This window comes from Felis catus, chromosome B3 (assembly GCF_018350175.1).
Source record: "Felis catus isolate Fca126 chromosome B3, F.catus_Fca126_mat1.0, whole genome shotgun sequence".
Taxonomy (NCBI): domain Eukaryota; kingdom Metazoa; phylum Chordata; class Mammalia; order Carnivora; family Felidae; genus Felis; species Felis catus.
Genome location: NC_058373.1, coordinates 25,590,643 through 25,662,731, shown reverse-complemented (window position 1 = coordinate 25,662,731; position 72,089 = coordinate 25,590,643). Strand labels below are relative to the sequence as shown.

The 72,089-nt window shown below is 37.0% G+C and overlaps 1 long non-coding RNA gene across 3 annotated transcripts; it reads right to left on the bottom strand.

The window, feature by feature from the left end:
• Positions 1–16,322: 16,322 nt before the first annotated feature.
• Positions 16,323–65,847, bottom strand: LOC102899278. 3 transcript variants are annotated; one of them, XR_006598982.1, is made up of 6 exons: positions 65,236–65,847; positions 44,468–44,576; positions 44,166–44,236; positions 40,714–42,022; positions 29,533–29,742; positions 16,323–16,814 (listed from the first exon to the last, which is right to left on the bottom strand). It is a non-coding gene; the product is annotated as an uncharacterized LOC102899278 (long non-coding RNA). The 3 variants fall into 3 exon arrangements; XR_006598983.1 differs by lacking the exon at positions 44,166–44,236 and having other exon boundaries at positions 65,236–65,842; XR_002158169.3 differs by lacking the exon at positions 40,714–42,022 and having other exon boundaries at positions 65,236–65,748.
• Between the last annotated feature and the right edge of the window lie 6,242 nt (positions 65,848–72,089).

Sequence of the window (72,089 nt, the reverse complement as noted above, 5' to 3'; positions counted from 1 at the left end):
AAGTATGATGTTTGCTATAGGGTTTTGGTAGATATTCTTTATTAAACTGAAGTAAATTATTTTTATTCTAAATTTGCTAGTGATTGGCATAAGTGATGTTTCTGGGATATTAGCAGTTTTCTTTTTCTTCTTGTGGATGGTGTTACATAAGTGCTATACAAAGTGTCACACTGAGTGTGCATTTATATTTTGTGAACTTTTCTGTACATGTGTCATATGCTAATAAAATTTTTAGGTAACTGATAATATCTTATAATAAAATGTAAAAAAAATCTCAAAGTTGCCAGAGAGAGAAAAAAAAAGATAACCTGCAAATAGAAAGATTCAATTAACATTAGTCTGTTATTAGCAAAAATGGGCCTAAGAAGATTAACAACAATATTTTATTTTTTTTCATTTTTTTAAACATTTATTTATTATTGAGAGACAGAGAGACACAGAGCATGAGCAGGGTAGGGGTAGAGAGAGGGGGAGACATAGAATCCAAAGTAGGCTCCAGGCTCCAAGCTGTCAGCACAGAGCACAATGTGGGGCTCGAACTCACAAACTGCAAGATCATGACCTGAGCTGAAGTCATTGGCCCAACCAACTGAGCCACCCAGGGGCCCCTAACAGCAATATTTTAAAGGTGCTGGAGAGAGACACATTTTAAATTAGAATTGTATATCCAGTCAACTTTCATTCACATGTAAGAACAAAATGATGACTCAGATCATCAAGAACTCAGAATTTTTACTAAAGACAAACTATGAAAATGAGAAATTATATTTCAGCAAGGAAATGAAAACAAGGGAAGGAAATAGAATACAAAAAGATGATCAAAGATATTTGTGAAATATACAAATAAGATACAACATAAAGAATTTGCCTAAGTGAGTTGTTTTCAGTTTTAGTATATAATCTTGTACTGAAGTGCCAGATAATAACATAGGGAAGGAGAAGGATGAGTAGAGACAGTATATCATGCTACGACTTTTATCTTTTTGGGAGGATACAGACATTGTTTATTTTGTTCAAGTATGTGTGTTAAAAACTTAAAGACAACACCAAGAACAGAGAGAATGAGTAGTTCAAAACTGAATGAGTAATTATGAAAAATAAAATAGGTATTGAATTGACATTTCATTTAATTCTAAACTGTACTTTTTTGTGCACCTTTCTATTTCTTTCAACGTATCCAATTATGTGAAAACAGTACCTGGCATTGATACTACATCACAAGCAAGAGGTTTGATTATTGTGAATGTGATAGCAATGTTCTTACCTGGGATCAGGTTTGTATTTATTGAAATATATCTCAAGGAATAAAAAAATGAAATTTCTGAAATATGATTCCTTTCACAAATGAAAACTCAAATTAACCAAACTCTATTAAAATCACTGAACTTTGAATTTCAGAAATCAAAGGAGAAATCCTTTTTTTCCCCTTCTGTATTGGTGTTGAATTCAAGGGGAAAAGAGTGCAGAGTAAGCTAAACAGGAGCTATCTATATACTGTCTAATGGCAGTGATAATTAATGACTTATTCTTACACAGCTCATATGTATTGCAAGTTGTATTAATAGCCATATTAACAACTTTTATATGAAGTTTTAAATATATTTTTATTTCTATAAAGAAATAAAAGATAAAATGTGATGCGAACACAAGGACTCTTAAAGGAACAATATATTCCCTTTACAAGTATTCAGAAAAATGAATTAAAGTTAAATGTCCATCCAAAAAGGGTACATTAGATATATTTATACAAGGTAGCCACTTAATAGGATGATTTGGATTTTGGGGCAGGAACATATTTTTATAATATAATAAACGATACTAATCAGGTTACAAAACAGGATATATAGATTGTATTTTTTTTATTTTTTAAATGTATTTTAATAAAAAATACTTACATATATTTGTATATACAGAGAAGATATAGGGAATATGAAACATGAACATTGGTACATGTGTGTAGTACTACCTTCTTGGTGTTGTGGGTATTTTGTTTGTTTGTTTCATCATTTTGTTTTTTCAGTTTTGCTTTTAATTATCTGAATTTTCTGAATTTTCTACTTCAATTAAAATTTATTGCTTGTGTATAAAAACAAAAGGATAACCTGGGTGGCTCAGTCAGACACTTGACTGGTCAGGTCAGGTCATGATCCCAGGGTTGTGGGATTGAGCCCTGAGTTAGGATCCATGCTGAGTGTGGAGCCTGCTTGAGATTCTGTCTCTCTTTCTCTTTCCCTCTCCCTCTGCCCCTCTCCCCAACTCTCATGCTTTCTCTCTCTCTCTCTCTCATTCTCTCTGAAATAAATAAATAATAAATAAATAAATCAAACAAAGACAAAGGAAGGAAGGTAGTCATGAAAAGAATAGTGAAAGAGATCATGGAAGCTACCTAATCAAAATCTCTCCACAATCTTCAAAAGCATCCAAAACCAAAAAGAAGGAAGGAAGGAAGGAAGGAAGGAAGGAAGGAAGGAAGGAAGGAAGGAAGAAAACTCAAAACCAAAACTACACAGATATACAGATTAACAAGAAAAATAAATAAAAACACACAAAATATCATACCTTTAACAAAATTAGAAGGTTGAAAACACTAAAAGAAAGTACTTGTAAGCAAACAAAAAAATTTACCAAATTTAGCAGAGCTTCAGCTCAAGCTTCTAGTGTAAGAATTTTGAACAAGCAAGAGTAGCATAAATAAACTCTATGGGAGAGAGGGAGAAAAAAGAGAGAGTTGAGAGGGTGAAGACAGCCTAATATCACCCCTTAAGGGGAGTCCTAGTATTTAAAAGAACTGATTTCAGGGATGAGATTGAAAATTACATGGGGTTTACATGGAGGTGACAGACTCCCAAATGCATTGCTTCTAGAGGTGAAAGGGAGTAAGTGTTGAAAAAAGAGGAGCCCTTTGGGTACTGGTTGATGAGAAAAAGAAGCCAGAAGAGGAAATTTGGGATTTTGAAAACAAAAGAAAAACAAAAATTCAAAAGACCCATAGTCCACCCCTTTCTATACAGACAAATGTTAACTCAGCAGATCTGAGTTTTTCAAATCCTACACATCCCCAATAAAGGTCCTTGACCAGCTTAGGGAGATGAGCTCTTAGCCCTAAGAATATTATGCCTGATAAAAGTATTTTTGTATGTGTGAGACCATGGACTATGCTGTACTAGTTTGATTAGAATGTATGCTAATAGTTATGATTTATTTAAATGTTTTTGCTGAATAGCAGAGGTAGGTAATGCAGTTGCTGCATGCCTATATGATTGACTTCTAATGAAAACTCTGGACATGAAGGCTCATTTGAACTTTCCTTGTTGCTACCACTTTGCACCTGTTGTCACACACATCGCTACTGAGAGAATGAACTTCATTGGTTAACTGCATTAGATTCCACTGGAAAGGATACCCAAAAGCATGGATTTTGTCTCATGCATCTTTTCCCTTTGTTAATTTTAAACTATAATTTTGCTGTAAGACTCTAACCAGGAGTGTAGTCAGTCAGCTTTTCTGAGTTCTGTGAGTCCTTTGGAACCTCCAAACCACTCATTATAAAAATCCATGTATTGAATAAAAGTATACTTAACAGATGATAAAAATATCATTAAAATGCAGAATTTTCTTCTTCTCTAGAGGAAATAAAAAATCTACTCTCATATCAATGTTCTAAGCTTTCATATGGCTATAAAGCATCGATACACTATCTGACTGAAGTTGAAGACTTAATGCCTATTCTCAAAGAGATTAAAATTTAGTTCTGATATCATTCTGGAAGTTGTAAATCAGTTTTTTCAATAAGGAAAAGTTGCTAAAGCATAGCTCTTGAAGTTCTTCCAAAGCTTCTGGCACTTCTAGTTCCTTCTTCAGAGATATCCCTATTGCCAGTAAGATATGTATCCTTCCACTTCTTTCTCTCAACATCTGCATCTATGCTCCCACTGAAAATACATGGTACAATACCTATGGGTATAAATTTTACATACTTAATGTTGAACAAAAATTCCAGTAAAAAAAGAATACATAAAACACACAGCCCAAAATAATAATAGTGTTTAGGGATGTATGCTTAGGTGCTAAATCTATAAAGAAAAACTAGGATGCCATTATCATAAATCAGGATAGCAGTTAATATTAAGAAATGGATGGGGAAGTGATTAAAAAGAGACACAGTGGTGGTCTCTAAGTTTGTGGCAATATCCTCTTTTGTGACTGGGGTTATTTTTGCATTGGTGTTCACTGTGGTAAATCAATAAAATGGTATCCTTATTTTGAACACTTTTATGTATATAGAATTAAAAAAGCAAATAAGAATAGTAAAAATATAACACAGGAATGTTAACTAAGAAAATAAAACACTTTTTTCATTAATTTGAATGAAAGTAATAGAGAAGAAATGAGATTAAAACATGAGGGTTAAGGGGTGCCTGGGTAGCTCAGTTGGTTGAGTGTCCGACTTTGACTCAGGTCATGATCTGACAGCTCGCGAGTTGGAGCCCTGCGACGGGCTCTATGTTGACAGCTCAGAGCCTGGAACCTGCTTTGGATTCTGTATCTCCCTCTGTTTCTCATGCTCTATCTCTCTCTCTCTGTCAAAAATAAATAAACATTAAAAAAAAAACATGGGGGTTAAGTAGAAATAAATAGTTAGCTGACAGACATAAATTCAAGTATATCCATGATTACATGAAAATGTTATAAATATTCCAAATAAAGTAATAGAATTGTCAGAATCTATTTTAGACATATTATACTTGCTTAGAATGACATATTATATACTGCTTATAATGAATTGTCCTCAAATATGAAAACACAATAAAGTTGAAAGCAAAAGGCTGGGGAGATTTTCAGTGCTGTCCAAGATGGAGAACGCTATATTCCAGGAGGGAATAATGGACATTCTTGAAATACAAACTTTATTTTTATCTTCATTTTTTTTGAGTTATTTTTTACATTTTTTAAAAATTCAAGTATGATTAACATACATTGTTATATTAGTTTCAGGTGTACAATATAAGGATTCAACAATTTTATACATTACTCAGTGCTCATCACAATTACTGTACTCTCTTTTTTTGCCATTAATTAATTTAACATTTATTGAACAGTTATTATGTACAAAGTATTGTTTTAGGTTGTTAAAAGATACTAACTCACACACTACTCCAGTGTATATTAGTTAACCAGTGAAGTGGAAACTTAAAAAAAAAAAGAAGCAAATAGAAAATTCAGAAATGAAAACTATGTCTGAAATAAAAAGTTCACTGTATGGCCTCAAGGGAAAACAGAGATGATGGAGAAAAGAATCATTGTACTTTATGTTAGATTATTAGAAATTAGCTAATATGAAAAATAAATAGAAATATTGAGAGAAAAACAAATCTACAGATCCTTGTATCAAAACCAATATTAAGGGGCGCCTGGGTGGCGCAGTCGGTTAAGCGTCCGACTTCAGCCAGGTCACGATCTCACGGTCTGTGAGTTCGAGCCCCGCGTCAGGCTCCCTCAGATGGCTCCCTGATGGCTCGGAGCCTGGAGCCTGTTTCCGATTCTGTGTCTCCCTCTCTCTCTGCCCCTCCCCCATTCATGCTCTGTCTCTCTCTGTCCCAAAAATAAATAAACGTTGAAAAAAAATTTTTAAAAAAACCAATATTAAAATGTCTAATATTCATGTAATTGGATGTCCAGAAAAAAGGGGGAAAGGGTGGTACAAACAAAGGCTTGAGTGACTATACTAATATAAAAGTAGACTTCAAATCTAGGAATATTACCAAAGATAAAGAAGTAGATTACACAATATTAAAAGTTGATTCATAATAATTCTAATGATAATTCACCAAAAAGACACAATTTAACAACACAGCTTCTAAAGGCTTGGAGCACAAACTAATAGAACCAAAAGAAGAGATAGACAAATCAGTTTTAGTTGGAGACCAATACACCTCTTTAAGTATTTGAAAGAACAACTAGACAGAATATCCACAAAGATATAGAAAACCTGAACATTACCAAGCAGCTGGAACTAATTGACACTCCATACCCAAGCAACAGAATGTACATTCTAAGTGTATATGGACTCTTCACTGAGAGAGACCATATTCTGAGCCATAAAAAAAAACTTATGTTTTTTTAAAGAATTGAAATGATATGGAATTAAACTAGAAATCAATAACACAAGGATTATGTGGAACCCCCCCAATATTTGGCAATGAGATAACACATGCTGAAATAACACATAGGTAAAAGCAGAAGTAATAAGAAGTAATAAAGCATTTTGAATTGAATGAAAATGAAAATAGAAAATATCAAAATTTGTTTCATGCAGTTAATGAGGTACCTATAGGGAAATATATAACATTTAATGCTTGTATTAGAAAAAAAAGTCTCGATGGTCCATGCTTCCACCTGAAATAACTAGGGAAAGTTGAGTAAATTAAACCTAATATAAGTAAAAGAAACAAAAAATAAGAACAAAACTAGAAATCAATAAAATAAAAAATAGGAAAACAGCAGGGAAATAAATAAAACTGAAAACTGTTATTCTGAAAAGGTCAATGAAATTGTTAAACTCCACCCAAGAAAAAGAGAGGAGATACAGATCACCAATATGAAGAATAAAAGAGGACTCATCACAGGAGGCCCTAGAAATATCAGAAGATTATCTGCAAATTCTACAAACATCTTTATGCCCATGAATTCAAGAATTTAGGTGAAATAGTCGCCTGAAAGACATGAACTACTAATACTCAGGATTAAATTGGTAACTTGAATAATCCTATATACACTAAATAAGTGTAATTTTCTATTAAAAACCTAAACAATTACTGACAAGGAAAATTCCATGTTTTACTGGCAAACTCAAACTTTTAAGGAAAAATTCATAGAAAGTCTACACAATCTCCTTTAAAAATACAATAGGAAAGAAAATTTATAAAGCCATTAAATGAAAGCAGCACTACCCTAATACCAACTAATCAGTGTATACTGGCAAATAAACAAAAGAAGAAAAGCATATAATATTCAATATATGCAAACATAAATTGTGAAAAAATAAAAATTTAATCATAGTAAAAACCAGGCACCTAAAAACCTACAGATAAAAGCAACTTAAAGATGAAAAACTGAATGTCAAGACATTCAGGTAGACAAGGTAATGTATATATAACTCTCCTTGCATCTCCAAACTAAGTACAATTTAGCCCTGGAGATAATGCAAGAGGCAGCCAAAGGAGAACTCTGAAAGGTAGAAAAACAAAGGCGAACTGGTTAGAAATTACAGGAACAATAGGGTGGCAGGCCATCTTACATCCCCACCCACCAGAAGAATGCAATACAGGCCTGACTTTTTCTACCACCACCCCATCAAGAGAAGTCTGTCCACATGGACTCATTCCTTACCTATTTCATCTTGTGAATCCAAGTAATCCACATATAGTTTTCCTTCTGCGTGAAGATCGTTTGACATTTTTTATGTCTACTGGCAGATAGATATGGCAGGTCTACTGGCAATAAGCTCCCTCAGATTTTCTTTGCTGACAAATATTTTTCTTTCACTTTTAAGGAAAAACTGGATATAGATATAATCAGATGTGGAATTCTAGGTTGGCTAGGTCTTTTCTTTCAACAATTAGAAGATTTTACTATAGTCTTTTCTTGCTTGGATGGTATCTGATGAGAAGACTCTTGTATTTCATATCCTTGTTCCTCTCTAAAAAAGGTGTTTTATTCTCTCTCTTACTTCAAGATTTTCTCTCTTCCTTTTTATGTCCAGAGTTTGAATATGATTTGCCCATTTTATTAATATTTATATCCTGCTGGTTATTCTGTGCGATTTTTTTTTGAGAGAGAGTGCAAATGGGGAAGAGGGGCAAAGGACAGAGAGAGAAAGAGAGAGAGAGAGAGAGAGAGAGAGAGAGAGAGAGAGAGAATCCCAAGCAGGCTCCATGCCCTGTTCATAGCCTGACCTGGGGCTTGATCTCATGACCCTGAGATCATAACCTGAGCCAAAATCAAGAGTCAGATGCTTAACTGACTGAACCACCCAGGTGCCCCTCTGTGAGTTTTTTGAAACTGTAGTTTGGTATCTGTCATTAATTTGGGGAGGTTTTAAATCATTATTTTTTCAAATATTCCTTTTGCCCATTTTCTTTTTGTTCTTTCTGCTATTCCAGTTATGTGTATGTCACACTTAGTGATATTTTCCACAGTTCTAGTAAGATTTTTTGGTTATTTACATTTGTGTTACCATTTCTGGTTTCCACTGACATATCTTCAAGTTCACTGATTTTTTTCTTCAGCTGTGTTGAGTCTAATGATGAATCTGTCAAAGATATTCTTCATGTCTATCATTGTGCTTTTTATTCTGAGCATTTCCTTCTAATTTTTATAGTTTTTATCTCTCTGCTACCATTGCCTTCTGATTGTGCATGCTGTCTTCTTTCCATTGATAGCTTTGCCATATTGATCATACTTATTTTAAATCCCTTATGTGATAATTCCAAGATCTGTGTTATATCTGAGTTTGATTTTCATGATTGCTTTGTGTCATCACACTATGTTTATATTTGCTTATGGGCATGTCTTTTAATATTTGTAGAAATCCAGACATATTTTATAGGGTAATAGATAAACTCCTTTCATATGAGAATTTATGTTACTTTATCAGTTGGGCTGTATTTAATATTTGATGTAGCTATAGGTATCAGAGGCTTCAAATTTCTATAGTGAAATTTTTTTAATTCCCTCTTATCTTTTGGGCTTCCCTTTGTACTGTCCTTAGAGAGTGTGTGTCTTGCAGTTCTTTAAACTGTAATCCATTGTTATCAATGTATTGTTTGTTTCATCTTAGGATAAATGGGAGGAGGACATTCTCTAATATTCTAATTAAATGGCAGTCTTTTAGTGGGCCTGTGATTCAGGAATGTTGCCTTTGGAAGTGTTTTAGAACTGTCCCTCTTTGACATGTCAAACATTGCCCTTCCTCCAACCACTGTTCTCTTTTCTGATTCCAGCATTCCTGGTCTATTCTTTTAAGCACCTTCCTCTATTTGTGATGCAGTGTGTGTGTGTGTGTGTGTGTGTGTGTGAGAGAGAGAGAGAGAGAGAGAGAGAGAGAGAGAGAGAGACAAAGATAGAAACAGAGACAGAGACAGAGAGAGGAACGTTGGAGCAGCCTGGAGTAGGGTAGATGTCCCTTCTACTAACAAGGATAAGGCTTCAGAATTGCTTGTTGTTTGGGAGAAGGGTTTGTAAGGGTTTCAAGATACCTGCTCATCCCCTTCTCCTGTCAGGGCAGTGTTGGGAATTTTCCTGGATCCCTTCAATGAGAATCTGGTGGAGTTTCTAGAGGAAAATTCTACAAAAGGATGGAAGTTCTTATTATGATTTCAGTCCCCAACAAATCCCCTTCTCAGCCTCTAACAAATCATCAAAATTATTATGTGAGTGTTCCTGCTGGCTTAGGGCATCCAGTGATTTCTGCTTCAGGAAAGCAAATCTTGACAGCTGTATATCTATGGATGCATCAGACTCTCCTGATCTTGTGATGATGATTTGGTCTGCAATTTTAATTCCCAGATAGGTTCAAGAAAAGTCAACAGTTTTTTGTTTGTCCAACTTTTTCTTACTGTAAGGAAAACCTCCAAGTGCTTTATAAGTCTGAGTTGAATTGGAAAGCTTTTGCTTTTTATAACACTCTACTCTGCTGACTTTCTTTCACTTACTCAGGCCATTATTTTCCAACAATCACTTTTTTTTTCACCTTAGCTTTTTTGGAGCCATGTGAATGCTGCTATTCCTGCAGGTCCTGCCACTGGATCTCATCTTTATAGATAAGATCTATTTGGCCCAATATATTCACCTCCATGACTTCCTCCACAACATATTGCAAAAAACTACTAAATTCCTCTTTTCAACCCTGTCTGCCTTCCTCAACTCCAGACACATTGTTTCAGATTCATCTCAGCATCTTCATATTCCAAACTGAAGTTGTAATGTTACCCCCACTCCTCAGTCCCCCAAACACTCCTTCTTATATTTATTCCCTTAGTTTGCACCAAATATCTCCTACTCAGTTATCAAAATTGTACACAAGTCAACCTTCACATTTGAGCCCATATACCAAGTCAGTGGCCACACCCCAATCCATCACCACTACTGTTTCTCAGTAGATTTTACTCCAGGCCAAGGCAATAATACGATGATATGCTTCTCTCACTAGTCTCCACCCCTCCTGCCTCGGCTCTGTAGTTATCTCAAAATTCTACAATTTAGCTTATGTTCTTTTCCATAGTTATATTCTTCAGGCCTTCCTGTTGTCTTCCAAGATAATCTCTTTTATGAGGTTCTCCATTATCTGGCCCCCACTGTCCTGTTCTTCCCAAACACAGCTTCACATGTCCCTATGGTCTGGTCTCATCAAGCTTCTGAAGCAGGCTATTTTCTTAAGCTTTTTACCTGCTTTACCCTCATCTGGTCATCATCCTTCTCTCAAGGTAATGGCTACTAGTACTATATCTTCAAGATTCAGCTGTCAAGTGGCTTCTTTATGAAAGGCTTCAGTGGCCTTGTGTCAGGAGACCCTCTTCTGTGCTCACAAATCACATAAGTGATATTTCTATTTATGCCCTCAGTAGTCTTTGATCATACTGAGGGCAGGGCCTGTCTGCTGGGCCCCAGAGTACATATTCAATAAATATTTGCAGAATTAATGAAAAGGATGAATGAAAAAAAAAAACTGTCATTGAAACCTCTTCCTCTGAAGGACCCAGGAAAGCAGCCCTCAAGTGAGATAGTGATGACAATGTGCTTGTAGCTTGGTCTACCACTTGCTCCCTTGGGCACCTTGTCTGTTGCCTTGGATGTGATCACAGCTCTGAAGCTTACTGTATAGCTAGGGATGCATTGACAGATGAATGATGAAGTTTAGTCTGATTTCCTAACTCTGAGGCCATAATCATGTGAATTCATTAGCTCTGTGCCACATCTGTGAACTGGGAAGGATGATAGTGATAACAGATTTCACAGCCATTCTTTTGATCTGGATAATAACAGGACATTTCCACAGAGTACTCACCCTGTCCCTTTATGTGAAACATATGGAGAGTGTCACCTAAAACTTGGACAAAGGGGAAATACTTTGATGGGTACATGGTCAGTATTTCCTGGGATCATGTTAATTAACATTAATCAGAATGCCAGATTATAATACCAAAAATGGTCATTGTCTAAATGCTACAGGGAGAACTTTTGTAAGGAAAAAAAGAAAAAAAAAACAAAAACACTTGATATCCAGGTACTGGTTGTATCTGAATAATAATTATGCAGAAAATTGTGGAGGGCAGGCAAAGGGAGGAAGAGGGTAAGATCAGGCTGCTGTGAGGTGAATGACCAGGTGTTCTGAGAAAGTGGTACCAGCTAAATATAAGAGAAAAAAAAACTGTTTAGATAGCACCCAAACATAACTATTTTGAAAGTCTATATGGAAATTTTGTGCTGGAAATCTTACTATATTTTAGGGAAGCAGAATAGCATACAGGTATTTTACAATATATTTATATACAGTGTTATGCTATATGCTTTGAAAGCATAGATTTGGGGTTCTCATTTGGACTTAATTCAGTCCTCACCATCGAGCAAGGTATTTAAAGTCCCTGAGCCTCAGCTACTTGTGAAATGGAGATAATAACAATACCCACTTGATATGGTTATTATGAAGACTAAATTAGGTAACCCTTGTAAAGTTCTTAGAGTAGTGCTTGTACATGTTATGCACATTAGAATCTTAAGTATTTACATCATCAACATCACCATCTTTATTTATTTGTCTTCAAACAGAAAACATCCTAATAAGTTTCATTCCTTTCTATAGGTCTGCATTGGGAGCTGAATATTGCTGAATTTAATGCATCATATTAGGACATCTAATGTCCAAGTTTCACTTTATAACCTACTCTAAGTTATACATTCTCCATTAATACTAATGCCTTAAGAAGAAAAAAAATTACTTATTTTATTCTTGCCATCCATTTCCTATCATCTGTGGTATTGTCAAATATTTTTCTCCTTATAAGATTCATTATATGGAAAGGAAAATCTGGCACTCCAATTCTTGACAGCCATACTTTCTATGAAGAATATATGTTTGGTTTGTACACTTTTTGGTGGATATTAACTTTAGACATTTGTGATGAAGTTGAGGTTGTACCAAGCACCCTTAAGTGTCTACTACATAGCACGTCTAAGGCTAGATGAGAGAGCCAAGAATGATATGTTGTCGTTTTATACTTCATGGAGAGATGGTCCTATTCCTCTTTTGAACATATTGATTAAGAAAGAGAATAAGGGGTGCTGGGATGGTTCAGTTAGTAGAGCATGTGACTCTTGATCTCAGGATCATGAGTTCAAGTCCCATGTTGGGCAAAGAGCCTACTTAAAAAAATATATATATATATATATATATATTTTTTTAAGAGAAAGAGAATAAGGGGTGCTTTGAAATTTAGTGAGAAAATTTCTAGTGGGTTTTAGGTACACTGGTATTCTCTTAATTCAAGGGCAAGTAATTCTTTTCAAAAGTATAATCTTTCTTCTGTAGCTGACTCTTACCTATCTTAAGAAATCTGCTTGATACTTTCTGTGTAAGCCTTCCTTGGTATTAATGTTGTAGGATAGAGCACATAAGGTGCTGGTTGGGCTGTTTTGTACTTTTTTCTGGATATGATGAATGCTGTAAATTCTCTTCCTTTTAGAGGTGAATCTGACTGATCATTCTTTTTAGAGTATCTTTTGACAAGGTTGAGAGTCAAAGCACAAGCGCACAAGCCTGGTGATGTATGTGGATGCTCCTGTTATGAACATTGTCAGTCCTGTTACTTGACAGCTTATAGATAGAAAGACAGTTTTAGTTGAGTCTCATCAAGTCACTGCACTTGCTGATATTTCTGTTGTTATAGTTAATGGCAGTTTCATGGATTTTTGAATTTAAAAATGTTTTATATAAACGTATAGACAAGAAGAGCAAAAATAATTGCTGTATATTCCCAGAAATACACTTTCTGAAGTCTTAACTTTTTAAATAAAATCATGTTAAGGAATTCCCATAGGGTAACTGAAAAATCCTGATACAAGCAGAACATAGTTTTAAATCAAATTTGATTTATAGTAGATAATAGAAACCAATAAATGTACCAGGAAAGGAGACGTGCTGAGGAAGCAGTTCAGTCTTTTTTTTTTCTCTCTCTCTCTCAAGGTATCTCATTTGATTGTGCTATTTTCAGAATGACATTCTGCTTAGAGCAGAGGAATTCAGATGAACCCAGATATAAGGCCTCATTCGGTGTGGCATGATACCCCTCTCCTTCACTTCATCACCTTGCAGCTATTGACAACCTTATCTTCTCTGTGGAAGGTAGTTACTTGTCAGAGAATGCCTAGTTCCTGATCTCCCTCTATACACTAATTTAAGAAATTATGACCACGGAATTCTTGTGAAAATATTCAAGGGCTTTGGGGTTTTAAAGCTTAATTTAATCTCTTGATTCATTTCATTGAGTAAAAGTCGAGTACTATCCCATGGGTACACATTAGAATCAACTGGGGAGCTTTTAGAAAATATACATGGATTCCCATCCCCACTTGAGGCATTCTAAGTCAGGGCCCAGACATCAATAGTTAATTTAAAAACAAAAAACAAACAACAACAACAACAACAACAACAAAACCTAAAACACCTCATCCAGGAGATTCTACTATAGTGTCAACATTGAGAACTTTGCAAGCTCAGAAGAGACATATGTACAACAGAGTTTTTAATGCTGCCTTTCTAATTCCTAGACTTTGGTCCTATATAGTTCTTGCATCTGAGCATTTATTAAAGATTTAAAATATTTAAATATAGATTCCTTAAAAGTGCTTTTGCACAAAACTGTAGTCTGCAGAATGTGCTACATCTAAATAACCTTAAGGAATTATCTTAGAAACAATATCCTACAAAAATCAAGATGTACTTCCATGGTTACCAAATACTAAAAAATAAGAGATAAAGTTATCTGTTTAATTAGTTAAGATGATTTTCCTTTAAAGCACTTTACATGAGATGAAGGACGATGTTTTTACTAGTTTTCCGAGAACAGATGTAAGCATGCAATATTCTGAGATTCAGATAGAACTGCACCTCCCAGGCTACCTCCCAAGGCACCTCCCAAGAAATATCTTAAATCTAGAGATCTATTTCAGAGAATTTTTCAAGTTAAATGCATTTTTGCTAATAATATGCAAAATACATTTTATGCCCACAAGTAATGTGTTTAGCTTACCTACTTTCTTCTGTCCTCAATCATCTTTGCAGGAGTCTAACCACTGAGAAGGTAGAGGAGCATGGCAGGCACTTGGTGACCACACTGAGAGGATATGGGCTCTATGCATTATCTCACAACCCATAGTGTGGTTAATAACCTAGCTCTCCCTGGAATAGGAGAGCAACAGCTGGGCTCTAGTTCACGAGCAGCTCATGCAGCACTCATGAAATAATTCATGGACAGCTACTATAAATGAAATAAAACATATACAGACAGAATGCAAAATGAGGGAATTTCTGTCACCTTGTAGGTTTCTGGGGTGAAGGACAATAGCTTTGTTCAATGCAATAATCTTTTCTTGGCTCTCTGCTTAACAACTATACTGACCGGGGTGATGAGAATAATAATGCCAAAGCACAATGGAAGAAGAAATAGAGTTGAGTATAATCTTTTGAAGAGCTAGGGAAAACATTTTCCTTTGTCATCCATCTTTGAGCTACCAAGGGAGGAAGACCTCTCCTCATTGCCCTTCCTCTCCTCACTCATGTGCCTGGGCATTTATTAGTAGTTGCTTTTATGGCTGTGCAAGAGTTTGGGCACACATGTGAGAGGGTTTAGTTCTTTCTGCACCTTGGCCTTCCTGCCATAATAAACAGAAGTCAGCTACTTTGTGTAAACTCACTAACTTCTTTTTTAATGTGACATATCTACACCAATTACAACAGGAGTTTTTAAGCCCAGTCCTACAATTTTAAATAGAAATAATATTCTTCCTCTTACCAAATATTCATTGAGAGCCTATTATACACATCGTACTGTTCTAAATACCAAAAACATTTTGCCATATAGTAAACCAAAAATCAAAAAAACAAAGTCTTATAATTACAGTTGACCCTTGAATAACATGGGGCTTAGGAGCACTGACCCTCCACATAGTCAAAAAATCTGTGTATACCTTTTGACTCCTCAAAAAGTTAAATAGTACCTACTGTTGACTGTAAGTCTTACCAATAACATAAACAGCCAATTAACCATGCATATTCTATATGCTACATGTATTATATGCTGTATTCTTACACCAAACTAAGCTAGAGAAAAGAAAATGTTATTAAGAAAAACATGATAAAATAAATTTACAATATAGTACTTATCTTTAAAAAATTGTGTTTAAGTGGGTGGCTCAGTCATATAAGCATATGACTTCAGCTCGGGTCATGATCTTGTGGCTAGTGAGTTCAAGCCCTGCATCGGGCTCTGTGCTGCCAGCTCGGAGCCTGGAACCTGCTTCAGATTCTGTCTCCCTCTCTTTCTGCTCCTCTCCACTCACACTCTGTCTCTCAAAAATGAGTGAACATTAAAAATTCTTTTAATTGTGTATAACTGAAACTATGCAGTTCAAATCCATGTTGTTCAAGGGTCAACAGTACATAAGATTTACTTCATGGTTTCACAAAGTATAAATTATGTTTTTTCTTTGTCAGCCTTGTCAAGGTTTCTAGCTTCCTCCACCCTATCTTATTTGAAGCTGTTCACTTGTTACGCCATTCCATATTGAGCAGTCTAATCAATCCTTCATCTTTGCACAGCTATTACCACTCAACTCTACTCTTCATTTCTAAGGTTTTTGGTTTTTTTTATTATTCATTGTTGACTAGCATCTCTGAACTGACTTGTGTCTGCTTCCAGATCTGTATCCTCTTCATTCTGACTTGTGAATGACAGACCATCTCTCTGAAAAATACCAGAGCCCTTTACAGCCAAAACCATATTCATATGTGATTACATAACACACATTTGGTAGGAAAACATAAAATCGATTCTTCAAGCTAGGTGGGAACCAGTAAGAGTCTGTGCTGGGAGCATTAGAAGAATAGTAAAGCTCATTTAGTCCAGTGATTGTCCAATGTCTGAGTTCTACAGAGCTTCTAGGAGTGATCACCCAACTTTATTGATTTATTCAGTTCTGTGCTCTGATTTGAGGTCATTTCAACTAACTTTAGTGAATACAGTGGAGAATAAAAGTGAAGAAGAAAATGTTTCTTATGTGACTTTTATTTGATCACTTGTATACCCTGGTATTTCCTGCAATTGTGATGGTTACCATCAGTCTCTGACAGGAAACAAGTGGCATAGTGAAGGAAACTTTAATGAAACATCTATTCACTCAACATGAACAGAGTTATAGAAGATGACAAAGAATGGTGACACACTTCAAGTCCAGCAACAGTAAGAACTCCAAATTTCCCACAGGCCTGCAGGGGCCACTGGGGAGAGGGACCACAAAATCTTATAAAAGTAACGGTAGCTCTAAGAGAAAGTCACAGCACATAAACTCCCAGAAAAGTGAAGTAGCCACTGCCAACCCAGAAGCCCAGTATGGAGAAGTCTAGTGCCATGATGGCACTCTCTCCCCATTCCCCATTCTCTTCAGCCCATCAAGAAGCCAGAAGATGAGGGTGTCCACAGTAGCTCTCCATAAATCAGCACATCCTGGACATGGATGGATGCAGAAAGTGGAAGGTGGACCTAGAAAAGCAAAAACAGAAAACCGGCATCATCCTCCACTTTTCTGTATCAACATCCAGTTATTTCTATGTTTGTATGAAAAACAAGTATTTCATTATTTTTTGATAACTGAGTAATATTTCATTGTGTGTGTGTATATATATCACATATTCTTTATGCATTCATTAGTCAATGGACACTTGGGCTCTTTCCATAATTTTGTTATTGTTGATAATGCTGCTATAAACATTGGGGTACATGTATCCCTTCAAAGCTGTATGTTTGTATCCTTTGGGTAAATACCTAATGGTGCAATTACTGGATCGTAAGGTAGTTCTATTTTTAATTTTTTGAGCAACCTCCATACTGTTTTCCAAAGTAGCAGCATCAGTTTGCATTCCCATCAACAGTGTTAGAGGGTTCCCCTTTCTCTGCATCCTTACCAACATCTCTTGTTTCTTGTGTTGTTGATTTTAGCCATTCTGACAGGTATAAGGTGGTATCTCATCATGGCTTTGATTTGTATTTCCCTGTATCTGTTAGCCATCTGTATGTCTTCTTTGGAAAAATACCTGTTCATGTCTTCTTCCCATTTCTTAACTGGATTACTTATTTTGGGGATGTTGATATGGATAAGTAACTTATAGATTTTGGATACTAACCCTTTATCAGATATGTCATTTGCAAATATATTCTCCCATTCTGTAGGCTGCCTTTTAGTTTTGTTGTTTCCTTTGCTAGGAAGCATCTGTCTTTTGATCACCAGATCCTCTAAACTTTTCAAGCCTAGGAAAGTAGGGATAGACACAACAACTCCTGATATGTGCTATTTGGGGCAAAACTGACATATTCTCCTGTGGGTATACATCCCACAGACAGGTTTAAAAAAAGCAATACTTTCTACCTAAGATAAACCAAAAATAACGTGTATAGTTCTGGTCTCAGAATAAATAAAACCATAAGAATTTCCTACCAGTTGCTGATTCTCTAACAAAAATAAATTCAATCTTCATATCTAATAACTGAATGTATCTGAAGATATGCCATGCTTTTATGGATATGGTAATCATGTGAGAAAGTCACTCTTTCTTCATCATAAACAGATTAAGTGTAAACTCATTAACCTTGACAGTTTTGTAGAAGTTTTTCCAATTTGAATGCGTGCTATAATTTGACTTGCTGAGTCTTCTGAAGTCTGACTTTCTTGCACTCTTCAGGGAAATCTCTATTTTTGCTTTTCTAAATGCTTTTATATTACACTCTTCTTTTCACATGCCCCTGGACATCTCAGTGACCTGTCGGGTTCTTAAAATTTTGGACAACTAATTTCTCAGCCTTGGTTATTCTTGGACCTCACCAGCGTTGTTTATTACATTCTACTTTCAAGATCCATTTAGCATGATAACATCACTCACTATAATGAACTAGTGTGATGTTCTATGGATCATTAACATAATCAAGATCTCTCCAAACAATATGTTGAAAGAAAATAAGAAAGCAAATATAGCCAGGGGTTAAAACAAACAAACAAAAAGGTGCATTGTTGTCCTTATCATGTGAAGCAAACTGCATGAAATAATTATCTTTGCTGGTAAGATTTAGAATATTAATTCATTAGCTACATAGTAGGTTCCACGTACTACAAGGATTTACTCTAGTTAAAATATTATCCTGAGCAATATCATTATCTGAGTAAGTATTCAACAGACCTTAGTCATTTTCTAAGATCCTTCCAATTTTTGCACTGATAATAAAAGAAAACTAAATGAGATGTACTAAAAATCACACACCCTTTATCTTTCAGAAGATGTATAGTGCCATTAATCTCTGATATTGCCCCAGGAATATGGTTTTGCTTTGTTAAGTGACTTAGAGAACAAGCTTTCTAGGGGCTTTCCTCTATCTGGATTTTCCTACCTAAGTAAGCATTATATAAATCAGGAAGCCAATGTGGAGACTCCGCATGTTACTAAGTATAAGTATTCCTAGTTACATTCTAAGACTTAGAAAATTACTACAAAGTGTGTCCACATTACCACAGGATCCAATATGAATTGAATTCAAGCCAAGTACATTTCACTTATATTATATATGGTACACACTCCGAGTGATGGATCGTAGTGGCTTTCCAGGGATCTTAGAGCTAGAATGTGGATGTTTTCCTTTCCTTAATAGGCAATAATTTGGCAAATAACTCCAGTAAACTGGCAAATAACTCAGCATGACCTTCTGGGGAAGGCTTAGAAGAAGGTACACAGTACATACCTGGAGCTGTGTGGCCAGGTCCATCCTCAAAATGAACCAGCATACTCCTCAATCAAAGAACCTCAATTATGTGAACTGGCCTTAGGTCCAATCACTAAGAAGAAAAGTCTATAAGACTCCATAAGGCAACTGGTGTCAGGTTTCTGCCCAGTAGGCTTAGAGTTTTTTTTGCCTTGAAAATTTTTAATCAACATGGTAGTCTGTTTTATTTTTAAGAAATCCATGGTCAATTCAAATATCATATGATTTCACTCATATGAGGACTTTCAGATACAAAACTGATGAAGGGAAGGGAAGCAAAAATAATATAAAAACAGGAAGGGGAACAAAACATAAGAGACTCTTAAATATGGAGAACAAGCAGAAGGTTACTGGAGAGGTCATGGGAGAAGGGATGAGCTAAATGGGTAACGGACATTAAGGAATATACTCCTGAAATCATTGTTGCCCTATATGCTAACTAACTTGGATGTAAGTTGAAAAAATAATTTAAATTAAAAAAAAATCCATGGTCAATCAACCATAACCACAGTTATGTGGGTCAAAACAGTTATTCAGAGAACTGTTGTGTCCTCCAATCCCCACTACCATTCTAACAACAGTGGGATAAAAATAATAGCAGAGCATGACCTGGAGAACTACAAGAGATAGACTCTCTTTAGGGAGAAGCACAAAGGGAGACAAAATGGTGAGACAAAAACAGCATATCTCTAAAGGAATTGAATCAGAGGCCTCTTGTGCACTGAGGGTAATCGTAGTAATAACAAACTTCAAACCCAGACCAACCTCTGACTAAATTAATGCAAAATTTCATACACTTCAATTATACTTCTGGGTATGCATCCAAAAGAATTGAAAGCAGAATCTTGAAGAAACATTTACACACCTATGTTCATAGAAACATTATTTATTATAGCCAAGAGATGGAAACAACATAGATGTCTGTCAATAGATAAATGGATCAAGAAAATGTGGTATATTCATTCAATGAAATACAATACAACAATAAAAAAGAAGGAAACTTGATCACATGCTACAATATCAGATGAACATCGAAGACACTGTGAAGGGAAATAACCAGTCATAAAAGGACAAATACTGTATGATTCCATTATATAAGGTATCTAAAATAGTAATATTCATAGGTATAAAAAGCAGAATGGAGGTTACCAGAAATTGGGGATAGGGAGTAAAGGGAAGTTTTTGTTTAATGGGAACAGAGTTTCAATTCTTCACAATGAAAAAGTTCTGGAGATCTGTTTCAAAATAATGTAAATATAGTTAACACTACTGCACTGTACAGTATAAATGGTTAAGATGGTAAAATTTATGATATGCTTTTTTTAACCACATTTTTAAAGAGTTTACACTAAATGCTTAGCAGAAGAAAGCGCATGCTCATCTCCAGGCATGAAAACTATTTACCTCAATATCTAATACCCTATAAAATGTCTGACATTCAATAAAAATTTGCAGAATAAAAAGAGAAGAAAAAAGTCTGATAAGACAAAGCAATCAGAAACAAATCCATACATGACACAGATGTAGGGACTATCAGGGAATTTAAAGTAATTATTATTAATGAAAAAATAGAGAACATTTAAGATCCAAGAGGTCTTCAGGAGAATAAAAAGATATGAAAAAGAATTTTTAAAAAAAATTTTTTTTCAACGTTTTTATTTATTTTTGGGACAGAGAGAGACAGAGCATGAATGGGGGAGGGGCAGAGAGAGAGAGACACACAGAATCGGAAACAGGCTCCAGGGTCTGAGCCATCAGCCCAGAGCCTGACACGGGGCTCCAACTCACGGACCGCGAGATCGTGACCTGGCTGAAGTCGGACGCTTAACCGACTGCGCCACCCAGGCGCCCCTGAAAAAGAATTTTAAAAACACAGCTACAGATATGGAAAATATCTTCAATAGGCTTATAATCACATTCAACACAGTAGAGCAAAGAATCAGTAAACAGAGAGAGTGCAAATAAATTACTAAAGGCAAAGAGAAAAAAATGAGTAAAAGAAACAAAACAAAACAACAAATAATGAGCAACCAAAACTAAACAAACTAAAACCTATTAGCCAACAAAAAACAGAACAGAGAGTTCAAGAGATATGTGAGATAGCATATTAGTAGCTGGAAATTCCAGTAAGAAAAGAGAGATTGGGTCAGTGAAAGAGTTGAAAAATAATGATTGAAAATTTTCTAAAATTAAGGATACATACCAAAACACTGGAGACACACACACACACACACACACAGACACTGCACATAATCTAAAAGGGAACCAGGATAAAAATGAAAATAAACTTCTCATAAAAAATCACACAAACAAGAAAATAAATGGAATAATATGTTTAAAGTGTAAAATGCTAAAAGGAAAATAACCTGTCTGTGGGGAATAAGTTTAGGAATTCCCTGAGTCTGAGCAGATGGGTTAACAAGGCAGAAAGAATTAGAAAGGTGTAGGATGTATGCACAAGTTTGGGTAAACAAGATTAAGTAAATAAGCTTAGGTAAACGGGGTAAAAGCCCCCAGTATAGGACAAGTGGGGCAAAGGTCCCCAGTATAGGACAAGTGGAACAAAGGTCCCCAGTATAGGACAAAGGTATAGGAATAGGGAATGCCAGGGTGAAAACATCCAAGATGAGGCAAACAAGGTTAGGTATTGGGGCAGAAATGCCCCCCAACACAGTACAAGAGCACAAAGCTGCTTCCACAGGAAGGAAGGACCAAATTAGGTAAACAGGTAAATAGGGCTATAGAGGCAGCAGGGCAAAGTTGCCCAGAGCAGAGCTAATTAACAAAAGAAAGGTGCCTTGTTGACCCTGAGGTAGCATGCTCTATCTTTCTTGTCTCCTAGGTCGGTTTAGGTAAACGGAGGTGGAGCCTCATGTTTGCTGTAAACAACCTTCCATCCAGCACCACAATCTTGTTTTGTATTGACCCAAACCCCTAACACCACATATCTCCAAAACCTCCTTTTCCCCAGGCCCATGAGTTAATGTTCACTGTTTCATTGTCCCTCTGTGCATGCCCATGATGCTTGTAAGCCTTATGATCCTAATAAAAACGGAGTAAGGGCTCTTAGAGCTCTTGTCTCCTCCCTGACATCAACCTCCCTCTCATTTTTAATCCTGCATCCGGCTGCTTTCTTGCTGGACAAGAGAGAACATGAGACCCAGGGTCCATGGTACCTGTCAGTCCAGAACTATTGGTATATTTTGGTATTATCCTCTAAGAATGAAGAAATATGTGGGGCAACTGGCTGGCTCAGTTAGCTGAGCATCTGATTTCTCATGTCATGATCTCAAAGTTCATGAGTTCCAGCCCTGAACCAGGTCTCTGCTGTCAGCACAGTGTCCACTTTGGATCTGATTCTCTGCCCCCCACCCTCCCCCATCTCCCATTTCTCTCTCTCAAAAATAAACATTTTTATCAAAAAAAAAAGAATGAGAAAATATGAAATGACATCACAGTTGACTAGAAATTCTATGAGATTTGAAAAAAGTATAGGGATGTACAACTACAGTAGACAAAATATCAGTAAGGTTATATATAGATGACCAGAAACATTATCCATCAATCTGATCTAATTGACATTATAAAAAAATCCACCTAGTAATGTCAGGTGATACATGAAACATTCACCAAGGCATAGCACATCCCAGACCATAACAAAAAAAGTTAACAAATTTATAAATATAGAAATCACACAAAGTATATTTTTAACCCCCTAAAAATTTAAACTAGAAGTCAGTAAAAGAAGATATCTGACAAATCCCAATATTTTGGAAATTAAAAAATGCTAAAGTTAACCCATAGGCTAAAAGGAAGTCTGAAGAGAAAATGGAAGTAATATTTTGAAATAAAAGTGAAAAACAAAAATGTCACCAAAATATTAGCAAACTGGATTCAACAATGTTTAAAAGAATTACACATCATGACCAAGTGGAATTTATTCCAGATATGCAAGGCTGATATGCCATTTGAAAAAAAAATTAATATCATACATCACATCAACAGGTTAAAGATGAAAAATAATATGATTATGTGAATAGATGCAGAATAGACATAGATAAAATCCAACACACATTCATGATGAAAATTCTCAGCAAACTAAGGAATAGAGGGAAACTTTCTCAAAGGTATAAAAATTATCTAAAAAAAATCCTACAGCTAATATCATACTTAATGGTCAGAAGCTAGAGGCTTTCTTGCTAAGGGCAGGAACAAAGCAAATATGTCCTTTCTCAACTCTCCTGTTCAATAGACTACTGGAAGACCTAGACAATGCAATAAGACAAGAAAAGGATTGCAAAAAAATAAATAAATAAAACCATCTTTGTTTACATATGACATAACTGCCTATATTGATTGTATAATCAACAGAATCAACAGAAAAACTAGAACTAGCAAGTGATTGTAGCAAGGTTGTAGGATATGAGGTTAATATACAAAAATCTATTGTTTCTTATATATCAGCAATGAACAATTAGAATTTGAAATTTAAAATGCAATACAATTTACATTGGTACTCCCTCAAAAGAAATAGGTATAAATCTAACAAAATTTATATAAGACCTATCAATATATGTGCAAGACCTCCATGAGAAAAACCAAAAATATAAAGAAATAAAGAAAAGTTAAATAAATAGATATTCTACATGTATGAATGAGAAGACAATCTTGTCAAGATGTTAGCTCTTTCCAACATGATCTGTAAGTTCAATGTAATCACAATAAAAATTATATCAAGTTATTTTGTGGGTATCAACAAGATGATTCTAAAGTTTATACAGAGAGGCAAAAGATCCACAAAAGCCAATACAATATTTAAGGAGTACTGATTCTACACAACTTCAAGACTTACTATAAAGCTACAGTAATCAAGATAATATGGTTTTAGTGAAACAATAGATAAATACATCAATGAAACAGAATAGAGAGCTCCCCTAAAGACTCTCATAAATATGGCCTGACAAAGGAACAAAATCAATTAAATGGAGAAAAAAAACATCTTTCAGCAAATTAACATCCACATTAAAAAAAAAAAAAACAGATCTTACACCTTTCACAAAAATTAACTTAAAATGGATCATAGGCCTACATGTAAAATACAAAACTATTAAACTACTAGAAGGTAACAAAGGAGAAAATCTAGGAAACCTTGGATTTGATGATGAACTTTTAGATAGAACACCAAAAACATGATACATGGAGGAAAAATTTGATGAGTTAGGAGTACCTGGATGGCTCAGTCAGTTAAGCATCTGACTTTGGCTCAGGTCATGATTTAGTGGTTTGTGAGTTCGAGCCCCACACTGAGCTCTGTGCTGACAGCTCAGAGCCTGAAGCCTGCTTCAGATTATGTGTCTCCCTCTCTCTGCTCCTCCCCTGCTCTCTCTCTCTCTCTCTCTCAAAAATAAATAAACATTAAAATTTTTTTAAGAAAAATTTGGTGAATTAGACTTCATCAAAATTTTAAAAATTATGCGTTGCAAAAGTATTATTAAAAAATAAGACACCAGATATGCAAAATGCATATCTGATAAAGGGCTGGATTCCAAAATAACAAAAACTCTTAAAACTCAACAATAAGAAAACAATCCATTTTTTAAAATGGATAAAAGATCTGAATAGACCTCCCACCAAAGAAGATACACAGATGGCAAGTCAACACATGAAAAGATGCTCAACATCATGTGTCATTAAATAATTGCAAATTAAAACAACAAAGAGATAACACTATACACATATTGGAATTTATGAAATTGAAAACACCGACAACACCAAATGCTGGCAAAAATATGGAGTAACAAGAATTCTCATTCAGTGCAGGTGGGAATGCAAAATAGTACAGCTACTTTGGAAGACAGTTTGGAGGTTTCTTACAAAGTCAAACATATGCTTACCATATGATACAGCAATTGCACTCCTAGGTATTTACCCAAATGAGTTGAAAACTTATGTTCACACAAAAACCTGCACATGGATATTTTTAGCAGTTTCATTCATAACTGCCCAAATTGCAAGCAATCAAGATATTCTTTAATAAGTGAATGGATAAACTGTGGTACATCTATAAAATGGGATAAAAACAAATGAGGTGTAAAACCACAAAAAGACATGAAGAGAACTTAAATATATATTATTAAGTAAAAGAAGCCAATCTGAAAAGGCTACATATGATCCCAATTATATGTCTTTCTGAAAAGGCAAAACTACAAAGATGGTGAAATTTAGTAGTTGCCATGGGTTATGGGGAAGAGATATATGAATAGGCAGAGCACAGAAGATTTTCATGACAGTAAAACTATCTTGTATGGCTCTGCAATAGTGGATTCTTGTCATTATACATCTGTCAAAACCCACAGAATGTATAACACAAAGAGTTAATCCTTATGCAAATTATTTACCTTAAGAATATATCAACATTGGTCAATTGTAACAAATGTGTCACACTAATGTCAGATGTTAATAGTAGTATATAAACTCTATATGTGTACCACAGATATGAAAGGTAAACTGGAATTCTCTGAATCATCACTCAATATTCCTGTAAACCTAAAATTGTTCTAAATATTAAAGTATATTAATTTAAAAGAAGAAAAAAGAGAATGAAAAGAAAACATCAAAATTTAGGAAATACAGATAATTTAGTAAATACACATTCTGTAGTGTTACAGAACCAGGCTGACGGAAAAACCAAGTGGCACTCAGAGATCTTGGTGATCGGAGATTTATTTAACACCCATGGGCTCAGAGGAGACCATTTCTCCAAAGATCTGAGTGACGAGTAAGTGGGGAGGGTAATTTATTGTTGTCAGCTTCCATATCTGTGGGGGTTTTTGCACGTGCAGCACACCAAGGAAGAAGATCCCAGAAGAGGGATCTCTAAGCTAGAGACCAGAGCTTGTTTTAGTCCTATCAGCCATCTTTGGTGTACTTTATTTACTTCTCCAACATCCCCCCCCCCCTTTGATGTCTTTAAAAAAAACTTTTAGTAGGCATCACCTTTCAGTTTTACAGGTTGGTACTCTTGGAGGGCTAAGATACGTGCAGTAGTTTGGCGAGCAACATTGTTTTCAATAAAATGTACCACAATATTCAGTATATAGGGGCAGATGGATACAAGTAAAATTATGGAGAGAGGGCCCTGTCAGGGCAGGAAGCCAGGATGCCCAATCCATGAGATCCCATCCTTTCCATTGATTGATACTTTCTTGTTGTCTACATTGAATTCTTTCATTGAGTTCCTTAACCTTAGTTGTAAGTATTCCTGACTTACAGCTACATTCCTCCCCCAGAAAAATGCAAGTCTCTCCTTCTTCTGAAGTGAGGAGGTCAAGGGCTCACCTATTTTGGAGGGTCATTGCCGCCAGAGAGTTTATTTGGCTTTATAAGGTTACCAGAGAAACTGCCACCTGTTCCACATCTTCATTTAGCTCTTGAGATAGTCTATGGTACAGTCCTATGGATGAACCTATGCCCCCTATTCCAGTTCCTATTTCTGTTGCAATTCCTGCTCCTATCAGAACGGGTAGCAGGATTGCCCCTTTAGCCCAGGACTTGGGGATAAAGGCTGTTAGGAACCGATCTTCAGTGTATATGGATATCTCTGGGTGAGAAAGATGGAATAACATATCTGAGTCCAATTGCCTCTAAGCATTGGTAGGCCAAATTAGAACACAGATAGAACACCCCAGAGGTTGAACATAGGGTTGTATTCATCTTAAAGTTATATTTCTTCCACATAGAGAAGTGCCATTCATAGCTTCAGGGACTGTACAGATTAGATTGTTGGCATTTATGAGACAGATCCCAGTGGCCAGTGGTCCAATTAAGACAGAGGTGTTGGTTTTGAGATTTTTCAGGAGCTTCCAGGTCAAAGAGTTGGGAGTGGCTGAGGGGCAAGCACATCCAGCAGGTTTGAGTGTGATTATCTATTTTATGGAGGACTTGTAGTGTTGGCCCAATGCCAGAGTGGGGGATTGGTAAGCATCTGATTGAAGGCTGAAAGGTTCAAACCCTGGTAGGCTGCTGGGGGAGTAGTCGCCTGTATGGCTTGTATTACCCTATCCTGGGTATCCTTTATAACCCTTTGAAGGACCCTGTCTTGCACCCTTCCCCCATCAGAGATCCCCCATTGAGGAAGGTAAGTGTAGCAAGTGTGCTTCCCTCTCTGGAGGCCCTTGTTGTGACATGGGTTCCTAACATTTTGGGTTATCTCTACTGTCCAATACTTAGTCCTTGGGGCACCGGGTGACTGACAGTGTGTGTGTGTTTTTCCCTTCTAGCAATCTTTGTGGAGGGAGGTGAAGGCGCTGAATGTTCTTGACACCCTTATTGTCATATAACAATCCTGGGGGCAAAGTGGTAAGCGGCTGTTGTGAGGGTGAGACAGGTTATCATAATATATAGGCAACACTTAAAAATCCTCCCATCCAGAGGAGGTGTGTGAGACCCAGCATGAATCTTTTGTCCCATGTATAGCTTGTTGGTGCAGTCTCTATCAGCCCAACAGTAAGAAGTAAGATCAGGGATATGATACGAGTAAGGGGCAAGGACTGGCAGAGTTGCATCCAAATCCCTGGGCTAGGTTCACGTATTGATTCCCCAGGCTTCTGCTGTTCTCAGGCCAGCCAGCTTCCAGGTTGTGGCTGGAGCAGGGCTGGAGGTCTCAGGGGCCAGTTTCCCTTTTGAGGGTCAGTTTAAGTGGGTTGACTGGATCTGGATCACTTTGTCAGGTTGTGGGTCCTTCTGAGTTGGCCTTCTTAACTCTGGAGTGATGGACCCATGGGGTGATACTTGAAACTTTTAAGGGCTGTAGAAGTTGCTAGAATAACAGTATGAGGCCCAGTCCACCGTGGTCTAAGAGGTTCCCTCTTCCAATCTTTGACCCATACAGAGTCTCCTGGCTGAAAGGGGTGAACGGAGATCCCTAAGGAAATTGGGACCTTCTCTATGGTGTCTCTCTGTAACTTCTTTAGGACTGCTCCCAAGGTCTGGAGCTATTCTCTTATTCCCTTGTCTTCAATCTGGGTGTAGGTCTCCTTGGAGTTACATGGGGGGGGGGGGTGGCTAAACATGGTGGGGGTGGCTCATATAATAACTCAAAAGGGGAGAATCTCAGTGCCCCAGGCATGCATTGGGCATGCAGGAAGGCCAGCGGTAGTAAATCTGGCCATGGGAGATTAGTCTCTTGGTGGAACTTAGCCAGGGTTTCCTTGAGGGTGCGATTCATCTTCTCTACTTTCCCTGAGCTCTGGGGTTGGTAAGCAGTATGCCGTTTCCAGGTAACGTTGAGGGACTTTGTCAGGGTTTGTATAATATCTGCCACAAATGCAGGTCCATTATCACCGTGTATGGTTAAGAGTAGACCAAACCCAGGCACAATCTCCTGTAGAAGGGTTTTGGCCACCTCGTGACTTCATTCCATTCTGGTCAGGAATTCTTCGACCCATCCTGAATATGTACAGATTATTACAAGAAGATACCTGAACCCTTTATTTGGTTGTATGTCGGTAAAGTCCACCTCTAAGTCTTCAAAAGGGGTGGCCCCCATCTTTTGTGTGCCAGGCAGGGGCTATGGGGCAGAACAAGCATTGTTTTTGGCAAACGTTACACATTGTTCACTCACAGCTCGGCATAATGCTGGTAGCCGGCTGTTATAGTAGTTCTTTTTGAGGGGGGCCTCTAGTGAAGTTTTCCCTAGGTCGTGAGTTGGTGATATTTCTTCATTAGGTGTTTCCCCGTAGATGACGGGACAAAGATGTGTCCATTTGGCATAACCCACCATCCCTCTTCGCTTAGTGTTCCCCCTTCTGTTGAGGCCCACTTTCTTTCTTTGTGTACTGGGGTGGAGAGGCTTCCCTCTGAGGCACAAGAGTCACACTGTAGGTAGGAGCTTTGCCTGGGTCACAACAGGCAGCCACTCTGGCTGTTTTGTGGGCCAAGTGATTTCCTCAAGTTATGGGGTCGTCTCCTTTCTGATGTCCCTTACAGTGTAGTAATTTATGCTGTCAGCTTCCATATCTGTGGGGGGTTTTCACACATGCAACAAACAAAGGAAGAACCCGGAGGAAGGGGTCTCTAAGCTAGAGACCAGAGCTTGTTTTAGTCCCATCAGCCATCTTTGGCATACTTTATTCAACAGTAGGAGAAAATTTATAACATGAAACTCTTCTATTAGAAAAATTAGCAACTTCATATTCCACAAAGAAAAACTAGAAATGAGAGAAGGAAAAAATTAAAGCTAAAATAAACAGAAAGAATGAAATAAGACAAATTAGAGCAAGTCAATACACTTGATAACAGAAAATGGAAAAACAATAAGGAAAATTATCATAGTTGGTTCTTAAAGAGATCAGTACAATGAATACACCTCTAGTGAGGATCACGAAGATAAAGGAAGGTAAACACAAATTACCAATGTCATGAAATAAACAGGCAACCTCAATACTGATCCTACCGGTATTAAAAAATAACAGAATCCTGGAGCGCCTGGGTGGCTCAGACAGTTAAGCATCCAACTTCTGCTCAGGTCTTGATCTTGTGATTCCTGAGTTAGAGACTCACGTTGAGCTCTGTGCTGACAGATCAGAGTCTGGATCCTGCTTCAGAGTCTGTGCCTCCCTCTTTCTCTGCTCCTCTTCTGCTCATGCTCTGTCTGTATCTCTCTCTAAACAATAAATAAACATTAAAAAAATAACAGAATCCCACAAACATCATTGTGACCCTAAATTTGAAAACTTATGTGATATAGACCAATTCCTTGGGAGCCTCAAATTACAAAACTCACTCAAAAAGAAATAGATAACCTGAAAAGCTCTATACTTATTAAATAAATTGAATTTGTAGATAAAAACTTTGCCCAAAAATATAAAAAAGCAAAAGTTTCTGTCCAAATAGTTGACCAAGATGACCAATAAATTGATTTAAAAAAATTGTGGCATATAATACAATGGAATATCATTCAGCAATAAAAACAAATGAGCTGGCAGAAAAACAGACACTCGGATCAATGGAACAGAATAGAGAACCCAGAAATGGACCCACAAACATATGGCCAACTAATCTTTGACAAAGAAGGAAAGAATATCCAATGGAATAAAGACAGTCTCTTCAGCAAGTGGTGCTGGGAAAAATGGACAACGACATGAAGAAAAATGAACCTGGACCACTTTCTTACACCATACACAAAAAATAAACTCAAAATGGATGAAAGACCTAAATGTAAGACAGGAAGCCATCAAAATCCTCAAGGAGAAAGCAAGCAACAACCTCTTTGATCTTGCCTGCAACAACTTCTTACTCAACACGTCTCCAGAGGCAAGGGAAACAAAAGCAAAAATGAACTATTGGGACTGCATCAAAATAAAAATCTTCTGCACAGTGAAGTAAACAATCAGCAAAACTAAAAGGCAACCAGTAGAATGGGAGAAGATACTTGCAAACGACGTATGAGATAAAGGGTTAGTATCCAAAATCTATAAAGAACTTATCAAACTCAACACCCAAAAAACAAATAATCCAGTGAAGAAATGGGCAGAAGACATGAATGGAAACTTTTCCAAAGGAGACATCCAGATGGCTAACAGACACGTGAAACAATGCTCAACATCACTCATCATCAGGGAAATACAAATCAAAACCACAATGAGATACTGCCTCACATCTGTCAGAATGGCTAACATTAACAACTCAGGCAACAACAGATGTTGATGAGGATGCAGAGAAAGAGGATCTCTTTTGCATTGCTGGTGGGAATGCAAGCTGGTGCAGCCACTCCAGAAAACAGTATTGAGGTTCCTCAAAAAACTAAAAACAGAACTACCCTACGACCCAGTAATTGCACTACTAGGTATTTTTCCAAGTGATACGGGTATGCTGTTTTGAAGGGACACATGCACCCCAATGCTTATGGCAGCACTATCAACAATAGCCAAAGTATGGAAAGAGCCCAGTGTCCATAAATGGATGAATGGATAAAGAAGATGTGATACACACACACACACACACACACACACACACACACACAATGGAGTATTACTTGGCAATCAAAACAAATGAAATCTTGCCATTTACAACTACGTGGATGGAACTGGAGGGTATTATGCTAAGCGAAATTAGTCAGAGAAAGACAAATATCATATGACTTCACTCATATGAGGACTTTAAGACACAGAACAGATGAATATAAGGGAAGGGAAGCAAAAATAATATAAAAACAGGGAAGGGGACAAAACATAAGAAACTCTTAAATATGGAGAACAAACAGAAGGTTACTGGAGGGATTGTGGAAGGGGGGATGGGCTAAATGGGTAAAGATCATTATGGAATCTACTCCTGAAATAATTGTTGCACTATATGGTAACGAATTTGGATGTAAATTTAAAACAAAATTTAAAAATTTTAAAAATTAAAAAAAATAAAAATAAATAAAAATGAATTGTGAATTAGAAAAAATAAAAAGGACCACAACTTAATGATAGTTAAATTTACCAGAAAAGTGTAACAATTCAAATCTTTCATTCTTTTAAAATTAAAGCCTAAATTATGTAAAGGAATATTTGCTAGAGCTACAAGAAGAGATTGATAAACCAACCATTAAAGTGGCTGTGAGTTAAAGTAAATAAATAAATAAAATAAATGAGCTACTGAATCACATAATTAGTATTAAATAAGTTGGACCATAAATGAATTTATAACTATTGGATCAATATTAAATTGTGCAAAGTGAAAGAAGCAAGACCCAATAGGCTACACAGTTCCATGTATATACCTCATTAAAAAAAAAAAAAAAAAGCAAAATCACAAGGGGTTGCCAATGATTGATGAAGGTGGGGTTGACTTTAAAGGGAACACACATAGATATTTAGGGTAATGGAACAGTTTTATATGGCACTATGGTGGTAGATACATGAATCTATGAATTTGTTAAGACTCATAGAAGTGAGTGAAATGCTACAGAGTGAACTTATTTGCATGCTAATATCAAATAAATCATTAAGGATTTGGGAGATCCCAAGGCAGGATGCCCAGTATAATAAAGAAATCTACTGTATTATAAATGTATGCATAGTCTTATTAAATTGAGTGTGGCAAGGTGTGCCTGGGTGGCTCAGTTGGGTGTGTCCAACTCTTGATTTTGGCTCAGGCTCACAGTTCCTGAGATCGAGCCCCCATGAAGCTGTGCACTGACAGCAAGGATCCTGCTTGGGATTCTCTCTTTCTTTTTCCTCTCTGTGTCTCTCTCTGTCTCTGTCTCTGTCTCTGTCTCTCTCTCTCTCCCTCTCTCAAAAATAAACAAACAAACGTTTAAATTGAATGTAGCAAAAATGGCTTGACCTAAGTAACTTTGGAAAATTGTTTTGACTAAATATGATAAGGTTAAAGACAAAACAAACAAACAAACAAAAAAACACACAAAAAACCCACAACAAACCAAACCTGTATGTAAAAAGTTACAATAGTGGGTTTGAGTTAAGAATCATGAATTAAAAAAAAAAAAGAATCATGAATTAAAGTTGCATGTACAATGGATTTAAATAAATAACTAAATTGTAGAAAATGAAAACTAGGGTTTTTTGTCAGATATAAAGTTAATAATATGTAAGGAGAGGGAAAGATAGAATAAACCCTAGATGCTGAGCTGGAATTACCATGAACTCATGTTAATTTTTATCTATGTATCACTTTTATAGGTAGGTAGGTCAGGGTAGGTAGGTAGGTAGGTAGGTAGACAGAAATTCATTATGTGTAAATGATAATATACATATATATATTTTTTTCTAGCTACTCACTGAGAGGGTCTAGAAGCAGTAACAAGCCTACAGTAATGACATACCCAGCACCCAGATCTCATTTTCAATTTCATTCTCCAACAAATAGAACCAGGTTTACTAAGAGAAATGGTTGATTCTATGCTTGCAGAAGGGAAAATTCAAGCAGGTTTAGTGCATCTTGAAGTGCCAGAAAGTAATTTTGGAAGTACTTTAAAAAATGTTAGATATAAAAAAGGATATATAGACCATCCTAAAACAGCTTCCAATAGTCAAAGCTGGCACATTTTGAACAATACTATAAATAATGAAAATATTGAGTTATAATCCAAAGAAAAAATCCATGAATCCATAATGATATAAATAAATAGCTGAATAATAAATAAATAAATGTGAGAAGGTACAAATCTTTCTTGCAAAAGAATTCCAAATAATATACAAATACTCTCCCTTTCAAAAGGTGAAACTTAATTCCTCTCCTCTTGGGTTTGGGTTAGACTTAGTGATTCTCTCCCAAACAAGAAAGTATGAAAAGGAAAAAAAAAATTGACAACATTATAGTGGAGAAACTTCATCAATACTACCTTAATCAAGTTATATAGGTTAATATCATCAATAATGAGTTACTATCTGGTATCCCCTGACGTGATGTGATGAGAAGGGCACTTTACTTTTGTGGTATCCTTCCCCAAAGTCCTTAACCCTAGTCTAATCATTAAATCATCAGACAAATCCAAATGGAGGAACACATTACAAAATATTTGCCTAAATACCCAAGTACTCTCTAATATAGTCAAGATCATGGGGGGGGGGTGGGAAGAGAATAAGACACTATCATAGATCAGAGGAGACAAAGAAGAATAAATGCAACATGGATTGGATCTGAAAGCAGAGCAAAACAAGAGAGAAAAAAAACTAGATAAATTCCAGTGAAGTCTGTAGTTAGTTAATTGTACTGTGTAATGTTAATTTCTTAGTTTTGGCAAATTTGCCACAGATATATATGATGCTAATATTAAAGAAAGCTGGGTGAAGCATACATGAGAACTCTCTGTACTATCTTTGCAAATTTTCAGTAAATGTAAAAGTACTCCAAAATAAATAGGTTTTTCTTTTTAAAATCACCCTAATTGTCAATCCATCCTCCAACTTTTTAGTTCCATCATCTGGTGTCTACCATTCCAGAATCATATTATTCTAACTATGAACAGGGAATCCAGTATCCAGTATAGTACCTTCTACTGTTAATTTCCAATTACAGAGGGCAGACATCAAAGAATTTTTCAGGTATACTAGTACCATCTACACCAATTAATTCTTTGTATCTTGGTGAAAAGAGTGTCTTCCAGGTCCTCTGTGTAGCTATTTAAAGAATGGCTGAGTAGTTAGCACGTAAGAGATCCACTCCAACATGCCCATTTCCTGAACTCTAGAGGTTGCTGGGAAACTTTTGACTTCTCAGTCTCATTAATTGTGGGCAACAGTTGAATGCAGCTTTTAATTACACAACTTAGCATACTGGTAATATCATTCCACATGGGTAAGCCAACAAATTACATCCATGTGAACACATCTGTATTAATACTTTCAGTTCAATCTCATCTCAAATTTTGTCCATTTTGTTATAATATTCTTAAAATTCACTCTCATGCATGTTTCCTCTGACTCTTGCAGATAAAAACTGGTAAGTTTTTGCAGCTTTTTTGATATTTGTATTATCTTTCTAAAAATGACTAGTTCTCTGACTGGCTTTCCTGGGATCTAATTCCCACTATGGATCTGGATGCCATGGGGAGAGCTGAGAAAAATTAACATCTCCTTCTGAGGCAATTGCCTTAGATACAGTCATTGAAAAGACTTTTTCCTGAAGAGAATAGGTCCCTTCACTTGAGGGTGGGAGAGGAGGGTCAGGAGAAAAGTTCACATGGAATGTGGGGTCAAAATGCTCAGCTCTATCTCTATTTGGGCAAATTCTAACCCCTGCATTGGTTACTTATTGCTGTATAACCAGATTACTGCAGAACTACTGGCTTAAAACAACACAAATCTAATGTGTTTTTCGTGTCAGAAGTGTGGGCATCAATTTGCTAACATCTCTGCCTCAGGGTCTCACAAGCTGCAAGCAAGATGTCAGCAGGGGCTGCTGTCTCATCTGAGGCTCAAATAGGAAAGGATCTGGTTCCAAGATCATGTGGTTGTTGACAGCATTTCTTATAGCTGTCACACTAAAAGCCTCAGTCTCTTTATGGTTGTTATGTTAGAGACCATCCTCAGCTCTATTCCACGTGGTCCTCTCCATGTGGTAGCTCACAATATGGCAGCTCACTTCTGCAAAGTCACAGAGAGTGAGAGAGATTCTCCTAGCAAGACAAATTACATCCTATGAAATGTAATCACATGGATCCCATCACCTTTGCCATCTTCCAGTGTTTTGAAGCAAGTCACAGTTCCTACTCACACCAAAGGTAGTGGATTATATAAGAGTGTGAATACTGGGAGGCAGTGATCATGAAGGCCACTATAGCAACTGTCCAGCACAATCTCCATCCCTCATCTTAGACCCTCATCTTCTCCACCAGTACCCTGGTCTTAATATAAGGGACTTGGCAAGGTTGTATATTTAGGTGGAAGTAGAAGTCTTGTGCATTATAGATAGGGATGTAAATTGGTGCAGCCACAGTGTGGAGATACCTCACAAATTAAAAATAAAACTACCATATGACCCACCAATCTCACTTCTAGGTATGTATCTGAAGGAAACAAAATAATTATCTCAAATAGATATGTACACTCTCATGTTCATTACAGCATTATATTTAACAGCTTAGATGTGGAAATAACCCATGTGTCCATCTAGAGATGAATGACCAAATAAAATGTCATATATGTATACAATGGAATACTATTCAAACATGGAAAAGGAGGAAATCCTGGCATTTGCAGCAACATGAATGGAAGTTGAGGACATTATGTTAAGTGAAATAAGTCAAAGAAAGACAAATACCTTATGATGTCACTTATATGCAAAATCTAAACATAAAAGAAACTTACAGATATAGAAAACAGTTTGGTTGCCAGATGTGAGGTTGAGAGGTAGGGGGAATGGGTAAAGGTGATCAAAGGTACAAATGTCTTGTTATAAGATAGATAAGTTCTGGAATGTAATGAGTTCTGGGATGGTGACTGTAGTTAACAATACTGTATTGTATATTTGAAAGTTGCTAATTGCAACTATGTGAGCAATGATCATTTTGAAATATATACATATATCCACTCATCATGCTTCATGCCTAATGCAATGTTATATGTCAATTATATGTCAATAAAACCAGGGGAAAAGTCATCACCAACCAACAAATCCCTCCCACAATAGGTAACTAACTAATTAAATGGAACTGCAACTCTACAACTAATAGAACCAGGACTTGTTTTTCACATCTTCCTTGCAGTAAAGAAAGTAAAGATGTTACTGATTCATACAGATTTGCAGATTTGTCTATGCATGTTTTGAGTTGGGGACATCACACCTTCAAATTCCCTTTTCCCTTTGTACACTCTCTCGGTCCACCTAGAACAGCCACATAACTCCACAACATTATAATCACCCTTGTTGCCATAGTAACTAAGTTTCACAGCCACTTGACTGCTCAATGCCTTGCTTTCATCGTTCTTGATACTTATAATTAAACACATATTGGATTGTGCAAAATCCTTTTATGTCTGAAACTTTGTTTCTCTTTTCCACTACTGAAAATTAAATGTAGATTTATCATAAAACACAATAACTCAAGAAAATTAGTACCTATGAAAATTTCACTTTCTTAACAAAAAGAGTAAACACCTGCAGTTTTATTGATGTGGAATGACATCCAGCCATTGTATGCTACAGTTTTTCCCATGAACAATGGGAAAGATCTTTTAATTCTCAAAACAAGTGCAACTACCTACATTCCAGAGTAAATCAAGTATTTTTACTCCTTCCCACAATGTCTCTAAGAAACAGTAGCAATCTTATAAAGGAAATAATCTCTACTTTCCTCCATGGGTCATCAGGTTGGACCCAAGAGGGAAAAGCATGAAAAGGGAGAAAGCAATCTTGGATTTCTGTAAACTTTTGTGTATAGGGCCATTGTTTGTAGTCCATAAAGTGACACAGCAACAAAAGGTTGAAGCACATTTTCAGCCTTGGGCAGAGGAGAAATGATACAAGGCAGAGCAGTATCATTACCTGAAGCTGTCAGAAAGTGGAAGCATGGAAGTCAGAGTGGGGAAATACTTCGTCAGGCCAGAAAGGCCAAGGGATGCTCCACAGAGAAGTTGGGCATTGAGCAAGAAGACAAGAAGTAAATAAAAATAAAACCTGGTTGGGGCACCTGGGTGGCTCAGTCGGGTAAGCTTCTGACTTCGGCTCAGGTCATGATCTCGCGGTTTGAGTTGGAGCTCCGCGTCGGGCTCTGTGCTGACAGCTCAGAGCCTGGAGCCTGTTTCAGATTCTGTGTCTCCCTCTCTCTCTGACCCTCCCCCGTTCATGTTCTGTCTCTCTCTGTCTCAAAAATAAATAAACGTTAAAAAATTAAAAAAAAATAAAAATAAAACCTGGTTACTAGAAATCAAGAAGATCATGAATCAGGAGATCTAGGTACTAACCCCCCAGCACTACACTGTTAGCAGTGCTTCACTTTTCTGGGTGTCAGAGCAAGTCTATAGCTAAATGGGGTATTCCGCCATTCCCTTTCCAAGCCATCATTTTACATACATGGCTTAAATGACCCCAGTTGAATGTGTTGTGGATACCACAATTTTCATTTCTCTTTTTGTCTAATAGTTTTTCCAACATTGTCAAATAAAGAGACAGCATGCCCAGAAAAGATGATAGTCTCTTTGTCATTGTACATGGTGTTCAATCATGGCCTCATTTTTCATCTTTCTTTATGTTCTGTGGAGTTGAATCAATAAACCATCTCTTATTGTGAATAGTCCACCTGATGAAGTATAAACTAATTCAAACTTAGAATCTGATCTATTTTAAACACTTAAAAATAGTTAAGTGGGCTGTTAGATATTCCAATCTCAGAACTAAGATATGTTTATAAAAATAATTTCTCTAGGGTGCCTGGGTGGCTCAGTCTGGTAAGCAGCCATCTCTTGATTTCAGCTCAGGATATCATCTCAAGGTTCGTGAGTTTGAGCCCCACATTGGGCTCTGTGCTGACATCGGGCTCTGCTCTGAGCCCCACATCAGATCCTCAGTCCCTCAGTCTCTCTCTCTCTGAAAAATAAATAAATGTTTAAAAAAATAGTTTCTCTCGATAGTGGCTGTTTGATTCTGAAACAAGTCAGTACTTATTTTGTCTACTCCACCAACCCATTTCAGGCATGTGCTCTGAATCAGTAGGTTGCCCCCCAACCCCACCTCCATGGCAATTGGTGTTTCAGGTAGTAACAGCAGCAATCTCAAGGAACACAAAACCCCTTTTTCAGCTTCAGAAATTATTTCTGAAATTCTAGGCCATAGGTGAGTTGGCATTTGCCACTAAGTTATTTTGCTGTTACTTAGTTTGTAAGACTGATATATATTGGATGAATCGGTTTATCCAAAACCAAGTAAAATCTAAAACCTTTATCTAATGAAAGATCCAGAGGTAAAGAGTGATACCAATCTCTTACTTAGTGGACTTCCCACCTCTCTGAAAGGGGTATACCCATCAATGGCTTTTGGGGATTCTCTGGTGACAGGGAAAGCTGACTGGGAGGCTGCTGACACCATGCCTGTTTCCATGTGGGGTTTACACAAGAATGTTCAGGCCTATATTATTATCTACAGTTTAAAGGTCTATATCAAATGATTCCATGAAACAGGAATTACCATCACCCCACATCAGTGAGAAAATAATGGTCCCAAAATGAAATAACTTTCACAGGTTACAGGCAGAGGAGTAGGGCTGGGCCCAGATGCAAACTGGAGTCTGACTTTCCGGGACACAAATAACTGTGGTCCAGCTGACAATCCTGAGAGCACTGTCTATCTGACAGTCCCAAATTTAGCACCCAACCTATTGCCCCAAAAGCCTGTGACTCTGCCTTTTGATTCTCTTGCAAGTACCAAGACGTTCAATGTAAACCAGAAACTTGGGAGTCATTTTTATTGTCCCCTCCCCTTCTCTCCTTACAAACAAGGAATTAGCAAATTCTGCTGATTTTTCTCCCTTAATAGTCACCACTATAGTATTTGCCACTTTAATATTTTATTTAAAGGCAATATTCAGCACAGACTTTGGATTGAGATTATCTTTTTTCAAATTGAGAGTAAACTTTACTCAAACTACTCATCCGAAAAAATATACTTGGTACATATGGTAATGTAGCAAAAAACTTGCACTCATAAGCCTTTGAAATATTCAAGTAATCTCCAATGATGCTGATCAGGAAATTCCTTTATTGGTGGGAAGAAATTACTTCTCCTGTCTCCAGAACTATATCACCTGGGAATATTCTGAGTCTCCTTTCTTTTGTTTTTTTTTTTTATTTTTTTAATTAAAAACAATTTTTTTGATGTTTATGAATTTTTGAAAGACAGAGAGAGACAGAGCACAAGCAGGGGTGGGACAGAGAGAGAGAGGGGGACACAGAATCTGAAGCAGTCTCCGGGCTCTAGGCTGTCAGCACACAGCCCAACACGGGGCTTGAACTCATGCGCTGGGAAATCATGACCTAAGCCGAAGTCATAGGCTCAACTGACTGAGCCACCCAGGTGCCCCAGAGTTGCCTTTCAATGATGCCTCTAAATGTGTGACATTGAGTGAGGCACTTTTTTTCTCTGTGCTTCAATTTTCTCACCTTTAAAAAGGTGAGCTACTCCATAGCATTGTGTGAAGATTAATATATGTAAAATTCTTAGAATAGTACACACAAAAATTGAGCCTTAAATATACATTTGCTGCTGTGGTCATGCATGACTTCTGGAAAGTGTGTTATTTCTATATTCAGAATGCGATTCAAAATCAAGATTTCTTCAGGAATTTTTCTGAAAAATGATACCCAGGCAATTCAAGAGCATAGGAGTATATTGCCTATAATCCTGTGCACTTGGCTGGGAAGGTAACATGAAGCCTCAGTGACACAGACTATGTGGATAAACCAGGTTTGCAGAAGATAGGAGCTCAAAAGAGTTGCTAGAATAGAGGCTGAAGAGCCCCAAGAGATACAGAACAGCAGAGACAGACAGCACAGGGAGAAGAGAAGATAGGCTGGACTAAAAAGCATCTAGCCAGGATAGAAGTTCTGAAGAACCAATGCCTACTTTAATAGGAGAAGCTGGCCTCAGTTTCTCTAAAACGGATTTTGACAAGAGTTGTACAACAGGATATCAGGAGCCTGCTTAAGTACTTCAGAAAAGGCCAAGACTTTAGTAGGACACTGGATGTTGAAAAGAGCAGAAGAGTCTGGTAAGAAGTATATGACTTAGAGGACATGCAGGGGCCAGGGCTCATCCACAGTTTCCAGGACATCAGGAAAATGGCAATAAGGATATTGTGGACCTCTGAGATGCATCTTTGCCTGGTCAGGCTGAACTCTGGAGTCAGGTTGTTCTTCCTGTTCCTTTCCCTGGGACGTGGCCCCTAGACCTCAGTTTGCTAAACCTGCCCTACAGCACTAGCTGTTCTCTCTCTGACCTCTCCATTCACTCCACTGCACTGAGTTCTGTCAGTTCTATGGCCTATCATGGCCATGCAACCACAGAAAGGCCTAAGATTTCAAGACGTTGTAAACCATGAGTTTCCATAATCTCATTTGTCCTTATTGTATGAGTAAAGATAGAGCATGCCTTCATGCTGAAAACTAAAAAGTAAGGTTAAAGATCATATTACCAGGTAGAATATCCACAGCCAGACTGGCTTCCAGGGTCTATAAGGTGAGGGTTAGTTGTACAGCCAGCTTTGCTGAGCTCATGCTTAGAATGAAAGCACTTTGTTGCAGGTTAGAGAATAGAGGAGAAGCAATCTAGAAAGACAAAGCACCCTAAATTACCTCTCTATTTATAACTATATATTAGGGGAAGGCAATTTAATGGCATTTATTAAAACTTTAAAAATTTATAACATGTGCAGAACATAAGCACCCTGCCAGTAGGAACTTGATTTTCTTCACTGCTATACACTGCTATGAACCCCAGAATCTGGAACAGTAGGTTCAAAATCTTTTACTTCAAAATATTTGTAGAATGGACTTAAACTTATGACTCAACAATTCTACTTGTTAGAATTTAGTTACACTATTCAGCTTTTGCAATGGTATTGAATGTCCCTAATATCCCAGAGTGGTATAATAAGAAATCTCTCTTTCTCTGTTACCACCACTTGGGAATGTGGGTCAGCTCTGGTCTTCTCTGCATGTGCTCCCATTATGGAGTCATAGATGGAAGAAAGCAGCCCTTATCTCAGATATGCTGTTCCTGAGGCAAAGGGAGAAAGAGCCACAGGTGGAGCTGAACCACACCATCTGAAGCAGAGTGTCCCTTCCGATGTGGTGCTCACAGGTCCAAAGCCAATAATGGGACAGGGAATGCACTTTGCTTGCTTGGAGACATGACAAGGGCAGGATAGATATGATGCAGTGTGAATCAGTAGAACACAATTGTAGGGAAACCCAGACAAACAAGTAGGTTTGTCCCAGGGTGTTTTTAGCATCTTGTTTGTGAAAAATAAAAAAAAAAAAAGTTGTAAAATACTATCAATTATTGAATGGATAAGGCATACTAGAGAATATACTATAGCAGTTGTGCATGATAAGGAAGATTTTTATAGAATGAACCCCCCAAAACATACTAGTTTAGTGAAAATAAACCCCTGCAAAATGGTATATAAAATAGCAAACAGCACAAAATACTATTTGTATTGGGTACATTCATGTGTCTACATGCCTTTAAGAAGTATGGCAATATGATAGACCTATTTTTAACTTTTTGAAGCACTTTCATACTGTTTTCCATAGTAGCTGAACCAATTTACTTCCCATCAACAGTGCACAAGTGTTCCCTTTTCTCCACCTCCTGGCCAGCACTTATTATCCCTTATCTTCTTGATGATAGCCATTCTAACAGGTATGAAGTAATACATCATTGTGGTTTTTATCTGCATTTTCCTGATGATTACTGATGTTGAACATCTTTTCATGTACCTGTTGACCAAATGAAATATTATTCAGCCATGAAAAGAAAGGACATCCTGCTGTTTGTGATAACATGTATAGAACATGAGGACATTATGTTAAGTGAGGTAAGTCAGAAAGAAAAAGATAAGTACTGAATAATATCACTTGTATGTGGAATTTTAAAAAGCTAAATATGTAAAAACAGACAAAGGAAAATGGTGGTTATTAAGATATGGGGGGAGGGTAGGACAGACGTTGAAGGGTGCAAACTTGCAACAAGTACTAAATAAGCCCTAGAGACTTAATGCACAGTCTTGTATTATAATCATCAAACTTGCTGAGAGACTATAATTTAATTCTTCCAACCATTAAAAAAATGATAATTAATATGGTAGGTGTTAATTATGGCTACAGTTTCAATCACATTACAATATATAAATGTATCAAATTAAGATGTTGTACACCTTAAATTTACACAATGTTATGTGTCAAATATATTTCAACTAAAAACAAAAGTAAAGGGGTGGGTTAAATGGGAAAGGGGTATTAAAGAGGGCACTTTTGGGGATGAATACTGAGTGTCATATGTAAGAGATGAATCACTGGATTCTACTCCTGAAATCAAGACTACACTGTATGTTAATTAACTTGTAAATTAACTTAGAAAAAAAAGTATGACAAGATGTTACCAAATGGATAGAAGTTGGCAGGGTAAAAAGTGAGTGAGTGTGGGGTGGGAGGATACACCAGGATACACCTGCTATTCTTTTCATGTGAGGGGGTTTGCTTGAACTTCTATGCCCAAGAGGATAAGAAAAACTGACTTTTGTGGCAAATACCTCTTCCTCTACTTAGACAAGAAGAGCAACTTAAAAAACAAATGGCTCAATACTAAAGCCAACGCTTATGATAATATTTCCTTTCAAAATGAGCCTGAAATTGGTGGCTAAATTTCGTTTAGAGAAATGCTATAATTTCTGGTAATGTTTTTTTTTTCATGGAAAGAATCTTGAGTTGAGCCCCAAAAACTGTGTTGGTGCCACTGGTTCATTCTACTCGGTAACCAGGACTCTAATGAAAGCTTTGAACCACTGTCCTCCAGACGCTAGATCATTTGTGTTAATTCTGCCACCTTTGATTTTTAAGGAAAAAAAAAGAGAGAAAGCAAAGCATGTAACACTTTCTATCTTCAATGAACTCTGGTTGAACCTGACAGATGTTGGAGCTTTTCATTTTCTCCTCAAGCAAGGCTCAATGGAGATTATGTTACCAGGGTAATTGCCATCACTCTGTTTGCTTTATTAATCTACCCTCTCTAAATGTTGATTCTAGATATATAAATGTGGCCTTAGTGTCCATTTGTCCACAGACTTACCAGCTTGGGTTTTCATTTTGTAATTTTACTAATATCAGTCCTCTAATTAAAGGAAAAAAGAAAGAAAGAAAATCTTCAACTGCTGTGGCTGTAAATCACATACTTGGAAAAATAATTTTACTTATTCTTTGGGTTGCTTCAACATGAGGCTATTATTCTAACTAAACACTTCTCAGGATGTCTGGGATTTGGAATCACACATACCATTGTTCATCCACTTTCTAACAGGGAAAAAATATCTGGACTTCTGTGAGCCTCTGTTTCTACCCCTGTAGTACAGAGATAATTACTACCTTACACAGTGCCATTAGGAAGATAAAATAAAATTAGGTAAATTAAGTACTAGGCTACTGTCTTCAATACAAGATATGTTCCCTGGAAATTTAATCAATGGTATTGTGGTTGCATTATATGGTGATAGATGGTAGCTATACTTGTGGTGAGTATAGATAGCATCAGTATAGAGTTGTTGGATCACTATATTAGATACCCGAAACTAATGTAACATTGTGTGCAAACTATACTTCAAATAATGATAATTTTAAAAAGGCAGTTCTCTTAATATTAGTTGCTGAGATTCTGTCTCTGATTATGTATGGGAAGATTGGTTATACTAACATGAAGTAATTTACTCCCTCTCTTTTGCTACAAATTGAGTGCAGGAGTATTCCCCAAGAAAAAGTAGAGGAATACTTGCTCCACTTAACAAGGAGGAAAGTGTTCTGGCCGGGAAGCAGACCTTTCTCAAACCAACGCTACTCTACGCACTGTAGCTTGATTTCAGTCACCACAGACCTCAGGACAGTCCTCCATCCAGCCTGCTGAACCTTCAGTGTAGGTCAGTCCCTGGACTTGAGGCTGAAAATCTGGCATAACATAGGACAAGAGGAATTCAAAACACGTGAACTTAGTGAGACATTTTACCTTTCAGAGTCTTAATCTTCTTATCTGGACAATTGGGGGGGGTAAGATAGATGACCTTTGAGATTCCTTCTGGGGGTACACACAGACAAATCATGACTCTGGGGTTCTAATCTGCTGTTAATATACATAACACAAGTAGTCAGTAGGTGCAGTGTAACTGGATGGTGACTCACCAATGGTGGATTCCTGGTTTCCTGGAGCTGTTTCTTTCTGGGATCTGTCTCTCAGGAAACCATAGTTGCTTTACTGATTCCCAAATACTCTTCTGCAGACATTTGCTTTCTGGTATGCAAAAAAAAAAAAAAAAAAAAAAAAAAAAGGGAGTGACTTATACTGATTAGGTTTACCTTGTTAGAACCTGAAAGACAAACTGACAAGGAATGGTAGATTCACTGTGCTTACTGTTTACTGACCCTGGCTGCTGTTATTGTTGTTTTGGCTAACTCTAGACAGAGTACTAGATTTCAACCACCAACTTGTCTGAGACCATGCAGAAAAAAGACCCATATGTTTTGAGCATCCACAATGGACCCAGTGTTACATGGAAAGCTTCATATATCATTCATATATATTTATTTTATAATGATAGCAGTGTATTAAAAATAAAACAAAACAAATAAATAAGACTCCAGCTGTGAAAATGAATAAAGAGAAACCAAAAAAGTAGATTCAGGATGCTAGACAGGAAGGCTACTAGGGGGAGCCATACCATCCAATGCTAATCACAAGAAGAATTGTCAATTACAGACCCAACAGAAGATTCCTTAACAGGAAAGAATGATCAATTATAGGCCACCCAGGGAAAGTACATTGCATCTTCTACAAGAATTTACCCCTGCAACTTAGCCAATGAGAAACCTTCACCACCCTGAACTCTTGCTTTTCTCCAAAGGACTTTCCCTCAAAACAACTCCTCACAACTTCTTCCTTCTCTATAAAATAATGTTCTTCTCTTTTTTTTGTTGTTGTTGGACTGACTTATGATTTTGCTGTGACTTGCTAGCCATGGATTGTAATTTTCTGCTTTTCTCAAATAAACCTATCTTTTGCTAGTAAAATAACTGGCAGTTTTATTTTTTTTAACATTTGTTCATTTTTGAGAGATTGTGAGTGAGGGAGGGGCAGAGAGAGAGAAAGACAGAATCTGAAGCAGCCTCTAGGCTCTGAGCTGTCAGCAACAGAGCCCAACGCGGGGCTCAAATTCGTGGACTGCAAGATCATGACTTGAGCTGAAGTCAGATGCCTAACCCACTGAGCCACTCAGGCGTCCCAGTGGCAGTTTTATTTTTAAGGTTGACATCATACATTCTTAAGTCTAGTTAACTTGTGTTCAGATTCTGACTTTTCTCCTTACTTACTGTGTCACCTTGATGAAGCTATTCAGCCTGGTGAGACTCAGATTTTTTATCAGTAAAGTAATAATAACCACCATTTTTTTTTCAAAATTCTGTGAATTAAAAATAGTATCTGTAGGGGCACCTGGGTGGTTCAGTTGGTTAAGTGTCCAACACTTGATTTCAGCTCAGGTCATGATCTCACAGTTTATGGATTTAAACCCTTTGTCTGGTTCTGTGTTGACAGTGGAGCCTGCTTTGGATTCTCTCTCCCTCTCTCTCTCTGCCCCTACCCCATGCTTGCTCGTGCTTTCTCTCTCCCCCTCTAAAAACAAATAAATAAACTTGAAAAAAATAGTACCTGTAAACCATAGCACACAATGGGTTCCCTTCAGCAGTGGCTATTGGTACCATTACTGACTGACACATGGAATACAGATGCCGTATGTCACATTTCTGCTTTCTGTACTCTTTTTATGAAAGCAAGGGATTAGTTTCTCAAAGTCTGTTTCCTCATGTTTAAAAAGGATTAACGGTAGTGTATACTTCTCAGGATTGATGCAAAATGCATTTGGCAGAGTGAGTCCCGGAAAATAATTAGTACTCAGTAAATAATTGCTACTTTCCTCTACATTTTCTATTATGTGCAATAGTGTTATATTTAGAACAATCTCTTTCAGTTGACCCATATCATTCTTTGAATAATTTGTGTTCAATTCAATGCTCGAAATAGGCCAAAAGTTAGAAGGCATTCCATGATATCAGAGGTTGTGCTGGGAGTTTCAAACACCCTTTCCTACCCTGCTGACATTTCATGTGCAACAGGACAAATATTGCACATGTTTTGTCTACAGAAAAACAGCAAACTTACATTTGCCTCTGATTTCTTCCAGGCAGGACTCAATAGATCTTGTTTGCCAAACACAGAACCAGGTATCAGAGGATAACATGAAAGCCAGGTGTATGACAAAATGAGATCTAGATTGCATTTCAAAAGTGGCTCTGAGATGGAAGGACTTTTTAAAGAACAGGTGTTTGGAGCCCCCCCCCCCCCACCTTCTATATTTCTACTATGAACTTTTCCTCTGAGATTAAAAAGCAACAGGCTTGCAAGAGGCTTTTCTTTCCATTTTCTGTGCTATTTTTGTGCTATTTTTCTAGTATTCAGCCCTGCAGTTTTTTTCTCCCAGTCTTCACGCTTTTTTGACTGAACGTTATTATCACTCTTCTGTGTTTGGAACTGGTCCCTAGGAAGCTCAGATTCTCGCATTTTCATTTCTAATCTAGGCTATGTGTTCTCACCTTTTGACTGTCTGCTTCTGACTTAACTTTTCACTTACATCTACTTGGACAATTGGCTTTTATTTTTTTAATCAGCAGACTTATTTCATTAGGCAGTTTTAGGTTCATAGAAAAACTGAGCAGATACTGCACAGAGTTACCATTTATCCTTTCTTCCAGAATTCAGTTCCCTTACTATTATTTTTTAACAGATTTATTGAGGTATAATTGATATACCAAAAGATGCATATATTTAATGTATACAATTTAATGAGTTTGGACATATGCATATGCATGGAACCATCATCACAATCAAGGTAATAAACATATCCATCACCTCCAAAAAGTATCTTTGTGCCCCTTTGTGTTTGCTTATGTGTGTGGGGAGTTGTAAGAGCACTTAACGTGAGATTACCTTCATAACCAATTTGTAAGTGTGCAACACAGGATTGTCAACTACAGGCACATTGTACAGCAAATCTGTAGAACTTACTCATCTTGGCATAACTAGTTCCTTTATTGAATACATTTTATTTTAAAACATTGCCTTCCACTGCTGTGTCAGTGATAAAAGCTTAAATACTTGGGCTCCATTCCCATAAGGTGCATTTCACATCTTGGTTTCCTTGAGATTCTTCCTACAAGGACTATTTAAGAATGAAATAATGCTTTCTGAGTGACAAATGCTAGAAGAGTAGAGATCATATATGGGATGCTTCTGACTGAGACATTTTGTTTAATCTTTCCTTACGAGCTTTGCCTTTCATGTCATCTCACATTTACAAGTTTATATTTGTTAAGAGAAGAATGACATCAAAGCAAAGCCTGAGGCAAAAGTTAGGCATTACTACCTAGATAGTAGAATTCCAGGGAAGTATGAGTGAGCACAAAAGCAGCAAGACAGGGAAGGAGAGACAACCAGCCACCTGCTCCATGCAACCTTGTGGGTTCATCTCCTGAAAGGCAATGTGATTGCCTACCTCTCAGGGCAGCTGAAACAGGGAAAGTAAAGAAGAAGAATATATTGACTGATCTTCACCTCCTACTGGTTGGAAGATCATCCTTATAGTATTTTGGTATTCCTGCATTTCCAGTTGCACAGATGTGGGTACTAAGCATATCCTATGGAATCTTATGCCTCAATACCAATAAGCAAACCTATGGCAGGTGATGAAAAGTGACGAGTAAGGCAGGAGGCAAGGTGCTATTGGGTTATGCCTACATGGAGCTGGCTGCCTCATTGTTCCAGTGAAGCTGGAATAATGCAGAAGGAAGCTAGAGGCAGAGGGACTGAGAGGATCTAAAGTAGCAGAGTAGGGTAGGTGGTGATATTTGGGCTGTTGATGATGGAGACTATAAATCACAGAAAGGAATAGTGTTTTCACAACAACAGTATGGCTGAAGCACAGCCATATTGATATTCCATATTTTGACAGCCACAATAAAACTACATAACTAAGTGTACAGTCTACCTAATAAAGAGTGCTTTGATTCAATAGAAATTTAATGAAGTTTTGGTTCAAGATGGAGATGTAGGAGGCTCCTGCAGTCATTTCTTCCCTCTGACCATTGAAACTACAACTACATACAGAAGAATACCCTCTAAAAGAAATCTAGAAACTAGCTGAGTGACCCCTACACATCTGGTGAACAAGAAAAAAAAAAACACACATCGAACTGGATAGGAGAGGTAGACACAATCTCACCACAGCCCCACCCTGGGGATTTTCCCTATGACAAGAAGGGAAATCTCAACTCCCAGCTTCTCCCCAAATAGCAAAGGATTTAGACCGCAAATCCAGCACCCCAACTTTTAAGACTGCGACTGCCACCTGAAGGATAAAACCCCAAAACATCTGGGTATGAAAGCCAATGGAGCTTGTGTCCATGAGACCCATTGACTACAACATAGAAATAGTTCTTATGGGTTATTGAGGACTCACTGTTCTGATTTTTTTTTAATTAGTGATGGCATTTTGATTTTAATTTAATTTTATTTTAAATTTACATCCAAATTAGTAGGCATATAGTGCAAAAATGATTTCAGGAGTAGATTCCTTAATGCTCTTTACCCATTTAGTCCATCCCTCCTCCAACAACCCCTCCAGTAATGTTCAGTTTGTTCTCCATATTTATGAGTCTCTCTTCTGTTTTGTCCCTCTCCCTGTTTTTATATTATTTTTATTTCCCTTCCCTTATGTTCATCTGTTTTGTCTCTTAAAGTCTGCATATGAGTGAAATCATATGATTTTTGTCTTTCTATGACTTACTTATTTCACTTAGCATAATACCCTCCAGCTCCATCCACATAGTTGGCAAGATTTCATTCTTTATGACTGCTGAGTAATACTCCGTTGTGTGTGTGTGTGTGTGTGTGTATATATATATATATATATATATATATATATATACCACATCTTCTTTATCCATTCATCCATCGATTGACATTTGGGCTCTTTCCATACTTTGGCTATTATTGGTAGTGCTGCTATAAACATGGGGGTGCATGTGTACCTTCAAAACAGCACACCTGTATCCCGTGGGTTAATGTCTAGTAGTGCAATTGCTGGGTCGTAGGGTAGTTCTATTTTTAGTTTTTTGAGGAACCTCCACACTGTTTTCCAGAGTGGCTGCACCAGCTTGCATTCCCACCAACAATGCAAAAGAGATCCTCTTCCTCTGCATCCTCACCAACATCTGTTGTTGCCTGAGTTGTTAATGTTAGCCATTCTGACAGGTGTGAGGTGGTATTTCATTGTGGTTTTGATTTGTATTTCCCTGATGATGAGTGATGTTGAGAGGACTCACTGTTCTAATTTAATACATATTAAGGGGTCTGTTGCAATTCTTTCCAGAGACTGATAAGGCTAACATGTATCATTTTTGTGTTTTCCCTCTGCTCAGCTCCAGATCACTGAAGTCTCCTCAAAGAGAGCTTGTGAGTATGTCTGGTGCCTAGTTTTGGCAGCCTACACCTCTTAAGCTCCTGACTCTGGTGGCCAGCAGAACTTTGGTTCACAGGTACCACAAGACTGTATCAAACAAAGAAATGGTTCTGAACCAGCTATCTCACAGAGCTCAGCATAGAGACAGTAGTCAAAAACCTTCATCCCCCAGTCATTCCCTAAAACAAGAGTATTTGCATATAACAATAAAGAGTGCTTGAAAATAACAACCAGATTCCTCTAATCACTGTCATCATAACTCTGGGAAATGGAGCAGGAAGATGGGCCAATTGTGGATATTTCATCTGACTACCTTAGAAGCTTAGGATGATGAAATTGAACCACAAAACACAAACATTCTTTGAGGCCAGGAGTTTTTCCTTCTCTTTTTCTCATCACCATATTCATGACCTGGCATACAGTAGTCAATAAATATTTGTTGAATGACTAAATGACTCAAATGTAAATAATATGCACACAGGATCATGATAGGAAGCTACGTTTCTCAGTGGAAAAGGTTAAACTTTGCTGGGTGAGGAAGAAAGAAAGCTCTTCTGGTAAGAGGCCAAGCAGAACACTAGGAGACCAGGAAAACCCACACACTCCACCAGAGTTGATGGCATAAGCAAGACTTGTAAACCCCTAGAGGCAGGAGTAATTTCCTTAAGAATGGGTGGACAAGAGAACTGGAGGGTTGACTCTTCCAGGTGGTTATACAAATACCATTAACCTAGTATATATTATTCCACATGCCAATGGCAGAAAACACTCTTCTCAAATGTACACAATTCATTTCACCAAGATGGACCATATTTTGGGATACAAAACAAAAATTAAAAGAATAGAAAGTATATAAAGTGTCATATCATAATAAAATTAAGCTAGAAATCAGTAAAAGTATCTTAAAAACTTTCAAATATTTAAAATAACTCAAGAAAAAAGATGAAGTCTTAAGGGAATATTTTTTTAAATAAAGAAAAATGAAAACAGAACATGTCAAAATTTGTGGGGTATCCTTTAAGCACTACTTAGATGGAAATTTATAGTATTAAATTAACATGATAGAAATTAAGAAAGTTCTCAAATCAATTATCTAAATACATACCTTAAGAAACTACTGGGCAAAAAAAAATTAATCCAAAAGCTTGCAGAATGAAACAAATTATAAAAATATGTGAGCAGAAATCAGTAAAAGTGAAAACATAAATGTAGAAAAGCAATGAAACTAAAAGCTGTTTCTTTAAAAAATTTTAAAAATTGATAAAACTCTAGCCAGTCTGACAGGGGAAAAAGAGAGACAAACACACTTCCAATATTAGAAATGAACAACTGGACATATATACTGACTTCATAGATATTAACAGGATAAACAAGCCTTAAATTCAATAAACTTAATAAATTCTATGGCCCTAAATTCAATAAATAAGACAAAATGTACTACTTCTTCAAAGACAAAAATTTATCAAAACTTACTAAAAAAATAATATGAATAGTTCTATATCTATTTTCTAATTGAATTTTCAGTTAAATATATGCTTCTCTTCCTAAAGGAAAAAAAAAACAAAACACGAAAACTTCAGGTCCATATGAGTTCATTAACAAATTCTCCCAAGCATTCAAGAAAGAGACAATATATATTCTACATAATCTTTTCTAGAATATAGAAAATACCTCCCAACCTATTTTATAAGGCTAATATTACCCTAATCCCAAAACTGGACACAAAAATAACAAGAAGAAAAACAAAAGACCAAAATCCCACATGATCATAGATGTAAAAATCTTCAATAAAGTGTTATTAGGAAATTGAATACAGAATATATAAAAAGGATAATATATCACTGCCACGTAGGGCTCATGCCAGAATGCAAGACGGGCTCAATATTTGAAAATCAATCAATATAATTCACTAGATTAACAGACTAACTGGAAAAACCATATGATCTCAATTGTTACAGAAAAAGCATTAAAATTCAATATCCATTTATTGATGAAAACTCTAAGCAAATGTAATTAAACCAAATCTTCTTAACCTGATAAATAGTATTCACAGAAGAAACCCTACAGCATAATCATGCTTAATGGTAAAGGAGGCAATATCTCCACCCACTCTTCAGCATCAGGAACAACCTTGTCCTGATAGTCACAACCAATGAATCAGGGGAGTGGGAGGAGAAGAAGAAGAAGAAAAAAAAATCTCAATTCCCAGGCAACATGACATAGAAAATTCAAAAGAATCTACAAAATCAGTTTATAACTAATAGTTTAGCAAGTTCATCTTTATACATGATCAAAATACAAAAGTTGTCTGTATTCCTAAGTAAATCTGTGGCAGCAATGACAATCAGGACTTGAAATGATAAAAAAATAAAAAAATAAAATAAAAAAACAGGCATTTCTAGTAGTCATTTCTACTGCATGCACATAAGCACACATACAGAAAAAAACACACAGGTACAAATCAAACAGAAAAAGTGCAGGATCTGTATGCTGAAAACTGCAAAACACTGATAAAAGAAAATAAAGGTTTTGGTTTGTGTTTTTTTTTTTTTTTAGTTTTAAATGAAGAGGCATATCATGTTTATGGATTACAATATTCCATTTTTTTAAGACATTAATTATGCATGAGGCCCCTGTTTGGCTCAGTCAGTTAAGCGACTGACTCAGGTCACGATCTCAGGCTTGTGGGTTCAAGCCCTGCATCAGAGTCTGCACTGACAGCATGGAGCTTGGTTGGGATCCTCTCTCTCTTCCTCTCTCTCTGACCCACCCCTGATTACATTCTCTCTCAAAATAAATAAATAAATATTTTTTAAAAGATGTTAATTATTCACTACACAATCTATAAATGTATCACAGCCTTAAACAAAATCTCAGTAAACTGTATTAGATATTGACAAGCTAATTCTAAAATTCATATGAAAACTCAAAGAAATTAGAGTGGCCCAAATAATCTGAACAATAACTAAGTACAAAGATTCAGACAATCCAGGTTTATAAAGAAGGATATATATGAATCAATGGAACAGAAGACAGAATCCAAATGTAATTAAGTGATTTTTTAAGGTTTTATTTATTTACTTTTGAGAGAGAGAGATAGCATGAGTGGAGGAGGGGTAGAGAGAGGGAGAGAGAGAATCCCAAGCAGGCTTCATACTCTGTTATTAGCCCAATGCTAATTAAGTAATTTTTGACAGAGATGCTAAAGCAACTCAATGGACAAAGGACTGTCTTCTCAATAAATGGTGCTGGGAAACCAGACATTCACATACAAAAAATAAAGTGACAGATACATTGCACTTTATACAAGTGGGTCATAGACCTAAACATAACACTTAAATTATAAAACTTCCAAAAGAAAACATACAAGAAATTTGATACAATAACAAAAGCATAATCCATAAAAGAAAAAACTGAAAAACTGAACTCTGTCAAAGTTATGTCATAGCTCTGGGAGATGTATCATTAAAATAATGGCAAGACAATCTACAAACTAAAAGTAAATATTTTAAAAGCCTCATATATGACAAAGGACTTGCATCTAGAATATACAAAGAACTCTTAAAATTCAACAATAAAAAGCTAAAGCATACAATTTTGAAAATTGGGCAAAATATCTGAGTAAACACTTCACCAAATAAAATATAAAGTTGGCAAATAAGTATATAACAAGAAGCTTATTTGACCATGTTGACAATATTTGTCATTGGGGAAATGAAAAATTAAGACCATAATGACATACCACTAAATACCTATTAGAAGGGCAAAACAAACAAGGACAATACCAAATATTTGCAATGATGCAGGACACCAGGAAATCTCATTCATCACTGGTGGAAATGCAAAATGAGACCGCCAATTTGGAAAACAGCTTGTTATAAAATAAAACCATACACTTATTAAAAAATCAAGCAATCCCACTCCTGGGTGTTTATCCAAGTGAATTGAAAGACTTTGCTCACCAAAATCCTGTATGCAAATGTTTATGGCAGCTTTTTTTCATAATAGCTGGAACTATAAATAGGCAAGATACCCTTTCACTTGTAATGGATACACAAACTGCAAAATAGTCATAAAATGTAATAATGCTCAGCAATTAATAGTAATGGGCTACTGATGCACTTAAGAATATGGATGAATCTTGGGGTGCCTGGGTGGCTCAATCAGTTAAGGGTCAGACTCTTGGTTTTGGCTCAGGTCATGATCTCATGGTTCACGAGTTTGAGCCCCACGTTGCGGCGCTCTGTGCTGACAGCTGCAGAGCCTCCTTGGGATTCTCTGTCTCCCTCTCTCTCTCTTCCCCTCCTGGTTCACTATCTTTTTCTCTCTCTCAAAATAAATAAATAAACATTTTAAAAAAGGATGAACTTTAAATGCATTTTGCTAAGTGAAAGAAGCCAGACCCAAAAGGCACCTCGCCTTCATCATCTATTTGAATGAGTATCACTGGGAGGGGGTCTGGGAACTTGAATTTTCTAGCCAGTTTTCAGGTGATGAAGATATCTTCTGATTTTAGGCCACATGTGAATAGCTCTGTTCAAGTATGTATCTCCCCCAGACTTTACTAGTCAACAGTCCCCACAGACAGATCTATAAGCGGAAGGAACCAGATTGCAACAAAAGGAAAAAAAAAAGGTGCATGGGAGTAGGGGATGTAACTGCAAAAATGTAACATTGTTAACCACTTCTTTTACAATATATTTTATCTTTTGGTTTACTTAACTATATCTGTGAATAGACCAGAAGTATGGAAAAAAATGTTTTCTTCGGTTTTACATCGTCATGGCTTAGTACAATTATAATCAAGTCGTAGAAACTAAATATCTATGTTAACCTGTGAATAAAATCACAAAATTAGAGACCTCTTTGTTTACTACTTTGTAACCTTGGGAAACATACCCCACTTCTCTCTTTATCCAACCATAAAATGTGAATAATAACAGTAATAAGGTTAAAAAGAGTTAATACATGTAAATTGCAAAGAATAGTGCCTGACTCTTAGCGAGTACTAAATAAATGTTAGTTGTTGTTATTTCACTGTGTAGAATAGCATAAAATGTGGTTGTGTGTCAGTACATGCCTAATTACCTTGGAAGGAAAAACCTATCTACTGCTTTGTTGCTAGGGAAATACAAATTTCAGCAACAGCCTGATAGAATAAAACACTTTCAGTGGTGTATGGACTGGTATTCTTAACTTCCATGCTACTAGAAGTAATTGTAATTGATAATTTTTTCTCCTCCCAAAGTTTCTATTTTTGAAATGATATACAAACACAACATTTTTAAAATCCTTTTCTTTCTCTTTATTTTAGCAATCAAAATCTCCTCAAATAAGTGTAAAAGGCATAATAGTGTTTCATTAACCTCATGTATGGAAAAAGACAGAGTTATTTTATCTCCGTTGGAAGTTACACTAGCTTAAAATATAGTTTACAGCTATAATCTTCTTTACTTATCCAAATATAAGCACAACATGAAAAGCATTTTATTAAAGTGGTAAAACGTATCAAGTCCTATTACACTCATTTTTTTATTAGAAATAATAGGACATCCCAAATATACAGCAGATTAGCAAGAGGAATATTCTTAAGTAATTACATTCAATTCTGTAGCTATTAGCATATATTTTATTGGCATAATCCAAACCACACTACCCTGGCACTCTACAGTATAATAGCCACCAGCCACATCTGGCTACTTAAATTAAAATTAAATTAAATACAAAATTTAGTTCCCTAATCACACAAACCATAATTCAAGTGCTCAGTAACAGAGCAGAAATAGAACATTCCATCACCATGGAAAGTTCTATTGCAGAGTGCAATTATTGCATTAGCCAGTTGTCAACCAGAAATATTGGGTTTTATCTCTGTGCTCTTTTGAGGACTGTTTTAGAGTGATTAGTATTTTTTTTCTATAATGCTTTCTATCTTTATAGATGACACAGTTGATGAACTGAAAAGTTTCCTTGTGGGGTCCATGAGTAGCTCTGAATGTGCAGAAAGCTGGTCACAACAGACAGCTTCAGTTCACTGTAGGCCCCTGGGGTAGAACTCAATTAAAAATAACTTTGCACCTGCTCATTTGCTGAACACAACTAAGTGAGGGAAATGTGCTTCTGCACCATTCCCAGAGTCCACTCACCCAGACAGTCACTCTCTCTCCTCTACCTACACCATGCACCTGGTCTGCTTTCCCTAAAAAGGTATGGGAGACAAACCGTGCCACGTTGTTGAAATGTCGAATCTTTGAATTTTACAGGATGATTCTTCAACTCAGCCAGTATCTTTTTCAGGAAATTAAAACACCAACTTAGTAAGTTTCAGCTCATTTTCAGAAATGAGCTACCTTGATCAGGCCCCAGGTACTATAGTATGTTGAGGACACAGGACTGGATGAGGCTGTAGACATTTTGCAATTGAAACACAAACCTGGATCAGAAAAGGTGGGGATTTTGAACTGCCAGAATGTAACATGAGCATATGAGATAAGAGAGGGAAGGATTAATGGCAAAGTGGTTTCTAAAGGGCCATGAAAAGCCACCAAGGCAAACTTCCCACAGGGCCAAGGCAGCAGCAATCAGGCTTGTCGGCAAGCTTCTACACTGGGCTTTCCTCTACGGTGAGCAACACAATAAAGTGGTGTGTGGATGGATGGATCTGAGGGTGATGTTCAGTATGACAAGTGGGGAAACCATCAGGTTACAATAGTCTATCTGAAATACAGGTACTGGCTCTGCAGCTGCTTCATTACTCTGCTGCAAGACCCTGAGGCATCCAGTTCAGCCTCTGGAATACCCTGGAACTCTGACACACAATGCATTAATGAGAAGCAGGTGGTCAGTTAGGTGGCATCTCCCTGTCCTATGTTCCATACAAGTCTTTCTGGATGTATGGATAAAAATGGAGATTCTTTTAAAATATATGTAAAGACAGGAAACAAATATGCATTGCTCAGAGGTGAGCACACAGCAGCACTGACCAAATAATACCCTCACTCTCTCAGAATAGCATCCCAAACCTAGGACTTTACCCAGGCTTTCAAGAAAGCTGATTTCATGATGTCCAATAAAGTCAAAGCCCTCATGTGCACAGGACTACTTCAGGAACAATCTCAAGGGAGGTGAAGTTGGAGGCTGCTTAGCTGAGTGTGGATTCAGGATATGACTAGTTTCTTACAGGGCTCAAATACATACTGGAGTCTTGATCTGATAATCCGCAGGTCCTTATTATTTAAGAGATACAGTCTGACTTTGAACCTATTACATAGACACCTGTCATTAATGCCCTAGGACCCAGAGAGCCCGTTTGTTCATCTCTTAAGAGAATATTCATGTTTCACTTCATTTACTTGACTTCCTGTTCACCATGGGAAAGACTCTTTTGCTTTTAATATTTTTTTCAATATTTATTTTTTTATTTATTTATTTAGAGAAGGGGGCAGAAAGAGAGAGAGAATCCTAAGCAAGCTCAGTGATGTCAGTGAAGAGCCCAACATGGGAATCAATCTCACAAACCATGAGATGATGATCTCAGCCGAAATCCAGAGTCAGACGCTTAACCAACTGAGCCACCTATGCGCTCCTCACCATGGGAAAGACTCTTGATCCAGTCTCTAGGGAACTCCCTGACTTGCTATCCATTTGGGGACAGATTGCTGGCTGCTTTCTGATTCCACTGGAGAAATGAATTGATACACCTGGAGTTATTCAGCAATACTTTGGACAAACACAGTCCTACTTACAAATGCTTATTTAATGTGAGTAACCATTAAAGACATTTGCCCTCCCTAAAGAGAGAGATTTTATTCCTGTCATTGTGTGTTGATTGTATACCAATCAGGGACGCATAAGAAATGTGAGGGGTGCAGAGCCTGCCCCCTGCTTCAGCTGCAGGCTAACCCTCTGGGTATCCTTAGCAGTTCTCCCAGCCCACCTGGCCAGTAGTAGGGGCATATATTTCTGCTTGCGTGAACAACCTGAGGAACATAGCCTATTTTAACCGTGGCCATCTGATAATAAATGTTCTGCCATAATAATAAAATAATAAGACATAAAAAAAGAGAAAAAAAGTGCTCAATAATGAAAAGGAAGCAATAGCAAAGTCTTCCTTTATCTTTGAGATAATAACCTCACAGCAAGTCCATCATTCTCCCAACATTTCTGTCCTCCTGTCCCTCATGAGGAATGTGTTCTCATTCTCCTTAGTTTATACAGAGCCCCAGGCAGCAGATCTTCAGCTTGTCTGCACACTTAAAAGAACTCCCTTTCCACACATCCTTGTCTCTATTGAAAACCCCCACTGAAAACCCCACCTAATAGACTAATTGGCTTGAGTGAGTCAGGAAAGGGGAGGATTCTCACTACCTGGGTGTTCTGCATGGAACCTTCCTGTTAAAATATGGGCTACACACCCAGAAATTCTGAGGGACATTGGAGCTTCTTTTTTCAGATTTCTCTGTTTATTCCTAAATAGTCCTTGTGGTATTCAAAATAACAGGCCCCAAAGATGTCTAAGTACTAATGCCTGGAATCCATGACTATTTTAACTTACATGGAAAGGAATTTTATAGCTATGGTTAAGGATCTTGGGATAATTATTCTGGATTATCTAGGGAGCCCAATCTAATCACAAAAGTCCTTATAAATTACAGAAAGAAGAGGGGGGAGTCCAGATCAGAGGAGGAGATGTGATCAAAACATGAGTTGGAGTGATTTGGGACCATAAACCTAGGAATGTGAGTAATCTTTAGACCCTGGAAAAGACAAAGAATGTATTCTTTCCTAGAGCCTCCAGAAGGAAGGCAGGCCCAACAATGCATTCATTTTAGGGCTTCTGACCTCCAGAATTAATAGATTCATCTTCTTTTAAGCCACTATTTGTGTGGCAATTTGTTACAGCAGCAATAGGAAGCTAATATGAGATTAGAAATGTTTGGTTTGGGTACATAGCGATATTATGAATAATAAGAATCTATATAAACTGCTTATTCATTGTGTCCATTTGCCACACACTGAAACTATCATACAAATCATTAAATATTTAGTATATAGACCTTATTTTGTTTCTTTTTTAATTATAATACTAAACTTTGCATGGATAAGTCACAAGGCTTGATGATACAGCAAAGCTGTACATGATACTGAATTGAGAGCCAGAAGATCCTGATTCTAGTGCCGTCACTGTCACTTAAGTGTGACCTGTGACATTTCTGAGCCTTCTAGTTTTGACAGTTCTTAACTAAAATTAAATTTTTAATTCAGTCTGAGTAGAGAGTGAAAAAGAAAAAAAAAGCAGAAACAAAAAGAGCCCTCAGCTTTGTTGCTTGTGGTTCATACCAAGAGGTAATCAATAAAAACTTTTGTTTTCATTAAAAAAAATTAGTATCAAAGAATTCTTTTCTTAAATTGAATTTTAGTTAACTTATACAGCAGTATTGGTTTCAGGAGTAGAATTCAGTGATTTATCAATCACATACACCACTGAGTGTTCATTACAGGTACCCTCCTTAGTACCCATCACCCATCTAGTCCATTTCCCACCCACCTCCTTCCATCAACCCTCAGTTTGTTCTCTATGGTTAAAAGTCCCTTGTGGTTTGTTTCCCTCTCTTCTCTTTTTCTCTTCCTTCCCATATATTCATCTGTTTCTTAAATTCCACCTATTAGTGAAATCATGTGGTATTTTCTTTCTCTGATTGACATATTTTGCTTAGCATAATACATTCTAGCTCCATCCATGTCATTGCAAGTGGCAAGATTTCTTTCTTTTGGATGGGTGAGTAATATTCCATTGTACATACATACCACATCTTTTTTGTCCATTCATCAGTCGATGGACATTTGGGTTGTGTCCATAGTCTGGCTCTTGTTGATAATGGTGCTATAAACACTGAGGAGCATTTAACCCTTAGAATCATTATTTTTGCATCCTTTGGGTAAATACCTAGTAGTGCAATTGTGGTATCATAGGGTAGTTTTATTTTTAATTTTTGGAGGAACCTCCACCACAGTTTTCCAAAGTGGCTTCACCAGTTTGCATTCCCACCAACAGCACAAGAGGGTTCCCCTTTCTCTACATCCTCACCAACACCTGTTGTTTCTTGTGTTGTTAATTTTAGCCATTCTGACAGTGTAAAGAGGCACTTAATTGTGGTTTTGATTTGTATTTCCCTGACGACGAGTGATGTTGAGCTTCTTTTCATGTGTCTGTTAGCCATCTGGATGTCTCCTTTGGAAATGTGTCTATTCATGTTTTCTACCCATTTCTTCACTGGATTATTTGTTTTTTGGGTGTTGAGTTTGGTAAGTTCTTTATAAATTTTGGATACTAACTTTTTATCAGATATATCATTTGCAAATATCTTCTCACATTCTGTAGGCTGCCTTTTAGTTTTGTGGATTGTTTTCTTTGCTGTGCAGAAGGTTTTTTTCTTGATGAAGCCCCAATAGTTCATGTTTGTTTTTGTTCCCTTTGCCTTCTTTGATGTGTTTCATTCTTCTGCATTCATTGTCTAATTTTCTCAGCATCATTTATTGAAGAGACTACCTTTTTTCCATTAGATATTCTTTCCTTTTTTATTGAAGATAAGTTGAGCATATTGTTGTGGGTCCATTTCTGGGTTTTCTATTCTGTTCCATTGATCTATGTATCTATTTTTGTGCCAGTACCATACTGTCTTGATGACTACAGCATTGTAATATAGCTTGGAATCTGGAATCATGATGCTTCCAGTTTTGTTTTTCTTTTTCAGAATTGCTTTGGCTATTCAGGATCTTTTGCAGTTCCAAACAAATTTTAGGATTGTTTGTTCTAGCTCTGTGAAGCAATTTTGTTTGTAAATACCAAATTGCAATTATGGTCACTGGGGAAAATAAAAGTACATGTAGCATCGTGTACTGATAAAAGCATACTAGTGAAACCTCAAGACGCACTATCAAAACCAGTAAGGCAGAGAAGTACAAAGGAACCTCAATGCTGCCTTATTTCCAAACTCTTCACACTTCAAATATGCTCTTAAAATCTCTGCCAAAGAGAATTAGAAATATGTGAATTTTCCCTATTAAAGAAAAAAAAAGGAAAGAAGGAAGGAAAGAAGGAAGGAAGGAAGGAAGGAAGGAAGGAAGGAAGGAAAAAGAAAAGCTTTATTTTGAGTCCTCCATTCCTCTCTCACTACACTTAATTCACCCAAGGCAAAAAGTAGTGATCTAATTCGTTACATCCTGGACAATGGCTGTAAACAGACATAAAGGTGCCAGACCAACATCAGCAATTGCTCTCTGTACAGCATCTATCCCCTAAGTCCATATGTACACTGACAGCTGAACTTAACCCTTGGAAATTACAGTATCAAAATCTGACAGATCCATCACTGTCTTTCATCTCCCTGGCCACAATAATTGCTGGAAGGACTCAAGTTGGCCCTATTAAAAGTGCCCCTAGGATTTCTAAATGGAAGCCAGGAAACATGTACATCCTTTCCTCTTTGGCAGTGACTTGTAAGGAAGTTAACACAAATGTGTAAGCACCATGCCTCACTTTCAAGGAAAATGCAGAAGGAGATGATCCAGTCAAGAGGTATGGAGCTCCTGCTTTCAGTTACCCATCAACTAAAACCCTGCGTTTTCTGCATCCACAGTCAATAAATCTGCTTTTTGACAGGCTACATTCTGTCTTCACCACCTGTACAATCCGAAGAATTTAAGCTATTACTGAATCAGCCCCAGTGAATGAAACACATCAAGATTATAAGGTATCAGTATAGTATTCCTCTTCACCAAGTTTTTTTTTTTTTGTTTTGTTTTGTTTTTTTGTTTGTTTTGTTTTGCCTGTAGAGGTAATAATGTCATACACACCACCTGGCAAACAGCTCCCAGGGCCTGTGACTTTGGACCAAATAACTCATCATAAAGATCAGCTGTGGGATCAGGTCGATAATAACCTCTTGAGCCCACCAACACTAGGGTACAATGATGTCCTCAAGAGCCTGCCTCAATTGGGGTCAAAGATTCACATGTTATTTGCCTTGCTCTGCTGATTATATTCTGTATATTCACTTTTACTGGAGATCAGGAAGATGCAAGTGGTTTATCTGGAACAAGATTCAGGTATTACCAACTTCTTTAGAAAAAAATATTATAATAATCTATTAATTTATCTAATAGCAACACATTTCATTACGCTTTTTCTAGAAGACTGGGAACTTAGCATGCAATTATTTTTTCTCCATATCCCTCACTTTTCCATGTCTCTGTCAATAAAATAGACAGGGTTAGAATTGGAGATAATTTCTAATATTTCAAAGAAAGCCTTAATGTAAAGGTATGGGAAAATTTCCAACCTAGGAGCTCCTTTTGCAAGAAATAGATTTACAACTGAGGACATGCCATCTAAAGATATTTTAGACAGAAAGGCTGTGACATATCTTGGGTTATTTTAATGCCTCTCTATCTGAACCACAAAGATAGAACCAGAGGAGTTGTAGTGGTCTGTTCTTAGTAAACTTGTCACCAAAGAAAAGACAAAGTTCACCATCACATAAACCCACGACTGAAGAGCTACTTACTGGGACTTATCTTTACTTAGCTTTTAGAATGCTTAGAGTCTGTATGTTTGGAAAGTTCCCAGATGTACTTCTAGAATGAAGCAATAAATGAAGCTACTTAAATGACTAGGAAACTGGTGTTGATTAAAGGATTGTATAGACATGCTGGCACAAGTTCAGAAGTAATTCAGATTACTTCTTTGTACTTCTTCACTATCCCACTGCTACTCATTCTGACTCAGGAGAAGGGGGTTAAAGGGGAAGTCAGAGCCCATCCTTGTGTTTCTCTCTTCTCCACTGGGAACCTGCCATGCTGGACCATCAGAGTGTGCACTCAGGGAATTCTTATTTGAATGTGCACTTTCTGCTTCATGCTGTGTCCTTACAGATTTAGCAGCTCCAATATTAGACAGAGCCTTAGCACACAACATAGCTGGCATTCAACAGCTCAACTGTAAAGGAAGATGCATTTTGTCCACTCCAATAAACAAAGTGGCACACCAGTGGCAGTAGGCTAGGGCTAGGCAAGAGGAAAATGCCAGGAACAGAAATGCAGGCTCTTTTAGTAACCTAGTCCTTAAAGAAATGACTTTTCCTATTAGTTTATTTCTCATTTTTAGGGACTGCTTTCAATTTGGAAGAAAAGGACCCAGAGGAGCTGAGAAAGTGGCACAGCACAAAGCAAATAAACATCACCTTAGCCAGTGAGTCATGGCCTCTACTGCTGTGGCTCACCTGACTAGGATCTGAGACTTTCCACAGATCTCCCTTTGCAATTCATGATGTAAAAAAAATACATACCTTAGAAAGTATGAGCTAGAATCCCATAAGATTCCAGGATTTCTTTCAGCTTCTTACAATATGGGTACAGGCAGATTTGACCTTCCCTCTCCTGGGTCACTGGGGGACCAACCCTCTTCTGCACTTACTACTCTATAGACATAAATGCAGGCTACATTCAATTTAAGGTGATTTATTATTTGCTTGTAAATGATAGTGATTAGTTTTAAAAGAAAAATTCTAATGGATTCCAGATTTTCCCTTGGTGACCTTATTTTGCAGTTCATTATGTGAAAAGGAAACATATCACCCATCATTGCATTTGCAATGATATCTCAGTAATACTACCCCACTTCATAAAAGTGTTGTGAGAAACTGATAAAATATAAAGTGCTTTTCAATTATTTATGTTTCCTGGAGCTATAAGTTGTCCAACTTAAAAATAAGGAATGACATGTTTGGGCCAAATATTATTAGGCAGTGCATTGACTTAATATCCATCTAATGAAGGAAAAAAATAGGATCCTAATCCCTGAGTAAGGACCACTGAGAAGCAGCCTCCTGTTAGGGGCAAGAGCTTCAAGATACTTGGCTGCATTATTAGTAGGAAACAAAACCCAATGTGGCAACACTAAAATGTTAAAACTTGGCCCAGTTGCTTGTTCCTGAACCATCTGTGGTTCCGCAGTGTTCCCTCCAATAGGAGGAATGATCCTTATGTTAGAATGAGGTTTCCAAATACCTTGGAATGCATCTGTAGTACTCCATTTCCTTTTGGACAAGAACAGGGGATGGGGATATTCTTGTCACCCAGCCTGAAGAAATTGATAAACTAAGGGAAGAAAATACTGAGGGCTGAGTTTATGAAGCTGGCTCCAGGAACCAATTGATTCTGTTTTTGTACATTTAGAAATAATATGGAAGACCGGCTTTGAAACATGATTCATACCAAAAGAATATTTAAAGGTTTAAAACCTGTGCTAACAAGTTGTTTATAGTTTAAGCTGCCCCTCCTGTTAACAACATGAGATATTTTCACAGTTTCTTTAGATCACTCCTCAAAATACAGACTAAAGTGGATTTAATAGTCCAGTGAATTGACAATTAACAAAAAATATGCAATTTTCTAACATATGAAATTTTAGGCAAAGTTTTTGTTTTGTTTTGTTTTGTTTTTCTATGGACTTGAAATTACTGTAAGACATTTGACCAATAATATTAACCCCAGAAGTGTAAATGAGAAAGACATTTATATTCAACGTCATGAGGAAATTTGGGGGAAAATAGTATGTATTTCTTGATATCCCTTCCCTCTGTGACTTGTTACAGTCAAGTTTGTGTCTAATTTAGTATCTGAACTGAGGGGAGAAGACTTCTATGATGTATTCTTAAAGTAAATGACCAATGTGTTAACCCATAAAATATCAATCAGAATATGTCATGATCTTTGCAATTTTGGCTGGCACCTAAATAAATACATTATTAAACCAAGGAAGAGATTTTGTAAAACAATTTTTATGTAAGCCCACTTTCTTCTCAGACCCTTAGATTCAGTCTGTTTCATGTGCCCATATGTGTACTTGGGCACAGATGATATGAAGAATTATGAGTGGTGAGTATTTTTATAAGTAGGTATCATCATAAGTCGTCAAAATAGGCACAAAATGGAATTATTTCTGGAAAAATAGCCAATAGAAAGGGTTGAAAATTAAGTAGGAAATTCACTCCACTCAGCAGAGAGAACTGTATTTATACAAGCTGTTCCTTCTGGTGCTATAGTCAGGCTGAGCTGAAGCAGTTTACCAAACTCTTATCATTTGATCAAAGAATTAATTAATTTTTATTTTAAGAACAATAATACTTGGTTAATTATTCCTCTAAATATAAAAAATGATCTATTTTTTTAAAAGACATAGTAGATAGTAGAGGGAAACAGAGGTAGCATGCCTAAAGGTGGTGGCAGCAACACCCATGGGTCTATCTTAATCCATTCAAGCTGTTACAACAGAAAATCATAAACTGAATGGCTTATAAATAGTACACATTAATATCTCACAGTTCTGGAGTCAAGGAATTCTAAAATCAAGGCACTGGAAGACTCAGCGTCTGCTGAGAGCCTGCTTCCTGGTTCATAGACAGCCATCTTTTCATTATGACCTCACATGTTGGAAAAAGCCAGTTAGCTTTCTGGAATCTCCTTTATAAGGTCACAAATCTCCTTTATGTTGGTTTCTCTTTCATGACCTACCAGTGCTCAAAGACCTCACTTCCAAATACCATCACACTGAGGATTAGGATTTATCATAAAAAATTTTGCTTGGACACAAGCATTCAGTCTATAGCAGGATCCTCATCCTGCTGTGCTTGAAGGCCTGGAGCACCCTTGAAGGACTGACACAGGGCACATCTCTGATTCAGTGCCACCTGTTCTCTGTTCCTAGGCAAAGTCTGTAAAAACTCTGTCTGTCAAAGATAACCAAGCATGGCTATGATTTTTGTCTAAATTTACACATTTACCACTGTCATTTTCAGCCTCCAATTGTGTGCCCCTTTCCTTCATTAGGGTGACCCCAGTATTCAGAATATTGAGCCTTCTAAGTAACTTAAGCTCTTCCTTTTATGGAAATAAATAGGAAAGCATCTGATAATAGCTATTTATATGTATTGCTTGATTACTTCATTACAATTTAGATTAGATTAGGTACAAATGTTAAAAAAGCATTTAGATTTGGGGGCTATTTCTCTCTCAACTATGGAATAAGATTTTGTCATCACTGGTTAAAGGGGTGTCAATTATTTATAAGAAAATAATATGTTCAAATGTTCAAATATGTTGAAGGGCACAAAAATTCTTTCCTTATTATCCAAGTAGAACTAAAAATAAATCTTTAAAAGATAATAGAAAATTATGATTTTTTTAAGTTTCTTCTCCAAAAATTCTTCTGTTTTCCTACTGAGGGTGAGTGAGAGATAGGCTCTTGTGTATGTAGTATCAGGAGCTACATGGAGTAGGGAAGTTTGGGAACCAACAAGTTGACCTGTCCATGTGTGTGACAGTATCTTTATAGATCCAATCCTACCCTCCCTTTATGCCAAGATTTCTAAATGATGTTCTTTCTGATACATTTTAACAGTTTGTTTTATGTCTTGGAACTCATTCATCAATTCACTCATTCATTCAGCAGATGTCAGTTAAGTGTCCATCATATGCCAGACAGTATTCTGGGTACTTGTGAAACATCACTGAATAAAACAAATGAAAACCATTTCTACCTTCATGAAGGTTATATTTTAGCATAGAATAGGCAGACAGTAATAGCATATAGAGTATATTAGTAGACAAGGGCTAAGGAAAAATGTAGGCAGTGTAATGTGTTTAGGGTTCTCAGAACATGGGGACAAGCATCTTTAAATAGGCTGGTCAAAAATAACAATAGTTTGGTCCAGGTTGGGTCTCATTGGAAGGAGATATTGAAGAAGGACTTGAGGAAGTCAAGGGATTTGTCCATATGATCATTAGCAGGATGGATGCCCAAGCTGCACAAAGGCTCTATAAACAAGAGTGCTCACTGTGTTTAAGGAACATTAAGGAGGCTCAAATGGCTGGAACCCAGGGAGGCAGGTAAAGACAAACAGGAGATTTTGGAGATCTATAAGGGGCTAAGACAGGTAGGACCTTGTCAGTCACTGTAAGGACTTTAGCTTTTACTCTGAATGGAATCAAGAGGCATTGGAAGGTTTTGAGTATGGTCAACATGATCTTTTTAAAAAATGTTTTTATTTATTTATTTATTTTGAGAGAGAGAGAGAGAGAGAGAGCAGGGGAGGGACAGAAAGAGAGGGAGAGAGGGAGAATCCCAAGCAGGCTCCACACTATTGGTGCAGAGCCAGATGCAGGGCTTAATCTTACAAACCATGAGACTGTGACCTGAACCAAAATCAAGAGTGGGACGCTTAACTGACTGAGCCACCTAGGTGCCCTTAATTTTTTTTTAATTTTTTTAATGTTTATTTATTTTTGAGACAGAGGGAGACAGAACATGAGTTGGGGAGGGGCATAGAGAGAGGGAGACACAGAATCTGAAACAGGCTCCAGGCTCTGAGCTGTCAGCACAGAGCCCGATGCAGGGCTTGAACCCACGAACTGTGAGATCATGACCTGAGCCGAAGTCGGACGCTTAACCGACTGAGCCACCCAGGCGCCCCAATTTTTTTTTTTTTTAATCATCACCCTGGGTATTGGATCTGGAGCTCAGGAGAGAACACTGAGCTGAAGGTATAATTCAGATTCATTAGCATATGTATGGCATTTAATACCAGAACAATGGAAGAGATCATGTCAAGAGTGAGAGAGAAGAGGTCCATGGACTGAGCTTGGAAATCTCCAGTTTGAAAGGGTCAGAATGAAGAAGAGGAATTATCAGAAAAGTCTGAAAAGGTACAGCCAGTAAAGTAGGAAGAAAACTGGGCAAGTATGATCTCCTAGAAGACAGATGAAAATCTTTTCAATGGAGAAAAAGAAACAAGACTTAATGTATGATTACTTTTACAGCTCAACTGCTTACCTTCTTCACACTGACCCAATGAATGATTGTCTTTTTTAGTGCTCTAAAGTTTGTATACCTCTTCCATGCACTGTATAATTTTATACTCAAACAGTACGAGGTAAGGCATCAGGTATTAGGTTCACTGTTTTCCAGATGTAAAATCCAAGGTGTAGAAAGAGTGACTGGCTTTCAATTCCCCAATTTCATAACTAGAAAAAGAGAAAGAGCCAGAATTAAGACAAAGTCTTCCAAGTCTAGTCCAGTGTTCTTTCTTCTACCATATGGCACTGGGAAACCTGACTACATTGTTTTGGGTCCATTTAGGATTAGCCTATGAGTTGTTGCGGATTGAGGTGCCTAAGAGATTTCTAACCCTAAGGGCATTGGCTAAACTCCTCTGTAAATTCTAAGTGCCTACTTTGTTATTTTGCTTGCCTGAAGGGTCTCTACTCTTTCAATGCTTATAAAATATCCATGAACACACAAATAAGTTTAAAATGTTAACTGAAACTTCCAGGTAGTAAGTGCTAAATGCATCCCTGCAGAACAAGGCTGATCTTGACCTGCAAGGGGTTGAGTGGAAGCTTTTTTCCTGGCCAGACTACACTTGTTCAAATATAGGCTCTACTTAGTACTGTGTACTGGATTGGAGGAAACTTACTTAAATCTGTACCCCAAAATTCTCATCTGTAAAATGGAATAATGATAATAATAATAAATGGAAATTCATAGAAGTTTGAAATAGTGAGAACTGATACAGTATATAGATTTAGAATGGATCTAGTGCAAAATAAGCACTCAATAAATTTTAGGTCTTGTCATTTCTGTTTCCCTACAGTTAATTAGTTCCCTATGCAAAGTTTGTATTCAGTGCCTCATAAAAGATCAAATAAGGGAATAAATGAGCAAAGGGTTGATCAAATGGTATTGTTGCAATACTTTACAGAAAATCAAGAGATACACTTGGTGCCACTTGTGTCCAAACCACCTGAGAGAAAGGAATTCATATAAGGAGAGTTTACTCACTCTCAGTCTTGAAGCAAGGATGACAAGCCCCAAAAGGGAAGGGAAGGTGGAAGATGGAGCAGGTAGAAATGATGTTTGAGCATCCATAAATCCATAAATGCTGAACACGTGAAACCTGTCTTATAGTTCTGCCTCTGCTAACACACAGGGGAGATATATCTGGAGGTCATTGAAACTTGGGACAGAAAGGGTGTGAAGAAATTAATCCATGAGTCTCAAAATATAAGTTAAGTGATTTGATTTAGCTTCCTTCCACAATCCCCATTAGAAGAAAAAAATGCCCTTTCTCTGTACACAAAATAAGTACAAGTGTAGGAAAGAAGTAAAACAAACAAACAAATAAAAAAAATTCAACAGAGTGGGATATTTATCAGTGAGATAAGGGGAGAAAATGCACCAGGGTATAATGTAAATTAGACAATCACTCCTGAAAACTCTGAGGGGTAATTATTTTATCAGTTAATAGCAGTGCCATTTTTGTTTCTGATAAAGATTCTTATTTCATTCTTGTTATATTTCTACACCCAAAGCATAACTTTGGAGAAATAGGAAACTATATTTACATTCAAGCCTATCATTTCCTGTTAGATAATTTTATTCTTTTAAAAATAAATCTCCTGGGCCCCACTTTTCTTATCTACAATATGAGATATTATCCCAATTAAGATAATTGTTTTGAGGATATAAATCTGAAGTCTGTGAAACAACCCAGAAATGTACCTTCCCAATTTAAAGTCGTGGTGTCAAGATTTCCTTCACTTCCTTTAATGAATAGCAAATCTGATTTTTATGTTTTAAGTTCTAGCCCAAATGTTAAGTAAATAACTAAATAAATAAATATTACAAACCTTTATGAACTTTTCTAATTAAGTTCAGTCTTACCCTCTATGCACTCAGTACATTTCTTTCCTTTATTATAACATTTATTAAGTTGAATTAAAATTATTCATGTGTCTGTATATAAGGTGAAGTACATAGTGTAAGCTATAGAACTTAGCTATGAATGATTAAGTGGAAAAAAGTGGATAATTAATTCATAGAATTTGTTCCTTCTTGAAGCTCTATTAAAAAGAAAGAGGAGCTCCTGGGTGGCTCAGGTCATGATCTCAGGGCTCATGAGTTTGAGCCCCATGTAGGGCTCTGTGTTGACAGCTCAGAGCCTGGAGCCTGCTTTGGACTCCAGGTTTTCCTCTCTCTCTGCCCCTGTCCTGCTCATGCTCATGCTCTGTCTCTGTCTCTGTCTCTCTCTCTCTCAGAAATAAACATTAAAAAAATTTTTAAAAAAAGGAAGGAATGAGTTTTAAAGGAATAAACTCATAAATCCAAAGGAATAAAAGAAGAGAAATAAGCAATAAAAATTGGAAAGTCTAAAGGTATTAAAAGAGTGATAATTGACTTATACGATCCAAGAAGTGTTCATTAAAATGCAGCAGAGAGACTCAAGAAAACCTCCAGACCTCTTCCCCATCTCAATAGGTAAAACATAAGCAATAGGCTTTGGAGGGCATTAGAAGTTTCTTCTCTGGGGAAGATGACAAGTTCCAAAAGGAGGTAGGGGGACAAAAGCTAAAGATGCTGCTGATTTGGGACTTCTTTATATAATGCCCTAGTCACATTACCACAAAATGAAACTTACAGTCAAAAGCTCTAATTCAAAGAGAATTTCTACCTAGCTTTTTATTGCCCTGTCTCAAATACAGGTAGACAGTCAAGGATCATCCTGTATCTGTGGAAATTCTCTCACATGAAAGAGATCAAAACAAAGATGGAGCACCTGGGTGGCTCAGTTGGTTAAGCATCTGACTTCCGTTCAGGTCATGATCTCATGGTTCATGGGTTGAAGCCCCATGTTGGGCTCTGTGCAGACACGCTCAGCATCTAGAGTCTGCTTCCAATTCAGTCTTCCTCTCTCTCTGCCGTCCCCTGCTCATGCTCTGTCTCTCTCGAAAATAAAATAAAAAACATTTTAAAAAAACCAGAAAAAGCAACTTTGAGAAAACAAAGATTATGCATAGCACAGAGATGAAAACTTCTAAAAATGAGCTAGCAACAATACCTTCAGAGGAGTAAGAAAAAATATACTTGTGAAAACAAGAGTGCTATAAATAAAAGAACAGAGTGCTATAAATAAATAAAAGAGGAGCAGGACATTCAGAGGGAAAAATAATCCTCTTAGAAATTAAAAATGTGTTGCAAATATTAAAAAGTAAATGGATGGATTGAAATATAAAGTGGAGAAAATCTCTCAAAAATTAAAGTCAAAGACTTCTAATGGAAAGTAAAAGAAAAAGGTATATAAGGATATTAAAGTCATTCTAGAAAGTCTAACAGTCAAATTAAAGCAACTCCAAAAATAGAGGAAATGAATACAATGAGGATATATTATCTAGATATATTTAAAGACCTCTTTTAGGATTTGAAGAATATAAATTTTCAGACTGAGAGATTCTATGACTTTCTGAAGAATGGGGCAAAAATAGATCTGCCTCAAGATACAATCTAAGAATGCTAGTGTGAGGTATATATAGAAAAAAAATATATATATATATATATATTGGTCTCTGCCCCAGGTTATGGACCAAGAACTCCTAAAACCCTTGTAATTTCCTAAGTGATAAGAACACTAACAGCATATTTTGTTTTAATGAGGGGACCCTGGGTGGGATCCTGGGTGGCTCCTGGATGAGAGCTTGTCACCAGAAAGGCCAAAACATAGTTAGAAACTTGGAATTTAAGCTCCCCCACCCCACTTCTCTAGAGAAGGGAGAGGGACTGGAAATGAAATTAATAATTGATCATGCCTACATGATGAAGCCTCCATAAAAATTCCAAAAATACGGGGTTCAGTGTGCCTCCAGGTAAGGGAACACATCAATGCTTGGGGAGGGTGATGCACCACAACTCCACAGGGACAAAACTCCTGCACTTGGGACCCCCCCCCACACACACACACACAACCTCCCAGACCTCACCCTGTGTATCTTTTCATCTGACTATTCTTCTGCGTTCTTTATCATATCCTTTAATAAACTGATAAACATAAGTATTCTGCAAGCCACTATAGAAAATTAGTTGAACCAAAATAGGGGAGCATGGGAACCTCAGCTTTGTATTGGATCAGTCAGAAGCACTGGTGACAACCTGGACTTGTGACTGACACTTAAAGTTGGGGGTAGTCTTGTGAGGCTGAGCCCTTAACCTGTGGGATCTGATGCTACCTCCAGCTAGATGGTGTCAGGATTGATTTAAATTACAAGACATCCAGCTGGTGTCATAGATTATTCGGTGAGAGGGGGAAAAAAAACACATATTTGGTGACCATAAGTGTCAGAGGTGA